Source organism: Manis javanica, chromosome 3 (assembly GCF_040802235.1).
Source record: "Manis javanica isolate MJ-LG chromosome 3, MJ_LKY, whole genome shotgun sequence".
NCBI lineage: Eukaryota > Metazoa > Chordata > Mammalia > Pholidota > Manidae > Manis > Manis javanica.
The window spans coordinates 182022885-182094973 of NC_133158.1; the positions used below are offsets into that span (position 1 = coordinate 182022885).

The 72089-nt window shown below is 38.0% G+C and overlaps 1 protein-coding gene and 1 pseudogene across 1 annotated transcript; one reads left to right on the forward strand and one right to left on the reverse strand.

The window, feature by feature from the left end:
• Window positions 1-17284: 17284 nt before the first annotated feature.
• LOC140843050 (xin actin-binding repeat-containing protein 2-like) lies at window positions 17285-25321 on the forward strand. The gene is given in 5 exon segments (XM_073230443.1): window positions 17285-19193; window positions 20814-20928; window positions 21227-21360; window positions 23485-24038; window positions 24041-25321. Coding segments are annotated over 4 exon segments (1620 nt in total). The 5' UTR covers window positions 17285-19193; window positions 20814-20907; the 3' UTR covers window positions 24952-25321.
• Window positions 25322-30767: 5446 nt separating this feature from the next.
• On the reverse strand, window positions 30768-37025 carry LOC118971999 (cAMP-dependent protein kinase catalytic subunit PRKX pseudogene; annotated as a pseudogene).
• Between the last annotated feature and the right edge of the window lie 35064 nt (window positions 37026-72089).

A 72089-nucleotide genomic window follows, 5' to 3' on the forward strand; every position in this document is an offset into this window, starting at 1 on the left:
CCACATTTCTCCCTTTATTATTATTATTATTATTATTTTTTTTTTTTTTAAATAAAATGCTGAAGTGGTAGGTAGATGCAAGATAAAGGTAGAAAACATAGTTTAGTGTTGTAAGAGAGCAATTGTACATGATCAGGTGTGTGCCTGTAGACTATGTGCTAATACGAGCTAGACAAGGGCAGTAAAACATCCACGGATGCAGAAGCTTTCTCTCAAAACAGGCGGGGGGGTGAGGTTCTAAGCTTCACCACTGTTGTTCCCCGATTTCTCACCTGATGGCCCCCCTGCGACTGTGCCTGTCTTAGGTTGTTCCTCCCTTGAGGAATCTTACCCGTCTCTGGCTAACCAGTCATCTTCCGGGGCCATACAGGGAAATGTAAAGTTGGTAAGTGACAGAGAAGCCATATTGTTTGCAAAGGTTAGCTTTTTACTTCTTTGCAGATTTATGCCCTGTGGCTTCTATGCCCAGCACTTGTCTCGAGGTATCTTTACCACCTGGAGGAATTATGATGCTCGGTAAATTCGATATGAGGCACGAATTCTATTTAAGGGTTGTAATTAGGAAGAAAGAAGAAAAGCTATAGAGGTAGCATATAGAAGAAAACATGGGAGGATTGATTATTTCTTTGACATATCTTCTTGTAGAGTACCTTAAGCATGTATAGGTTTTAAACTACTAACTAACTTGCGCACACATATTAACATAATAGGAATACGGTGACATAAACTAAGCAAATCTATAATTACCATCCATCTCCAGTGAAGCCAAGAAAACCATTTAGGCACCCTAGGCATTTGTGAGAATTTGTCTATAATATGATGGATATTGTCCAACTGTACTTGAACAGTCTGAGAGAAATCAGACAAATTAAAGCAACCCATTTCTGGGATCTGTTCACATCCCATATGTTCTTTTAACCATAGATAGTCTATAGTCGTAAGATTTTGGAGCGCTACAACTTGCACCCCTCCCAACTCCTGGTTGAGTTCCAACAGTACAGATCCGCTCAAATTCGTTGTCTCACTGTATGCACATGCCAGCCTAGACATCTCCCTCATCATTCCAGTGTCAAGTCCAGGAAACGGTGGGATGGACGCAGCCACAACCGCAGCATCGCCCGGATCCCTGTGGAGGCTTTTTGATGATCATCCCCCGGCACAAGTCCTCCAGAGAGTGCTGATGCCGGAAGCTCCTCCTCATATCGTATCTTAGTTCATTTTCTGGGTAGCCAAGCTAGGCTTTGATCTTCTGTATAAAAACAAACAGACCCTTTGCCCACACTTTGACATGCCCTCTATACCACTGTGTAGAACTCATTGGAGGTCAGCACACAGGAACTGCTTTTTTAAAAATTTTATTTAATTTTTAATTTTTATTTTTATTAAGAGAAAGGAATATTATTAGAAAAGAGTACCTCCATAGCCGATCATCTGACACCCTTTAAGTGATCAAAATTAAGGATATTTAAAGCATGCGTTAATCTTTGATTTACCAATAGTTTTATCCTATCAACGAGTAATCCCCCTTTTCTTTCTTTCTTTCTTTTTTTCTTTTTTTTTTAATCTTTAATCTACACTTACATGAAGAATACTATGTTTACTATGCTCTCCCCTATACCAGGTCCCCCCTAAAAACCACATTACAGTCACTGTCCATCAGCATAGCAAAATGTTGTAGAATCACTACTTGTCCTCTCTGTGTTGTACAGCCCTCCCTCCCCTTTCTCCCTCCCCCCATGCATGCTAATCTTAATACCCCCTTTCTTCTTCCCCTCCCTTGTCCCTCCCTGCCCACCCATCCTCCCCAGTTCCTTTCCCTTTGGTACCTGTTAGTCCATTTTTGGGTTCTGTAATTCCACTGCTGTTTTGTTCCTTCAGTTTTTCCTTTGTTCTTATACTCCTCAGATGAGTGAAATCATTTGGTATTTCTCTTTCTCCGCTTGGTTTATTTCACTGAGCATAATACTCTCCAGCTACATCCGTGTTGCTGCGAATGGTAGGATTTTCCCTCTTCTTATGGCTGAGTAGTATTCCATTGTGTATATGTACCACATCTTCTTTATCCATTCATCTACCGATGGACATTTAGATTGCTTCCAATTCTTGGCTATTGTAAATAGTGCTGTGATAAACATAGGGGTGCATCTGTCTTTCTCAAACTTGATTGCTGCGTTCTTAGGGTAAATTCCTAGGAGTGGAATTCCTGGTTCAAATGGTAGGTCTGTTTTGAGCATTTTGATGAACCTCCATACTGCTTTCCACAATGGTTGAACTAATTTACATTCCCACCAGCAGTGTAGGAGGGTTCCCCTTTCTCCACAGCCTCGCCAACATTTGTTGTTGTTTGTCTTTTGGATGGCAGCCATCCTTACAGGTGTGAGGTGATATCTCATTGTAGTTTTAATTTGCATTTCTCTGATAATTAGCGATGTGGAGCATCTTTTCATGTGTCTCTTGGCCATCTGTACTTCTTTTTTAGAGAACTGTCTGTTCAGTTCCTCTGCCCATTTTTTAATTGGGTTATTTGTTTTTTGTTTGTTGAGGCATGTGAGCTCTTTATATATTCTGGATGTCAAGCCTTTATCGGATCTGTCATTTTCAAATATATTCTCCCATACTGTAGGGTTCCTTTTTGTTCTATTGATGGTGTCTTTCACTGTACAGAAGCTTTTCAGCTTAATGTAGTCCCACTTGCTCATTTTTGCTGTTGTTTTCCTTGCCCGGGGAGATATGTTCAAGAAGAGGTCACTCATGTTTATGTCTAAGAGGTTTTTGCCTATGTTTTTTTTCCAAGAGTTTAATGGTTTCATGACTTACATTCAGGTCTTTGATCCATTTTGAGTTTACCTTTGTATATGGGGTTAGACAATGGCCCAGTTTCATTCTCCTACATGTAGCTGTCCAGTTTTGCCAGCACCATCTGTTGAAGAGACTGTCATTTCGCCATTGTATGTCCATGGCTCCTTTATCAAATATTAATTGACCATATGTGTTTGGGTTAATTTCTGGAGTCTCTAATCTGTTCCACTGGTCTGTGGCTCTGTTCTTGTGCCAGTACCAAATTGTCTTGATTACTATGGCTTTGTAGTAGAGCTTGAAGTTGGGGAGTGAGATCCCCCCTACTTTATTCTTCTTTTTCAGGATTGTTTTGGCTATTTGGGGTCTTTGGTGTTTCCATATGAATTTTTGAATTATTTGTTCCAGTTCATTTGAAGAATGTTGCTGGTAATTTGAGAGGGATTGCATCAAATCTGTATATTGCTTTGGGCAGGACGGCCATTTTGATGATATTAATTCTTCCTAGCCATGAGCATGGGATGAGTTTCCATTTGTTAGTGTCCCCTTTAGTTTCTCTTAAGAGTGACTTGTAGTTTTCAGGGTATAGGTCTTTCACTTCTTTGGTTAGGTTTATTCCTAGGTATTTTATTCTTTTTGATGCAATTGTGAATGGAATTGTTTTCCTGATTTCTCTTTCTATTGGTTCATTGTTAGTGTATAGGAAAGCTACAGATTTCTGTGTGTTAATTTTGTATCGGAATACAGCAAAGTTGTATTCCGATATCAGTTCTAGTAGTTTTGGAGTGGAGTCTTTAGGGTTTTTTATGTACAGTATCATATCATCTGCAAATAGTGACAGTTTAACTTCTTCTTTACCAATCTGGATTCCTTGTATTTCTTTGTTTTGTCTGATTGCCGTGGCTAGGACCTCCAGTACTATGTTAAATAGCAGTGGGGAGAGTGGGCATCCCTGTCTGGTTCCCAATCTCAAAGGAAATGCTTTCAGCTTCTCGCTGTTTAGTATGTTGGCTGTGGGTTTATCATATATGGCCTTTATTATGTTGAGGTACTTGCCCTCTATTCCCATTTTGCTGAGAGTTTTTATCCTGAATGGATGTTGAATTTTGTCAAACGCTTTTTCAGCATCTATGGAGATGATCATGTGGTTTTTGTCTTTCTTTTTGTTGATGTGGTGGATGATGTTGATGGATTTTCGAATGTTGTACCATCCTTGCATCCCTGGGATGAATCCCACTTGGTCATGGTGTATGATCCTTTTGATATACTTTTGAATTCTGTTAAAGTATTCACTTTTTATCATTGTGATGTTAGCTATAGAATTTTCTTTACATGCTGGTTATGAAGTTTTGAAAATTTCCTTCTATTCTTACTTTGTTGAAAGTTTCTCATAAGTGGGTAGTGGATGTTGTCAAATACATTTCTTCAGTAATTGGAATGATCAATATCTTTTAAATATTTTAATGTAATTATGGTGAATGACTATTTGCTTTGGATATGAAAATGGATTTGCATCATTGTTCGGTTAAAAGAAGCAAGTGTAAAATGATGGGGTATATAAGTCTCCCATTTGTTTAAAAATGAGAAGTATGGCTTCATACATATACATATATGTATAATGTGTTTTATGCATATGTGAAGACATTATGCTTTTACACACAGAGAACATTTCAAAACACTTGAAAAACTGAACAGCAGCTTCTTGTCCATAATGAAACGGCTTGAGTGTCTAGGTGAGAAGAAAAGCTTTATTTTATGCCCACTCTCTTGTGCTGTATGAAATATTGACTATATATAACTTTGAAAATAATACATACCTCTATTTCTTATAGTTATTTATTACATTTAGACTTCAGTATTTTATTCGTTTTTTCTTGGCTTGGAATATATTTTGCAGTGAAGTATAAAGTGAGCTTTGAAATAATTTTTTTCCCAATTATTTGAGTTTCCAAACTCTGGGTAATTTCTCCCATTTCATTACATTTGCTAGGCACTGTTGTTTGATTCAGAATGGTCATTTTTATTCTGCTAAAATGAATGTTGGCTTCGATGCCAGCATTTCAATTAACATAGCTTTGTAAATTTTAATGTTTCTTGGGCTAATGGACCCTATTGGTTTATAAAGATTTTCACGTCCCTCTTTTTTCTTTCTGTATTTATTATTCTGATGAAATCTAAAATTCGTTTACTACATTATGGTGCTTACCTTGATCACTCAAATTAAAGTGTTTTCTTTTTCATTATGATTTCTTCTCCTTCATAAACTTATCATATATATATATATATATATATATACATACATATATATATGTATGTATGTATTTACATGGATGTTTTGTTCACACTATAAACACTATATCTTGCAGAGCACTTTATGTACAGGTGCTCAATTAATGTTTAATGACTTAATCAAGGAATGAATGCTTAAGTAAATGGTTGAATAAATACATTATATGTCCAACTCAATTTTATTTCCCATGCTTTTCTCCACCCTTGATATTTCATGTCACAGATTTTATTTTAAGCTGTGATTAGAGCCCTGAATTATTAAATCATTAAGATAATATAAATGTCATCAATACTAAAAATATATGTTTTTCAATTTCGGGGGTTTACATTCAATTTTGGAACTGCATTTACCATATTTGTTTTGTTTTAATTCAAGTAGTAAGTCTTTTTATACAATACATTTCTCATTGTTCTAGTCTTGATTTTGAATGATCTTTTTGTAAGCTTGTAGATAGAGTTGCTTCCCCAGAGAGGATTTACTAATCATTCTTTTATTTGAGAAGTTTTTTTATATATTGAAACATGCTCTATATCCCTCATACACAAATAACTAAAGCTAGTCTATAAAGAGAATTCTTCGTTCAAATCTCATGTCCTTCATAAAAACAAAGGCAAAACACCACATACACGGCATTCCACTCCATCACAGTACGTAATGTCTTAGCAAAGAATGTGAGGTCAGCTTGTCTTTTCCTTATTCACTGCTTTTCATCTTTAAAATTCAAAAATGTATAAGGGCACATCCAGGTGTCTTGATGACACTTTTGTTTTGTCATCTCATATCTTCCTTCAGCTTGAAAACTTTCTCTTTTCTTTTAAATTGAATTCCTTACAACCTCGCTATCTTTCCCTCCCTTCCTCTGAAGCAGGTATGTTTCTTTGATCATATCTCTGTCCTTCATATCCATCACTATCTAGGTCATCATTTTCTTTTCTTTGATTTTACTCCTGCTTGACAAATTTTTCTCAACTCCCTGCTTCCTTGATTGAATTTATTTTTTTCATATGTGCTCTCTGTCGCAAATGCTATTTTAATTTTCTATTTAATTTTGCATTTTCTGGCAGCCTATTTTAGCCTTGATTTTTCCCATTCTTTCATTCTCTCCTATTCTCTCCTTAATAACACCTGTTCCAGTTCTGTAGATGCTTCTCCTCCTGCATCTTTGTGAGCACATAGACTATAACATGTAAAATTTTCAACTAATTTTAAAAGCTATGTCATCAGTTTGCCTCATCAGGTCTGTGCCCCGTACCGTCCTGCAACGGTGTCTACCTACGTCACCTTGATTTATTTCCTTTCCTTGCATTGTGTTGAGATTGATTAAGGGTTGGTGTTTTCTTCAGATAGTGTGGGTGAACTTTTCTTATTCTGCCATCACGAACACTTTCCTCTTATAACGTCTTCTACGTCTTTTTTCATTTTTCCCTCTGAGCTGCATCAAAAATCTTTCATTTTTGGTCCAACCCAAATTTGCTGAATGGAGATCGAAACTTCCACCTTGTACCATAGAGTACTAACTTAGGTTGTCAGATACAGTGTGTGTACTTTCTTTTGTATGGTGAAAAGCATGAAAAATTACACAAAGTTCACCGTGTACTCTCTGAAGTGTTTCCATAGGAACCTAACTACCTGCTCCATCTTCTCTCTTCTGTTCTGAGAGGTGTGGTGCATGGATAGATACATACTGAGAGGGGTAGGAGTGGAGTGGAGTCAGGACTACAGCTTGCATAGGTCCGGAAGGAATTTCACATTGTATTCGGGGAAGACCTCCAGGTTTTGGTCCCAGCAACCTGAAATAGTGGAGTAAACCAGCCTTTCCCTGTTATTTGGGGAAACTGCATCACCTCCTGGCCCAGAGGATGCTCTGTGCAGTGTGTCGTCCGACACCGTGGTGCACGTTGGTTTGCGCTCCGTGATGAGCGCTCCTGGAAATGCTGCACAAAGCGCCGCACATTTTCTCCCCCTTCACTTCCTCCTGTTCTTTCCTCCTCTGCTCTTCCTCATTTTGTCTGTATTCTTCTTCACCTCTTTTTCACAAACATAAGAACACAAATACGCTCCCTCTCTCTCTCTCAGCAATTCATGCTGATTTGTGCTGCTTTCTCTTTCCTTTTTACTGTTTTAATTGAAAGTTAAGAAGCCTATCAGGAATGTCTGTCATATTTTATCCAAGTAGCTCCCTAATTATAATGTGCCTCTTTTCTTCTGGATCAAATTTTATAGATTCCCTAGAGTTCTTTAATTCATTCCAGTCTTGGTTAGAAGGGATATATTTAATCGAAATTATATTTACATGATAAGCGTGGTCCATGCACTAAAGTACTCACTAAAGACTTCCCTTTAAGTCAGTCTTGAAGATGGAAAAATTGAAAAAATATAAACAGAGGAATAAGGTAAGTAGATGTGCATTCAAGAAAGATTTTTCTGACTGTGTAGGATTGATATAAAGAGGGTCACAGATGGAAGATGATAAATTAGGAGACTACTGAAATAGATTGAATACACAAAGACTTAAATGGGTCAGAATTTCTAGGGTACAAAGGGCATTGATTGACTCAAGAGATTATTAAAAATAGATTGGCAGGGCCAATAAAACAGTTGGATAGTGATGAGGGAGGGGTAGGAATGAAGAGAATTCTCCTGTTTCTCTATTTTAATTTGCATTAATTAACATAAGATATATGTTACCTCTTTTTAAAAAATATTTTCATTTTTCTTGAAATTTTTTACTGGGAATTTCACTGCTCCTTGAAAATCTACATTTTAGCCTCTGTTATTCTACTTTTATGTTTGTTTATATTCCAGTGACTCTTTGGTTTTAAAGTGTTTTATATCTATGTTAGATTGAAATATTGTATACATCTATGTCTTTAACATACATCTATATAAAACTTCTGGAAAGTGTCCTTTATTGCAAATTGAATATTTTTATATATCCTGCTTTTTTACTTTGTCAAATAAATACTGTTAACTTATATAACTAATATGTTTCATCACCCAGTGGAAGTGCACCTTTTATATGTTCTTTTTTATGAATCTAAAGCATTTTTGGACACTGGGGTATGGCTCTATATATACTTTCTGGAAGGAAAAGAGTAGTTAAGAGTTCTAGCAATTTAAGTTGTCGTTGCTTATTCAGAGACCTCTGTTTTGAAGTCAAATATTCCTACTTTTAAATTAAGTACTTTTATTTAAAATTTTTTTCTCCTTATAAATATGACCAAAGCATAATTGTTTTGAGTCAAGAGTTTAAGTTAACTGAATGATAATACTTCTCTCAAGAGATTTATGCAATAAACCTACATAATTCATGCATCCATATATGTTAAAAGTCCTAACTCAAGGGAATTTCAGGAGCATTTTTACTTCCATCAGATGTGTGTATATTTTTACATATTACACAGTTATAGAGATAGACAATGGATAGTTGGTAGGTAGAGAAATAATCATAGAAACTTTTAGTAAAACAATACTGCCTAGGCCTAGCACAATGTTGTGGAGATAGTTGGTGTTCAGTAGCTTTGGTAAAATAACTAAATGCTCAGGTGAAGCTGTATAAGATGATTCATGTTTAGAGATTCAGTGATTTCAAAGGAGAAAGTCACCACCTCGACTTTTTTTTTTTTCTTGGTGTTTTGCACCATCAGTGTCTAAGGATCCAGCAATCCAACTAGCGCCTGCTCACAGCTTCGGGCAGGGCTACCGCTGAACCATATAAAACTGGAGGCTTCACTTACAAGTATATTGACTTATGTAAAAAGATCAGGAATTGAAATTGCTTTGATTCTCCTTTCCACTCATTTTTTTCTATATGAATTAAAAATGAGGTTAAAGTAGTGTCTTTCATTGTCACCATAAATAGCTCAGCTTATTTTTTTTGATGTCAGTAATTCTGCCCAAGGCATTGTACTGCAGTTTCTACATGATGCTTGACAACTTGTCAGAATCAGCTCAGTCACTAACAACTCACTAGAGGAAGGACATATGTAAACTAGTTTGCATAGTACCATGAAAGACCTTTTTATAAAAAGGCTATTTGAAAATATATTTGCCTGTTGTGAAGGATTCTTTACCTTTGTGAGTGAGTGTGTGTGCGTGTGTGGTGTGTGTGTGTCTGTGTGTGTGTGTGTGTGTGTGTGTTCCCTTTGTGTATTTTTCGGTCTCTTGGTCCAGGTTTCTCTTCCCCCCGGTGATTCCGGGTCCTCTCCGCAGCACCCCAGCACTACCCAGATTCTTCCATGGATGTTCTGATCACTTGCAATGCCATTAAGGGGCCTTTTCCTGAGAACACTTTGTGAAGTGATTGACATGTTACTGTTAAACATCAGCTTCAGTAACTCTGTTGACCAATTAAGAAATGTTCATTTTCCAAGACTGTCAGCGGAAATACCAAAAAATAAAATCATAGGATTTATGTGGAATAAATTTAGAATATCAAAGTTTAAGCTAGATTTTCATAAATTCATACAAATTTTACATTTCTAGAAAAAAGATGTGATTCTTTGCTCCTGCAGACACTCCTTGATATTTGGGGAGGCGTCTACTCTCAAAGTTAAACATTGAGATTTAAGGATGCATGAGTTCAGCTAAAGGAGAGGGTCATATTATCAAATGACTATTAAATATGATAAGTAGACAACAAAGAAGTATACTGACAATATGGGAATATGAAAAGAGGCAGGGATAGGTATTCTATACATGAAAATGTCAGGAAAGCTTTTAAAGAGAAAATAATTTTTGAGTGAAGATTTCAAAAGTGAATGTGGGAGAGCCTTAATCTGAAGCTAAGACCCTAGGGATGTCAATATTTATACTGTAATTTTTTAAAGTAAATTTAGAAAAAATAAAGAAAACTCATGGCAAAATTATATATATTTGAATTGGAATATTTCCAAGTCTAGACAAACACAATACATCAACCACAAATCTTTATGTCCATCGCTTAAAATAAATAATTGATTATTCTTCCAAACCTTGACTCCTTTGACAGTTTTGCTAACATAAATAGCACGTTATTGGTATTGTTTGTGTCTGACTAACAGATGCAAGTAGTATTGGTACATCATAACCCTTTGTAGTTTTCTTAAAAATGAGATTAGTGATGGGTGAAATTACTGAATCACTGACATTGAGCACAAACCGGTTTTTCCACTCCTAATGAGGTAGTTATCATGTACTATATTCTGCCAGTCTTTTATTACATTTTTTCCTATTGGATATACTTCTAAGAGTCACCGTTTCTTTCCTTATTATGCTAGGATGAACTTGTGTTTTTATTGGTTGAAATGTATAATGTCTTTCCTATAACGATAATAACAATGGCAGGCTGGGTAGGCAGAAGCGAACTGTTCCCTATACTGAGGTCATCTCCTGAGGAGAAGCATGTATGGGGATAGAGGTTTGTAGTAAATTTAGTTAATATGTGAGCTGACATCAAATTGGTATGAGTGATGCAAACATTACAATATTGTTTTGCCATTGTACCATATTTCTCTCTGAGATTCCCAAATAAGAGCATGCTTTGTCATGTTTTTCTTTCTTTTACTAGAAGAATGAAAAAAAAAAAAAGGAGTAGTTGAAGTGTGATATAGTGACTTTCCCAAGATTACAATACCTAGTAGAGGAGGAAGTTAGTACTAATCCTGTTTCTGCCTCCTGGTTAATCCACCTGTGAACAAAACTGCATTTTTGTCTCTCAAAGCCTTATCTACACTTGAATTTCATTTTCAGAAACCAATTATGAAATTCATTAATTATTTTGTATGAATTTATGTATGGTAGTCTGGCCAGAATTCTTGGTTACACTTTATTTGTGTCATTTGATTTCTCCCTGAGCATTATGACATCCATCCTTTTAGCTAACCCTTCACTCTACAGACACCAGCAACTGGCAAGAAAATCTAAACTAAACTAGTTACAAAATATGAGACATAGTAAGTGATGGAAATAAAATCTTGGAATATTTTAAGACCAACTATATAAATTATAGTAACCAGGGGGCAGTAAAATTGATACATTGACACTAACATAACAAACTAGTGTAGCAGTTACAGTTCTATTTAGTAATAGAACATAAGCGCTGGAGTAGAAGTGTACAACTCTAAACTAAACTTATGTACCCTTGCCTGTTTATATTGTGTCATCTTCTACAAGACAATATATGTAGAGATGACAGGCATAGATTGTTTTCACTCAAGTAGATACACATTAAGTATAAAGTGCTCCAACAAATGATAGTTTCTAAAGTTTGTGTCAAAAATACACTTATTTAGTATTTTTCTACTCCCAGTACTTTGCATTTGTCTTCAACATACACATTCACATCACTAACACTATTCCTTCAGCCTGATAATAAGCAGCAAGTATCAGCAAGTGAAATTTCGATGGGTTCCCAGCAGATTTTTAAAACCATGAACTTTGTGTTAAAACTAGTGAGTGATGGGAACAATGACCAATTGAAAAGTATTTGCCACTTCTAAAAAAATTGACCCTTCAGTTGTTACACTGCCATGTGGAATTTGAACCCAGTGTTTAAACTGGTCAGGTCATAATACTGGTCAGCTCCTACTGTCCTTTGCTCTTTTATCATTATTTCCAATTTTTCTCAGTGTGTCATAAGAAAGTCATAGAATATTTCCATATATCCCTACAGATGGAAAGACTTGGCACAGTTTTAAAGACTTGTTATGATTTTTTTTCTATCTGCAGTCTTTAAGGATTCTTATTGTTCCCTCTAGGCTAATGTTACTGATATCCTTATATAAAACGTGATTATTCAAAGCTTCTTCTTTTATAAAATTATGATTCTTTGAAGTTAAAGAATATAGGTTATATTCTATACTCCCTCTTGAGAAAGTAAAGAACATGTTTTGTTCATTGTTCTATCTTCAGTTTCTAGGACATTCTCTGGCAAATAGGATGTTGGATGAATAGTTTATTAATAGAAATTTGCTATTTCAGTCATTCATTCATTAAGTAAACTTTTCCTTAATGTATACTGTGTGCCAGTCATGTCATTAAATGTCATTGGATACACGTGAATCATTAACACAGACTAGAAAGCCATTCTGCTTGGGAAAAAACTTATACTGGGCTTCAGTTAAATGAGAGATCATCTACATTTTTTTCAGCTTCATTAAGGTATAACTGACAAAATTATACTTAAAATGTACATCATCATGAATTGATAAATGTTTATATCGTGAAAAGATTCCTCCATCTTGTTAATTAGCACATCTAATGAAATATAATCTAAATTTTCAAGTGTAAATTTACATTTTGCCTTCAATTTTCTGTAGGACTTTTTGGAGGGCCTCAACTTTTTTTCTTGATTCTCCCTCCTGGAAAGGTGTAAAAAGATAAGATCTACCATCTACCTTTCAGTCAATGTCTGACTATCACTTACTTAATCAGAACTTTCACCCCATCTACCAAATACCCTTAGGAGAAAAAAGCCAGACACTACAAGTCCACTAGTAAAAAGAAATAAATATATAACAAGTCAGATCTCATAAATTAATTTGAAACTTACCCTTGGTTTAAATTATTCGAGTTTGAGAGCTTAAGACTAACCCTGTATTTTTAAAAAACCCTTTAGTGCTCCTATTTGGCTTATAATAATGATGCAGCTTTGCTCATCTGACTTTTCTCTAAGACATATTTTTAAAAATCAGACCTCAAAAATAGTATTTATTTAGAGTCATGTAGATCTCAAGAGAAAGGTGAACTCCCAACTTCAAACAAGTTCAAAGTCATGCTCTCTTGGGGAGTCATCTGTCTATATCCTTGTATTTTGATGTTAAGATTTTTAGCAGGATGCCAACTGCCTCATGATATCTATCAGTCAACCAATTATATACTTGTGTCGTATCACATTCTGTAGGAACAGCAGGGCTGGATGAACAGGAACTTTAAGCTTCCAGTTTAACCAGGGTCACCTGTACTAACTGAACCAAGATCAAGAATAAAGAGTGAAAGATGCATGCTAGCGTAATTATAGTCTGTTTATATTAGTTATGCTTAATGGTTATATTCTTCAATAGAACTCTGGCAGTGTCATCAAACTAAATGGCCAACTTGAAGACTGGCATGTCTCTCTATAACATGAAAATTTGGGTGATAAACAACAAAATGTATTTCTTTTTTATCAAGGATGTGCATTTTCTTTTTGCAGTTCACTTTTCTCATACTGTTACTTACTAAGAAGAGCAGGCGGAATACTGGCTCCTAAAGCATGCCTTGTGACACCTGCCGACACTCATTCAGCTGTGAGACCCACTCAGGGCTTGTGACTTACAGAACCATTAGATACTAAGTTGTGCAGTCATGAGCCACTATGTTTGTAGTAATTTGTTACAGCAGCCAAACAAACTATGATACTGAGCAACCCTATTTTTTTCCCAGAAGACTCTATCACTGAAACTGCATTAACAAAAAAAAGTTAAACTTTGCAGACTTTTATTAAGGCACTGTCTATTCATTCACTCATTCATTTATTCATTTTAAGGAGGTGATCCATAGCAGCCAGGTCGACATTTCAAGAAGCAGCCAGGAAATGGAAAGAAATGAAGTATCTTTCGAAACACACAAAATTGATATTGTTGGAACAGAAATGGTGACTACTTAGAAAGACAATAGTTTCCAAACAGTTCCCAGAATTTTGTTGTAAGCAATTGCTTTTAATGTCCTTATGTATTTAATATCCACACAGATCAGTGTCTTCCCTCACTTTGGAGTTGACAGTCTCTGGCAAATAATGCAAGCACCCTAAAAATGAATGCATCTTAGGTGCCAATTCATACATGTTCTGTTCCAGCAGGAGTCCACACATTAAAATAAGTGATAGATGTTTAATTAGCATTTCTCAGGGTGCATTGAAGTCTTGGATGGAAATCACTGTGAAATGAAGAATGTGTGTGCAGTACTGAAATATCTGACTTCTTAAGAACAACTATTTATTTAAAACAGGTCTTTCATCTTGAAAAGCACACTGAGGAAATAAACCAAGCTTCTCAGATCCATCAGTATGTTCAAGAAACAGGTAACAATCTAGAATTATTTAATCCCAGTATATCTTTCTCCTGTGTTTGAAAGGAGAACTTCCAGAGCACAATCCTCTCACTAAGTAGGATAGTAACTATGACTCACGGTTCCAAAGAGGGCAGGGTAGGATTTCTATATATAATTAGGTTCTGACTGTGGTAATAGATGCAATAAGCTTCTAAAATAGTTCATTGCCCATCAACCCTGTGATGTATTCATCCTCAAAGTCTAGAAGAGAATAAACCAGTCACCTCTGAATTGCTTCTTGCCTCACAGACCTAGAATAACACTTGGTGTGTACCAGTTCCCTGATTATAGAAATATTATCTTGATTGCATTACTTTAAATAATAGATTTAAGCACTCTTAAGTCCAGTTCTTCAATATACAGATATGAGATTAGATTACAGGCAAGTCGGTGTAAGTTTGCATAAGATGGGTATAGGTTGTCTTGCCTATAAAAGGGGAACGAGAAGTTTGACTTCCCTAAAGAGCTAAAAGGGAAGATTTAAGCCAACTGTGACCCAAATATTACTTGACTATATCTGTATTTTGGTTTTGCTTAAGGAAGTAGGTATTTTCTGTTCTTCTGCTGTCTTTTTATTATTTTTCCTGAGCATAAATAACTAAAACATGCTTGTAGAAAATTTAGTAAATATATACATTAAAATAAACAACAGTTTCATCACTTATGACTTCCCATCCAGAGATAATCACTGCCATTTTCTATTTCTTGACATATACTAACTTGCATAATGAAATAGTGCCTTATGAATACATCTGTGCCTTGAATCTTTTTAATTAACTCATATTATGGGATGTTTCCCTTAGTATTATAATTTCTTGTCAAACATTGTGGTTCTTAGTTACATAATATCCCTGGTGTTGTCTGTCTGTAGTCATTGATACACCTGAGGATGAAGACGTTCCGAAGATTTCGGTTAAGGTTTTAAAAGAGCAATTTGAAAAGTTTGCTCAGGAAAAGACCCTTTATTCTGACAAAGAGACAGCCCCAGCCAAGCAGATTAATAAGGTAAGACAATTTCTCTACACAGAAACATATTAAATGCAAAACTGATGTAAATACGTAGCATTTTCAAATTATTGAATGTTAGCAGAGGTTTTTTCCAACAGAAAAATATCCTGAACCAGTGCCTATTCTGTTCTCTAAGGAGAATATTATTCTATGTGAGGAAAGTGGTAGAGAAAATTTTAAACTTTTCTCACTAGATAAAATTAGGGAAGTAAAAAGTATGTCTGCCCTAAAGTTTAATAACCAACATTAGATAAAGTAACAAAGTCAATTTTAAATGTCAGATACTTACTCTGGTCTGTTTAAAATTCCAAGGAAAAGAAAACAACCCTCAAAAGTATCTTAAGACTTTTATTGTTTCCCTCTAGATTACTCTACGTAGCACATGAAGTACAGGAGGAAAAATAGCCAAGATTATGTGTAAATGTTAAAATACTAAGTCATTAATGTATTGAATAGGGAGTAGAACTCTAAACGTAGAAATGGCTTATAGGAGAGACAGAGGCAGACACTGAATATTGCTGCTAAGTAGGCCTCTAGATGGAGTATGTCATCTGCTGCCCCCAGTGGGGATGTCATAGCAGCTGGACCAGGGAAGGGCAGTGCCTTTTAAGTCTTTACCAATACACTCATCTTTATAACATCTGATTTTCTCTCTCTTAAAGATTGGAAGTGACTATGAAGAGACTCTTAAGCCATCATCCATTGTGGGTACCTCTTCGACTTCTTGTACTCCAATAAGCCAGAGGAAGAAAACATCGACCAGACGATCTAGTGACCACAGGGTCACTTCCTCAACACTGGTGCAAGATAATACTGTTCCTTCAGGAGGGACAGAAGAATTTCCTCCTCCCCCACCCGGCAGCCTTCAAACTCCAATAGATGTGATGGCATTTTCCCAGTCCCCTGAATTCCCCAGCCCTCCTAGAATGCCACCAGTCTCCAAAGAATTATGTTCTAAACAAAGAAATTTGTATGAGCTAAACCATTTATATAAACACATCCATCCGGAGTTAAGGAAGAACTTAGAAAAAGATTATATCAGTCAGGTTTCTGAGATTGTTTCTAATCAAGTGAATGCAAGCAGCTCAGTTTCTGCAGATGTTCAGCAAGCCCGTTATGTTTTTGAAAACATAAATGTCAGTTGTCCAAAAGGCCTGAACTCAGAAAGAGAACATTTGGAGTGGAATGAGATTCTGAAGGGGAAGGTGCAGTCCATGAGGTGGATTTTTGAAAATCAGCCTTTAGATTCCATCAACAATGGCTCTCCAGAGGAAGGTAACATCTCCAAGGGCATTGCTGATCAAGAAATCATTGCTGGTGATGATGTGAAATATACCACATGGATATTTGAAACACAACCCATAGATATGCTGGGGGATCATTCTTCTGGTACTGAAGAAAATGCTGAGAAAATTCCTGAGCTAGCCAGAGGAGATGTTCACACAGCCAGATGGATGTTTGAAACAAAGCCATTAGATTCAATGAATAAAATGCATCCACGTCAAGAAGAACCAGGGGTATCTTCCATAAAGGATATAATTGGTGGGGATGTCAAGACTGTGAGATACATGTTTGAAACTCTACATCTGGATCAACTTGGACAGTTTCATACAGTGGATGAGGTTAACTTACTGCAGCTCAGGTCTGAGCTCCAAGAAATTAAGGGAAATGTTAAGCAAAGCATAAAATGTTTTGAAACTCAACCATTCTGTGTTATTAGAGATGGTTTAGGTCAAACGCTAGAAATTAAAACTGTTCACAGAGAAGATGTTGAAAAGGGGGATGTGAGAATAGCACAAGGGCTTGAAACACAGCCCTTGGACACAATCAATAAGGATATCACAGAAATTAAAGTCATCCAAGAAATATCCATGGAAGAAAAGGTCAAAGGTGGGGTTAGCAGGGCAAAGTGGTTGTTTGAAACTTAGCCTTTGGAGAAAATCAAAGAGTCAGAAGAGGACATGATTGAGAAGGAAACAATTATGGGTACAGATGTCTCCAGAAAGTGTTGGATGTTTGAAACACAGCCATTAGACATTCTAAAGGGAGTTCCCGACGCAGATCCTATAAGATCTGTAGGGGGCGATGTACAAACTACCAAGCGTCTATTTGAAACACTTCCAATAGAAGCTTTACAAGATAGCCATGATGTAGGAAAACTTCAAAAATTCCCCACCTCTGAAGAAGAAAAGGGGTATGCTAGGCACCAAAAGTGAATTTTTGAAACCCAACCTCTGGAAGATAAAAAAGAGTACATATGAACAGTGAAACTTGAAGAGGTTGACTGAGGAGATGTCAGGAATTACACAAATACCTTTGAGTCAAACAATTTAATTCAATTTGATGCATCACATAAGAGAGGTGGAAGGAGTCACAAGAGGTGCTGTAGAATTAAATAAAGCACTCTTTGAAACAACACCATTACATGCTATTCAAGATCACCTTGGAAAGTGTCATCAGGTAAAGACAGTCCAGCAAGAAGAAATCCTAAGAGGTGATGTAAGAAGCTGCAGGTGGCTTTTTGAAACAAGGCCCATTGACCAGTTTGATGAAAGTATTCGTAACTTTCAAATAATCAGAGGAATATCTGCTCAGGACATACAGACTGGAAATGTAAAATCTGCTAAGTGGCTGTTTGAAACCCAACTTCTTGATTCAATTAAATATTTTAGTAATATGGAAGTAGAAAGTAAAATTGAACAAGCTACAGATATCATTAAAGGGTATGTCAAAACCTGTAGATGGCTTTTTGAAACCCAGCCAATGGAGTCTCTTTATGAAAAAGTCTCATTAATGACAGACAGTGAAGAAATTCCTAAGGGAGACGTCAAAGCCTGTACTTGGCTCTTCGAAACTCGGCCCCTCGATACCATAAAAGATGACTCTGAAGAAACAGTCAAATCACAAGCTGTAAAACAGGAGGAGATCCATGGTGCGGATGTTCGTTCAGCGTGTTTTCTTTTTGAGACAGAAAATCTGGACAGCACACAAGGAGAAGAAGGAAAGGAAATCAAGGCTGTTGAAGTAGATATCCAAGCTGGGGATGTCTCCAGCATGCGGCGTAAATTTGAAAATCAGTCCTTAGACTCTATCAGGTCCTCAGAGGAGGTGTTGAAAAAGATCACATCTCCTGAAACACTTTGTTGCCAAATTAAGATAGAAATTCGTCGTAGGGACTCTCCACCTATAATCACAATACTGGTAAGTGTAAATCATGTTGATAGTAGTTCCTTCAGAGAATCCATGGAAGCTCAAGAGGAAGTTAGGAAAGTAGGAAAAAGGGTGACTTACATCCACAAAGACAGAATAAGTTCCTCTGGGTGTATAGGGCCAGATACCGAATGTTTTGATGCAGTTGAAATCATCCACAAAGTTGAAGGGCCCCTCAGGTCAGAGCACACACAGAGATAGGAAGCAGCCAACCAAACTGTTCAAATGGCTGAAAATTTCATGAATGACCATGAAAATGAAATAAACAGATGGTCAGGGAATTTGAGGATGGCCCAGTTTTGGAAGCAAAGTCAAAGAGAAGAGTTTATGTAAATGGAGAAGCAAACCATAATATAACACAAGAAAGTCGTACATTTTGTAAGGAGGAATTTGGATTAACATCTTCAGAGAACTCTAGTTTTACAGGCTTTTCATGCAATCATCCTAGGGAACTGTAAGAAAAAATTCCTGTTAAGCAGCCTAGCATATGCTCTGAAACAAGGTCCCTAAGTGAGCATTTCTCAGGTGTGGATGCATTTGAGAGTCAAGTTGTGGGGTTGAAGATGACAGTTTCTTCACCACATAACTCAGAAGCTGGCAAATCTGGCTTTGACTTCAGGCATGCCCCACCAACCTATGAAGATGTCATCACTGGCCACATTTTAGATGTTTCTGATTCACCTAAAGAACTCAGGAGGAATTTTCAAGAGACGTGGCAGGAGAGTTAAAGAGTCCTTAAAAAACCTGGGATATGCAACCTCAGATTCTTCTGCAACAGAGATGAGAACTGCCTTCCAAGAAGAATCTGCATTTATAAGTGGTAAATGAGTTTGGAAAGAGTGAAGTAACATTAACCCATGCCATAGCAAAGATGACTTGCAGTTTCATATTAAATGAAAACTAACAGCTTCCCCTATTTGCTGACACCCTTTTCTTACAATGTTTGCTTTTACTACTTTCTCTTAAGCATGGAACATGGTTCACCTGCACTGTGTGAGAATAACAAATACTATTATGTAGATTATAGAGACCATTTATTTGTTAAGGTAAATAGGCTTTTGATAATATAATAATAGCTGTTATTGTGATAGTATTCATGATTATGTTTAACTGTACACTTATTAATAATTGTACACCTATAGCACATTCTTAGTACTTTTTAAAGACAATATTAGGTATGTCCCTTGACCTATTATTGAGGTCATTTTAACTGCCAGAATTAAGTAGAGTTTGCATTTGATTTCCATGCAGCCTGATAGTAGTACAAGGAGGAATTTACAGTCTTCCTAAGTGCTTTAAGGGTTTTTATTGATTGATATCTCTGACAAAAGAGTAGGTATGAAATTAGGCCTTTTGTCTACTTAATTATTGTTGTTGAGTTGGATAGAGTTAGCTTTGCCTCAGGCCACTGATTTTTTTTTTCCTTTCTTAAACCCCAGATGACAGCTCAATTGGCCTCATTCACAGATGAACATGGACAATACATTTTTAACATTTGATTAGGTTTGGAAGGAGGGAGATTTAAAACATATGAACTGAGTACATATTTTTAGCATCAGAGAATAGCTGGTTTCTTTACATTTCTGTGCTTTTTTACAAGTAACAAGGATTCACAATAAAAGGGTTTGACATAATTAACATGCATTACTGGTGTAGTCCATTTCTTTAGGGAAACTGAAAGAAGTAGCAGGCTTAAAATGACCACTGAGATGAGCAGTTATGCCTCTAGCCTATTTGCAACATATGTGTCTAGTTTATCAAGTTAATATGATTTCTAATATGCTTGCTTCTGGCATGATGAGGCAAAGCTGTCTAATTAATTTCAAATGCTCAGTTCTGTGAAGATAGCTAGAAAAGATATAGAAAATACACAAAAAATTGCTGTTAAATAGAGAAATGTGTCTCCTCCTAGAACCAAAAAAAAAAAAAAAACACACACACAAAGGAGATTACTTAGTAGCCCAAATTGAGCATCAAGCACTGAAGTGCGTATGTTTATTTGCAACAAAATCCCTGAGCACATATGATCTTTCATATAACTAGTATGAGAGCTTAGTTATTCTCACACAGTCCCTGTGAGGGTCAAAACAATACTGAGGTGAAAGTTCCGTGCCAGTTTTGAACCACATGCAAACACTGGCTAGTAATATGACTGCTATTATTCACAGGACTTGCATTCAAGGAGAGCGGTCGCATGGGGCTGTAGGTGCTTCAGCGCAAGAGGAGGAAGGAAAACTGTAAAAGGCAGACTCAAGAATCCAAAAAGCCCTAAAATCTAAAGCCATTTATATTAAGGACAAATGGCCCTGATTTTGATGTATTCAAAAGTCTCATTGCATTAAAGTTAAGAATTGGTGTCAGAGAGTGAATGCTAAGTCATCAAGGAAATATTTAAGCAAATGCAATATCCTTAGCTTAAGAAGATATGCATGTCTTTCAGAAAAATCTCTCCAGCATGCTTTAAAGAACTAAAACTTTGGAGCAAGATGGGTGTAAACCTTCATGTCCATGAGGGGTCCGGTTATCTAGAATGAATGATCTCAGGGCTCTCTGTGGTGAGTTTACTGTATTTTCTTTCTAACTTATTGAAGTTACTGAACATATTTTACTCATGTATGTTTCCTTAAATAAAAGTCAGCTTGTTCAATGCATAAATAATAGTACAGACACTAGAGAAATATTGATTGGACCAGAGCCTGAGGATGGGCTGTGTCCAGAGAAGCACAATGAGGACACCAGTCTGAGAGCTTCCTACTTGCACTACATGGCCAATTAGTATGTTGTCATCTCTTTTGTTTTTACAATCTGCTTAAACTTAGCACCTCATAAGCTTTTGTAAATTTTCATTTTTAGAAACTGCTGCCCCCAGACAAGGAAATATGTATACTTTGTCAAAAGACAGTTTATCGAGAGGAGTGCCTCATAGCCGACATGCAGATTTTCCATGAGTCCTGCTTCAGATGCCACAACTGTGACAGTAAACTGAGGTAAAGCATCGTGTGCTGTGCGGTACAAATCTTTGGAGAACCTGCCTTAGTCTAATAACATGAAGATTTAGACTTTTCCAGATCTTGCTGTCAGCAGTTAACACAGCCACCAAAAGGTGTTCGTGTTCTGTTGCGTTTTACCCAGGATGGCTGTGACCTTCCTCCTTTTGAGATTGTGCTTTCCCAGTGAAATTGAGAAGGGTCCCTTCTGTCCAAACATGGAATCCACGTTGATAAGAAAAATCAAGGGTTACTGTACAAATCAAGATTTATTAATTATTACCTTCATCTAAAGTCTAGATTACACATTAGGAGTAAGTAAGCTTATTCTGTAAAAGTCGGATAGTAAATATTTTCAGCTTTGCAGGTCATACTGTTTCCATCACTATTGAACTTTCCTGTAGAGGCAAAAGCAGCCACAGACAGCTAAGCAAATGGGCGTGGCTGTAAACTGATGGTCCCTGCTCTAGTCCAGTGAAACTTCATACACAAAAATAGGTCATTGGCTGGAGTTTACCTATGTTTGGGCTACTGCATCTACATAAACAAATCAATAAATACATAGAATTTAGAATAAGGTCACTGTCAGATAAATACTCTGTTTATTCTCTGGTGCAACAGAAGCACTATGTCAACCCAGTGACAAGCTCACTCATTTCTCCAAAACTCTTGACGTAAATATACTTAAATGAATGTAGCACTTGTAGCTATTGTCTGAGATGCTGAAATGTAATTATTTTGCTGAATCCAGTGGACATCTCTCAGACTGTATCTTGCCTGACTTTAATTGACAATGTCAACCACCCGTCATTGCAACGTTCTTTTCCCTGGGGTTCTATGGCGCCAGAGTATAATGGTCTTCCTCCCGCCTTCGGGGTTCCTTCTCAGAATCCTGTGTAGGTGGACTCTTTCTCTGTCCATCACCAAGGTGGTAGAGATGCTTACAATTCTGTGATGGGCACTTATTTTTCTCACTGTATATAATCTTTCTGGTTTATCACATCCACTCCCATAACTTTAGTCATCATTCATGTGTCAATAACTCTGAAATCTGTACCATGAGTCAGCTCCCTCCTTTGTGTATCAGATGCTTCTATCTCAATGACTAGTATATATCACCAATTAGATTTCTCATAAGTAGAACAAATTCAATATGCCCCATTATCTTCTGTCTACTGAAATTCCTTCCTTTTACTTTCTGATCTGTATGCTACTTTCTCAGTAAATGACATTCAGAGTAACTCAATGACAGACACATGAAGTCACCTTTGAGTCCTTCCTTTCCCTCATTCCCTACCCACCCCCAACAGTGACCAAGTCCTATAATTTCTGTCTCACAAACCGCTAGAGATGTATACTTTTCTCCTTTCCCACAGCCCAGATTCCTCTCCCCAATGTTGTTTGGGACATTCTTTTTCATTTCTGTCATCATTATTCAATTTAATTTCATTCCACTCCCATATTTTTTTCTTCTCAGCATGGGGATCTTGTTCTAAGGGGATTCCAGTGGGTCAGTTTTGGGAATTTGACATCTCTAGTCTCTTCAGTCTTCCTATCCCAGGGCCCTTGCATTTACTGATGATTGGTGAGGGCAAAGCCCTTCCCCATTTTAGCTCTTGTTCTCTGATTGTTATGTGATACTTTCCAGGAAATGCTGGCTGGCTATTCTGTGGTCTCATATTTTCAGGTCCATCAGGCACCTTCTTTTTTTCCCTCTGCTATCGGCCATACAGATGTGATGACTATCATACTAGTCTTGTGGCTTTGGGGGCTTTTCCTTACCTCCTGGTATTTTGGGATTAGTGGAGATGCCTTGTCACTTAGCTGTTACAGATTTTATCCATAAGTTTTAAGTTTTGCTGTCTTGTTGATATATCTGTTTTTATGTGGAGATTCAGAGGTGTTCAAAAACAATGCTGCTGTCTTCAACTAAATTTGCTATTAATTGTAACAGATTCTCTATCTGTGACCTCCACAAAGAAGCCAGACAAAGAGCTGCATAGGCGAGCTTTCCATTTCATTTAAAATCCAGTTAGCCAGGAAGTTCAAATAGTTAATTTTTGTGTGTGTGATATTCAGAATTTATTAAAAATTGCAACTTTTTTCTTTTTCACTTTTTGGCAGTTTGGGATATTATGCATCACTTCATGGACAAATATATTGTAAATCACACTTAGAGCAACTTTTCAAATCTAAAGGAAATTATGATGAAGGTTTTGGACACAAACAGCATAAAGACCGATGGAATTGCAAAATTCAGAGCAGCTCAGTGGACTGTATTCCTAATGAAGCACCAAATATGTGTAAAAACAGTATAGAAAACACCCCCACACTTAGGGATCTTAACAAACATTTAGATGCTGAGAACAGCAAAGGGCAAAGGGATGATCTGAGAAAAGTCAGGGAGAGGAGAAAACTAAAAATCATTTGGCCCCCATTCAGGGAGCTGCCTGAGAAAACCTTTCCCCTTGAGGAAGAACTCAAAATGAACAAACTGAAATGGCCACCTGAAATTACAGCCCCTGCATCTGCTGAATTTAAAGATGAACTAAGAGAACACAATAACACTCTGGAAAATAAAGGACAAGAGCAAGATACTTCTCTTCTTGAGACATATCTGCAGCCCATCCGTATGTGTCAGAAAGATGTTACAGGAATCCAAGAAATGGAAGTTATAAAGCAAAGCAAGATGAGAAGGAAGGGAGTAAGAATGTGCCAGATAATCTGAATGAGGCTGAAGAAATAAAGAATAAGAGGAAAAGTGAAATGGATGTTAGCAAGAATAATATTGGAGTTGTTTAGATAGCTGAGGAGAAAAATGAACCAGGTGATGAACTTGACGGTGCAGAAGTTATACGGGTTACTGACACTGATGATGAGGTGGTACCAGAAAATCATAAAGAGAATTTGAATAAGAAGAATAATAATTATGTAGCAGTCTCGGATCTGAATAATGGCAGGCAGAAGACATCTATTTTAGAATTTCCTAATCTATTACCACTGTCAAGTGAAGCAAACTGTGTTGCAAGTGACTATGTGATTGAAAACTTAGAAAGTGTATCCAGGATCTCTGAGTTACTAAATACATTTGAATCTGAAGAGATGTACTCGAGGAATGTACCAGCTATGGCTCTCAAGAAGCAGGCTGGCAGAGCTACTGCTGGCAGTCCTGTGCAGTCTGCCCCCAAGTCAGTCCTCAGTAGCAGCTTAAGAGGAAAGAGGAACAGCTCAATGGCCTCTCCTCCTAACACAAATACCTTAAACATCAAAGAAAACCACTCAAATAACAAGAATCTACGCTTCCTCTTTTCTAACACTGTGAAAATTGCTGCTTTTTCCAAGAAGGAGGATGCTGATTTAATAGAGTCTGTAGATCGAATTAAAAACATGCCGTGTTTGTACTTAAGAGAACTTGGGAAGAACATCAAACATTGGCATGGTGAAGCAGGAGCAGCAGGAAACACAAGCTTTGATGCTCTGAGCAGTGAATGTGCAACTAAGCCTTCGTTTCCCAGAGTGGAGGACCAGTTTGAACAACTCACTGCGGAAGAGCAAGTTAAAAGGAATAGGTGCTACGGTGACACAGAGTAAAACATCTCTGGCCACTTGCAGTGGACGTTAGGCTTGGAAACACGCAGGCATGGACTTTAGGGATTTTGATGACCTTTAGTAGAACTTGTAAGCTTAATGTTCAGAAATCTCATGTCTATCACAGTGGGATATTCCTTGTGTTACACCGTATGTTTTTCCCAATTGGTTTGAATCTACTTTTCATCTGAATGGAATGAAAAAAAAAGAAACAATATGGCTATGTTTTCTGTCAAGTGGCCCTTACATGTACCGCTCTCTTTTTCAGCATGCCAGACAGCATCATCAGGGGGACTCTACTCTGCTAATGTTTATCATCATTCTTATACCTTCCCTATAATTTCTGCTGAAATAAAATTCAATCACCTGGGATACAAACCAAAACACTTCTGTAACTTTTTTCCATATATATTAACACTCTAAACATATATGCTTTCCATAACTTAGGAAGTATTTGTCATGGAGCAAGTATTTAACACACAAACATGCATGCATAAACAAATGATCCTGGAAAGAAATAAAATACTATACTAAAATTACCGTATTATTAGAAAATATAAAATTTACATTCTTTTTTTGCTCTACATTTTAAAGATATGAGAATTGTTATGATTCTTTAAATAATTACCCATATTAAACTATCATGGTATATGTCTATAAACACTTAATGAAAAATACCAACTTTCCTCCAATATAACATGGAGCCCATACTCAGAAATCAAATGAACTAGAAAGATTTTAGAAGTTACTTAAATAAATTATACACATGGTATTTTTCATTGCTTACCATATGCAACTGATAAGTACACAAATCATACCACTGATTTTTGTCAGGTATTTTTTTCATTGTAGTTGATGGATATTAAATTTTTCTCTTATAAAAGCAGTCTCTGGAAAACATGTCTTCAAATATTCTGCTGATACTGCCTTTCTGAAAATACATTTGACGATTCTGAGAAAAAAACATGAATATAAATTGGTAGCTTCACATTTATTTACAGTGTACATACATGAAAACAGGCCTTATCCCATATTCCCCTACATAAACACAAAATTGACTTAGTCTATTAAGTATGAAACCAAAATACAGTGTTGAAAACTATTTCTCTTTAGAAAGTAAAATAGACTCTCTCTTGCCAGTATGTTCCAACAGATACCTACAGTCTGAATGATTAGTCTGCTCAGGTTGCCAAAACAAAATATCACAGACTGGGTAGAAAAAATAACAGAAACTTATTTTATCGGAGTTCAGGAGGCTGGAGGTCCAACACCGAAGGGTCAAGGTGCAGGCAGGCTCGGTGTCTCCTGGAGCCTCTCACTGTGTCCTCACCAGTCCCTTCCTCTGTGCATGAGCCCTCCTGGTGTCTCTGCCTCTTCGCCTAAGGACACGAGTCCTCATGCATTAGGGTCCTACCCATAGGACCTCATTTAACCTTCACTGCCTCCTTCAAGGTTCTATCTCCAAATGCAGCCAAACTGGGGCATAGGGCTTCAGTATATGAATTTTGCAGGGACAAATTCAGGTCCTAAGCAAATTTACCCAACTTAATTAAATATTGTGAGAGTCTGCCATGAAAATGGCAAGCGGTGGAGCTACTACAATAGCAAATTTTTTATTTAAACTGAATTTTTGCACATTTGCACTTCTTTTCATATATTCTTAATGATGTAGAAATGACATTGTTTCTGCAATCATTTATGCTAAGATAATACAAAAGCTTCCCTAGAGAAAGATGTACTTTATCAACAATCACTACAAACATAGACATAATGTATAGTTTTTTAATGTTCATAGATCTTTTACAAAAGTGACTTGCTTTTCAAAGGTGTCCCCTTTGAATTCTGCCCAATTAATCTTGTAGCCCAGTCTACACTGTTCAATTAGGTTAAAACTTGGGATTAAAATAAGCTAATATACACATCAGGGGAAAACTGGAAAGACATGAATTGTTCTTGTGTTACACTTTCATTTAATCAACAAAGTATTGTTTTAAAATCTTCTTAATCAGAAGCAGTATCATATCAAAATTGTTGGCTGCCCCACCTTCCTTGGACAACATGTAGAAGTTTAAGAAAATCAAATATGCTTAAGAAACCCAAATGCCATTTTATTTAGTAAGGTTATGGGCCCACTCTAATTATAACCAAATCTTCAAGCTAAATAAATAGCAAGCTTTAGGAACTAAAATATAGCTGAATCCACAAATCAAAAATTCATTAAATTTTGATGTTGTTGCAGACAGTGTATTAGTTGCTATGGCTGCCATAACAAAATGCCAAGATCTGAGTGGATTAAAGAAAAGAAATTTATTTTTTCCCAGTTCTGGAAGCTAGGAGTCCAAGGTCAGGTTGGCAAGTGGGTTTCTTCCGAGGCCCCTCCACTTGGCGCGTAGACGGTCTTCCTCCCTCTGTACTTGCTCTCCTTTTATATAGGTCTGGGTCCAAGCTTCTTCTTTTTATAGTGATGCCAGTAATACTATATTCGGGCCCACATCCATGAACTCATTTTACCTTAATTATCTCTTTAAAGACCCTCACTCCAAATGCAGTCACCTTCTGAGACATTGGGGTTTCAGACTTCAACATAGCAATTTCAGGGGGGCACAATCAACCCATAACAGCACTAACCACCTTTCACCTTTAGTTTCTATTTTTCATAAATGCCTATTAATATTACAAAACAACTCCCCAATAATTTTTCACTTGGGACTTATATCACAGAACTATGTCATATACTGATTCATGCTATAAAAATTAATATTTCCAGGAACATAATTCTCTTTCAAGGGAATCAAAATGGGCCTGGTATGGACCAAATGCTTTATCAGAAGAGGCTGTGTGATGGCAGAGCTTGGAGTGTAAGGGAGTTTGCATTATTTATTCAAGACTGGGCCTTCCAAGGAATCTTGTAAAAATGTTCTATTACCCAGAAAATTGTGCCGAACTGTCTTTTGGAGTTTTGCATGCAATCAGTCCTTGTGACAGATTTGGGGCTCTGGACAGCACACTCTTTGGATTGGGACAGTGGTTTTCCCACAAGTCAGTAAAACTGACAACTGCAAACCTCTTACTCGAACCCTAAGGTGCAACCAACATGTGCATCTGGCACATTTCCCCCAAAACTAACAATTTTCTATAAACATCTCTAGAGTAATTTCTAAAGGCACATTAATGTTTTAAAGAACTAGAAGGCAGGAAAAGAATACTTTCTCTGTGGTGTTTTAATAGTTACTAACTACTGATTACTATCCAACTAAGGAGTAGAAAACTCTTCTTCCATTGCCAAGAAAATGAAATTACAGAAAGATAATCACAGATGTTGAAGTGAAAGAGAAGTACGATAGACTTTTTTTCTCTCTGTAAATGTTATTGAGAAACAAAGGTGATTTCCAAATCAAATGTAAAACGTTTCAAATCTGCAGGTATTAACAATAATATGAAATCTTATTTTAGAAAAATGAAATTTACATAGAGATCAGAAATAGGCCATGGACATGATACTCAGATTCAAAATCAGAGCTGTGAGAGCCACAAGAGGTGCTGAGAGGTGCAGCAGCTCAGTCGCCTGGAGATAAACTCTAACAAAAGACAAAAAATATTTTTGGATAAATGTGATCCAATATTTTTGGATAAAAAGTAATTTGATCTCAGTTTAAATGGGGTCCCTTGGAGAGGCTAATGGAAGCTCCCTATCAAGGCCCATTACCTTGGATGCTTTCCCCAAAACATATTATGAGAAATTTTTAAATTTTAGGGATTTGCACGCAAATGAAGTGACAGAGGGAAAATAACAGTAGTGGAATATCTACAGGTCATTATCCTTTAATATATGACCTTTAATATATTAAAGGTCAATATCCTTTAATAAATGTTTGTAGAAAGTAAACCAGTGGGTAGGAAGCCTAATAAATAAACACTGTGATGTCACCCAGTCAGAAGACATTCCATGAACACGATGAAGCCTTTGGTATGTGCTGGCAGAGTGATTTTTTTCTTTAAAGGATAAATCATGGCATCTTCCACACAAGGTCTCAGACTAGAAAGAGAGGCATTAAGAAAACTAATTACAGTTGGTGCTTATGGCTGTAGAGGGAACCAACCCAGGAAAATGTATAACCACAAAGAGCTCTCTTAAATTGGAAGAGTTCAGAATAATAGTAATACAGGGGGACATTTTTCAGGTTTGAAAACCAAACTGTGTTGATTTTGCCATTGTCATAACATACTTAGATGTGAGTATGTTGCTGTAGACTCTAGGATGCACAGCCAAGATCCCCCTTCAGGAAGGAAGGATTTACTTCCACTGATGCTGGACACAGAAAGCCCTCACCTTTCAGCCCCTGACCAGGATTGCTTTGGCTGAAGAGAGCCATTTCCCCCAACATATACTGTATTCAATGAACCACTAAGGAAAGGACAGCTCAGCACAGCTCTAAAGGGGCTCACTATATCAGATCTCACTGTAGGGTTGGCTGAGGTCTCCCCTGAGCCGACATCATAACTCAGCTTCTCCTTCTGTCCAATCCTGCTTCTTCAACATCTCTTCCCTTCCCTGAATACCAAGAGCACACCCTGATAAGCCTCCTCCATATGAGCCCCTGTCTCAGCATCTACATCTTTGAGAACCCAACCTGAGCAAGCTGATGCAAGGCCCAAGAAAGCAGACATGGGGATGATATTTTTGGACCTGAACTATCTGCTGCCTGGCCGACAGTGGGCACAAGATGGCAGTACAATTGTTAAAATCAGCAGCAGTGATGAACTGAGATGGGTATACAGCTCGGAGCAAATGCCTAGCTTGGCACCATGTATCCAATGCTTGAGACACATAGGAGAAAGAGTTGTTCCTGTGAAAATGGAATTGAGCTCCCTTTGCTAAGCCCTAGACCTGGGAAACAATTTAACAAAAAGCTGACAGTGTAAATCACCAAAGGCTAAATGTAATTTATTTATTTTTCATATTTATATATTTATATAGTGGGGAGTCTACGTAATTACAGCAGGCTTAAGCACACCATGCCCATGCTATAGAAAAATATGAGAAACACCCTTCCCTATAATTAGAGGTTCAAAACGATTAGTCGAGATGAATCTGTTTTGTGGTATCTATTCTGTGGTGACCCCCAAGGACTCTGGTGAATGTTTTTCCCTTTTTATTCAAAAGTCCTGTGTGTGGTCTGAATCCTGAACCAGAATACAAGTCATATACCTCACCAGAGCTGGTTAAGAAGAACAAATATAATCCAGAAAAAAAATAAAAAGGAGAAAAAATGACCAAAAAAAATTTTTTTAAGGGTTTGCAGTTTGCACTGTGCGCTAGCCACAGACTAAAGAAAGATGAAGTTTTTTGCAAAAACAATACATCAGTGGTAATGAGCCTTCTTTTCCAAGATCCAAGCTATGAAGTAAATGTAATGCTGGGTGTTGGGAAGTAAACCACTGAATCTTAAATGGGCATAATGGGTTCAGTGGAGAAGAACACGGTTTGGCCAAATCTATAATCAAGTGAATATGTGAGAACTTTTACTTCTGGTTGCTTGCAATCAGACTTCCAAAGAACTGAACATGGTATGAAGTACAATAAAGATATGCCACATACCAGCACGCTGTCCTTAGGGGCAGCTCTAATATTTAGAAACCACTTTTTAAAATAAGGTCTCCACTCTCTGTAAAAGTGCCTCGTTTCTATGTGTTTTAGTCTTTGCAATGGACTAGATGGAATTCTATTGGGGGAAATCTGAATCTAAGTGCATCATATAATGTTCCCAGGATGGCCCCTTTCTAAAAACCACCAGAGTTTTTAGGTTTTTCTAAAAATCACCAGATGAGCCACTTAGTGCACAACCGCCCAGGTATCTCGTTTCCCAGAAATGCAGGTGTTCCTGTAAGGTGAGGAAGACGCTGAACACCTTCACCCCACGCCACTAAGGAACGGGACAACACGGGTGTATATTCCAGGTCTGTCCATCTGCTACGGGAGCCACTACCCCACATGCATCAACTGAATGCTTGAAATGTACTGAGGAACTGAAATTTTAATGGTCTGTAAATTTAAATTTAAAAACCAATACTAGCAACTATTGAAAAACTTGATTAAATGTTGAAATGATCATATTTGGGATGTACAGCAGACCCTTGACCAACACAGGTTTTAATTGTGGTTCATAAAAATCCTTTATGCTTAGATTTGTTTCAATGAGAATATTACATGAAAATGCTGTATTACATGAAAAGGCTGTCATGCATCCTCTCTTCCTTATTATTTTCTTAGTAAAATTTTCTTTTTCCCTATAGCTTCCTTTATGATAAGAATACAGTATACAATACATATAACATACAAAATATGTGTTCATACACTTTATGTTATCAGTAAGGTTTCTGGTCAAAAGTAGGCTCTGAGCAGTTAAGTTTTGGGGGAATCAAAGTTATATATCTTGCTTTTCGACTGTGTATGGGGTCAATGGGGGTCACTGCCCCTATGTTCACTGTTCAAGTGTCAACTGTTCTGAATTAAATAGACTATATCATGAAATGACATGCGCCTGTTCCACTTTTTAAAACACGGCTACTTGAACATTTTAAGTAACACATGAGGTTGGTATTGCATTTCATTTGGACACCCCTGTTCTAGATCAAGATTAATTTCAGGAACGTAAATTACTAAAAAGGTCCAGAGGAAGAAAATGTTCATCTCTGTTCCTCTTAATGGAACATTTTATGACTGCATGTTATTATCAACAGCTGGGATGTATCCAAAGTAATACAGTCTGGTCTCCAGCTCTGAGTGGTGAGGTCTCTGTCTCTCTTTTTTAAACCCCTTTAGGTTTCTATTTTTGAAGTTTTGTGAGCTTCATTCTGACCAGCTTGCAAACAAAATCATTTGCCCTGTAACCAAATATGCAGCCGAGATGTGGAAACCCCCTCCTCGATGTCCATTGACAGATGACTGGATAAAGATGTGGTCTGTAAATGCAGGGGAATATTATTTGGCTGTGAAAAGGGGAATCGTGCTGTGAAAACATGGATGGACCTTGGTTGGGGGCGTTATGCTGAGTGAGATCAGCTGGACGGGGAGGGGGAACTGTGGGTGCAGGAAAGGGAAAAAGATGGTCATTTAGCTGTCTACCAGTTTCTTGGAGAACCCAAAGTTGGTGAGCTTGATGTGACCGTCCCTGTCCAGCAATATGTTTTCAGGATTCAGGTCCCGGTACACGATCTCCCTGGAGTGCAGCTACTCGATGGCACACATGATCTCCGCCGAGTAGAAGAGTCCGGTGCTACTGGAGAAGTGGCCCCGGTTATGTAGGTAACTGAACAGCTCGGTGCCTGGCACGAACTCCATCAGCATGTACAGGAAGTGTTCGTCGTGCCACGTCCAGAACACCTTGACCAGGAACGGGTGGCTGACTTACTTCAGCACCGACTTCTCGTTGTGCACATGCTGCTCCTGCTTCAGGCGGATGACATCCGGAATGCTCATCACCTTGAGGGCGAAGAAATGCTTGGCTGTCTTCTCCTTGACAAGCTGCACCCGCCCGAATGTCCCTGTGCCCACGGTGGCCAGCGTGTCGAAGTCCTGCAGGCAGTAGGCGGGCGGCTGGGGCGCGCCGTCGGGTGCCTCGGCGCGGCTCTCCGGGGACTCGGGGCCCGCCGCGGCCGGCCAGGGCGCCTCCCTGGGGATGCGCTCAGGTCCGGGGCGCGAGGGGCGCCGGGCTTCCCGGGACGCAGCCTGGGCGGGCGGCGCGGGGGCGGCGGCCTCAGCGGCGCCCGGCCATGTGCGTCCTCCGCGGCCCGGCGGCGCGCTGGGGACAATGACTGGGCGCCGGCGCGGCGCTCACTGCAGGAGGAGCAGGAGCAGCTGGTGGGAGTAGCCGGCGGTTTCCTTTAGGAGGACAGACTGGTTAAAGGATATTTCTGTTGAACATAACTTTACTGTATTGTATTTATTTGCCTGTATAGAAATTTCCTTAAACAAATCATTTTAAAAGCGAATTCCAAAACAATTTATTATTTCCTGGACTCTAAACTAAAATATTTATTGTTCAATAACAGTTTCAATGATTTTGTAGCTGAGATGATATATATGACACAATTAATGTTGGCAATATCTAAGAGTATATAATGAAAAAAATCATTAACTGCAGTGCCCTAGCTCATTAACTGATCTCTTTTAAGTCTGAACTCCTATATTTCACACGGTGTTTGCTTGTGTGAATGTAAGTATATGATTATGTGTTTAATAGTTAATGCCCAAATTATGAAATATCAATATCAGCAGTTTTCAGTGCTGTTTAGGCTGTTACAAGCCAACACATTAAATCATAATGCTCAAAATCACTGATTCTGAATACATATTTGTCATGTTAAGAACAGATATTTATTATCAAATGGATTACATTTATGTTACCAATTATAATACTCAGATTCTGCATTTTACTCCTCTCAATTTCATTAATACGTACATTTGTTGTCATTTATGTAGTTTTAGTGCTTATAAGCAAATGCACATCTATTAACATAATTTGTTATAACTATATTACAGTTACTCATAACGTTTTACTAATTTCTTTTATTTCCTCATCTCTACTATTCTTAGCAATTTTATCCATGCTCGAGGCTTCAATTATCTCCTTAAAACCAATGACCCCCAAATTTATGTCACCTTCCCGAGCTCTCCTTTGAATTTTAGAATCATAGAACAACTGCCCACCTGAGAGTCTCTTGGGTGTCTCGATGGCCCCTTAAATCCAGTATGTCTGTGTCAGAGCATCACCCACTCCTCGCCTCCAATCCCCAACTTGTTCCTCTTCCCGCGTTCCTACCTCAGGTATCAGTATCCAGTAGCTAAAACCAGATAACAAGGAGACACTATTTTATGCTCTTATTTCTTTCACCCATTCCCAGTTAAAACCTCTCACCAGATCCAGTTGATTAATATTACTTAAATGAAAGTAGTACCTTTAAGATAGGCACATTCGCATCTTTTCTTCCTAACAAACATTTGTAATTTTACATGTTTTGTAAGTTATTTGATGTGGTACTCCACTCCACCCCACCCCCATACTAACTAGAGGCATTACAAAGAAAGGAACTGGGTTGGATTTTACTCTCCAGATTTCCGTAATTACCAGGAAATTAGGACATTGTAACCCAAAGACGTGAAAAGGAGTTATTGGTTGAAGTCCCACTCCCTTTCCTCCATCCAGGTAGCATCTGTGAAAGTGTTGTGATTTGGATATCATGCATTTAATTTTTGCTCTTAAGCTTTATTTTTATGCTTTTGCATTTATTATTGTATATCATTATGCTGCATATTATATGTATGTATATTTCACCAATGCATATATGTATATTTAAGTGTACATATCTCATGCATATGTTTGCATGTATTTGTACATGCACACTAATATTCTAAAAACAAATGAAACATCCATTGCTTAATCAAGGTCCTGTTCATGAGTTGGTTGAGAAATAGGATGTATTACTTTTCACATATACATCCTCACAATTTCAATATATTTAGAAATTTAGCGTGTTGGTCATTTTTAATGAACTTTAATTACCTGTGGAGTCCATTTGTTTGGGAAGATTTTTAACAAGAACTGACAAAAAAAGATCTGTATCAACCATTATTTCACCAGAAATTACAGATGGGCAGGGAACCAAGTGCTGTTAATTAGAAAATGGACATGCATGTCCGTACAAAATTAATACAAACTAGTAGCCAGTAGCACTCATCTTTTGCTGTGTTCCAAGCTCACAGCAAGGGCAAATGCTGTGGTCCTTGATCTCATTTAATCCTCAGTGGGGGACACAGTTAAATACAAGCAAAATAAAATACATTGTCATCTATCTTTCTCGTACATATTAACATTAATTCCAATACAGCACATTTCTAAAGTGCCTGAAGTATAATAGAGACGTATCATGTTGGGAATCTATCTTACCGTATGTAACCATTGTTTGTGATATCTTTGTTATAATATTTATAATTCATGTCTCAATGGATAAGTGCTTGATAATAATGAGAATTTCTTCTCTAAGAATGAAGTACTCAAATATTATATAGGTCTAACTCACTGTTGAATATAATGAAGAAAGAAAAACTGAATGCAGTGTATACACATAAAAGCTCAATCAAAGCACTGAAGCATACAAAAATAGAAGTCATTATTATTACAAGTTTTAAAATGAAATTAAAAACAATGAGTTTTTTCTTTGGAGACATTCATGTAAACTGTTAAGAAGTCACATCTTTTGGGAGAGAAAAATCATGTAGAGAGGAATTGAGTTATAAGCATTTTAGAATGGACTGTAAGTCTGGGACATAAAGATCTAGACTATAAGATTTCTAATATTCTAGTTTACATAAGCTAGATTTAAAGAAAATTCTGAAATGTGAAAACAGATTTTCACTTTTTTATTGAGTGCTAATGAGGAAATTAGGATTTTCTACCACTTTAAAAAAATGTACTTCCACTTTCTCTAATCACACTTGAAAGTCCTTTCTGCTAGCAGGTAAAGGCAAATGGGCATGCCTGAATCTACTTGCAACGTAACTTATACTCTATGATACTAAGCTCATAAACACATGCTTTTAACTCCCTCTTTTTTTAAAAGCCTCAAAATTCTTGACATAGCAAGGACATAAAATATTTTGTTGGGTATTTTTATTTAAGGCCATCAACACTGGGATGTGCAAGTCTATTATATTTTTCCCCATGAATGTAAAATTATTCCATAGCACTCACAGGGCCTCTGGGTAGTTAACATAAATAAAACGAGCAGCAATGGCTTGTATGCTTCCCTTGCCAACTAAACAATACAGCCCATCTACCCTTAGCATCAACAGGTCAACAGCAAACAAAGTACTAAAATCTGTTCGTGACTTGTTGTTACAGACATTCAGACAATTCAGAAGTGGATTTTAAAACATCAATCCTGTTATGAAATAACATTTAGTAGTGGGGATCTGACTTATCCCGTGCAGCCATGTTTTGCAATGTCCTGGTTACATGTATAATTAATGTCGCATTTGAAAGTACTTGATAATAATTAAAATTGTTTCTCTGTTAAATAGACACCAAAAGTTACTAAAGTATGCATGTAACCAACCTCCATAGTAATAGGACAGTAAAATAAAAAAAAAGATTGCTAAGGAAACATTATAGATTTATCTTACACTTATAGGTACAGAAACTAATGCAGGCTTTCAGAGCACAGAATTATTTTTTTAAGAAAGAAAAAAGCTTTACAAACTTGACTTCCAGAAAGCAATTATGCTGCATGGCAGCATAAAGCCCTATTGATCGAAATTTCTCTTTCCATGTGAACTTCACAGGCTTGCATGACTTAGCATTAGTAACAGCTAATGATGATTAACACTGTTAGCTTCAGTGGCCCCAGTCCCTTGGAACTTAGCTTTGACCTTTTATTAGCACTTCTCTTCCAAGCAGGTAGGATCATTCTACAGGCACAGTTCCTAATCACCTGAAAACACCTAGAGAATTAGTTAAAAGTCTGACTGGTTAGGGGCTGGGATGCTAAGGGAAAATGCAGATTCAGTCTAGTGAAAGAAAGTACCCATGGTGTGATCTGTAGTGCAATCCTGAAAAACTAACTAAAATAAAATAAAATTATATGTTATGATTTCATTTATGTAAACTTAAAACGGTCACAATTACAAGCAAGTTAAATCTTATCAGTTGGTGTGAACTTTTAGCAGCAGCTCTCTGCCTGCAAACCAAAATCCCTATGCAACATTTGCACATCCCCATTTTCTTGATGAAACATTTACTGAGCTCCTAACACTATGCTAAGCACTTAAATACCATTCTTTTGTGATAATGTGGAAGTCATTAATGTTTTAAATTTTATTAGTGTTTTCTGCTTCAAGTGACTTCTGAAAGAAGTACTGATTAGTGAAGCCATGGAGAACTGCTACCCAAATAACTTGAAAACTCTGTTCCTTCTCTCCTTCCTGACTCTTCTGACCTCCCACTTCTCCCTCACACCTCCCCCCCCACCCCCACAGTACACACACCTGCATATGCCTCCTCTCCTGTTTTCTTCCTCATGCTGGACCAATGAAAATATTTAGCTGCTCCTTAGTGATTACAGCTAAAGAAAAATGAAAAGAAACTCATTATTAGAAGAGGTTGGATACTCTTATTCAAGCAAAGAATGTAATTCTAAATTATAAAAATTGAAAATGGAATGTTTAGGGTAAAGAAATATCTTTTCTTCAATTTTGGTAATGGTTTGATTTCTATAACATACACACTCATTGAAGACTGCTTCTCTTTGCAAATAATAATGTTTTAGTAATAACAATAAAGACTGTCAATAATTTAAGACTTCATGAGCTATTATGTCGATTAAAGTTCCTCATACAGCGGTCTGCATAAATCATGACTCCACCTCTATTTTAGAATACTGAACTGAACATAGACTCCTTCCTGATATAATAGAAACATACCCACTTGAACTAGTCCTTTCCCCGTTCTGTAAGGGTCCAATGTTTTCACCCTAATAACGTTACCATAACTGTCCTTTCAAAAGAAACCAAAACATCTCACTTAATTCATTATGTCTTGCCAATACTTATAGTCAAGTTGATATAATTCAACTTCCACTCCTTTGTTTTTCCTTGGACTCCACAATACCAAATTACTTTTTGCCTTCCTACATTTCAGATTTAAGTTTGCTTCCCCCTGGAAACAGACAAACACCCCCACGAATCAGCCTTACTTTCTCTTAATTATAAGTGGTCTCCTAGGCTTGTTGTTCTGCCTACCCTTTGTTCTTGGATATCTTTTACATTTTCTTAGTTTCAGTGATACCCTCTCTACTGATAATTTCCACATCTCAGGAGAAGAGTATGATGTGGTGGAAAAAGTGCAGTAAGGTTAGGCGTTTTAGTATTTGATTAGTTTGGGGTCGGATTTCCTGTGAAATCGTGATGAGTGACTTTATTCCATTTACGTGTGTGTGTGTGTGTGTGTGTGAAAAAGACAGAACAAGAGAACACAGATCTTGTAAAAAGTATGTTTCTAAAAAAATACTGGTTATGATGAATGAATAGAATGCTATTCCATTCTGGTGGTTTTCATGTCTTAATTTTGCCTTAATATTTTAATATAAAGACTTACTTAGTAATCTTTAACATAAACATGGATGATACCTGTTGTTATAGGTGTTATAGAGTTTTAAATATGAAAACAGAGGGTTTATATGTTTTGAAGTATCTAATTATATTATTTGGGGAAATAGTTTTTCAGGCACACTGACACCCAATATTAAACAAAATGGGTTGTCCTTAATTTAAATTAAGGTGTCAGCCTTTAAATTTGCGTATTTCAACCATTTTGGAAATTGCATAGTGAAGGAACCATGGGTACAACATTCTTGCTAGACATCAACAGATTAAGTATACCTGATAGTTAACTTCTCGTAAAATTGGTAAAAGAACCTCTTTGGGACTTAATATGTTCATCTGTAGAACTAGGTATTATATATTCATAATGAACAGTGCCATTGTGAGAATTAAAACTAAGTCAGATTCAAAAGAGGGCAATATTTATTGAATTGCAGTGCAGTACCTTTTTGGAAAGACTTTTCTGCAAAGAGCCCATTCTGGCTTGCAGTTCCAATCATAAATTAATCCTCACATATGCGAAAGGCAGCTATAGGTTTGATTTTGTTTTTAATCTCTATTTTACAGATAAGGAATGCTGGAAAAGTTTAAGTGACTGACCTGTGATTCCTCACCCAGTCATAAGCAGAGCTGGACCTGGACTCATTTATTTCGTTTTAATTCAGATTCCTGCCTGCTGGATGTAGCTTTTGCCAGAAGTGACTCCAATCAAATATTCAGTTTCTATCTTGATAAATATAGATTTTTTGCATCAATAATATAAAATTGTTTTACATATTTTCAAGATTTGGGCAGAAGTTACTGATTTAAATAATGCCTAACCATATTTCTTCCTCCACTACCAAGTTGAGTGAGTTTCGCCATTGCAAGGGGAGAAACATAGACATATTTAAGTGAGAAAAAAAAGTGGGGAGGGGAAGAAAGAAGGAAACATCGATAGTTATTTAAGTATAATTAGCTCATTAAGTACTCATGTAATTAAGTAACACAAGGCTTTCTGCCCAGTACATCCTGTGAAATTCATAGCAATGCAGAAAGCCTGGTGTGAGTATGCCATCTTTTCAACTTCTTTAAATTTTTTTCTTAATTTTCCATCTTCACTGATTTTTGTATTTCAGTTTTCATTGTTAGGAGATTGTTTATTGTGCAAGTTTATTTTGATCGGAGCTGCTTATGCAAAGAATGGTGAGATACTACTATTGTTATATCTGCATGCATTCTATTGATTTTCTTTAACTTTTTGCTTCTGTAAGATAGTCATTTGGTTATCTTACTACGGAATATGGTATGTAGGAGCCAAATTTTTTCAGGATTAACTGTTGCAAAATGTCAGATAAGAAGAAAATACAAGATATTTGGCAGGGCATGGAAGAGTGGTGGGAAAAGTTATGTAATTGTGCATGCACATGCACATCTCTGGGAGTTTCTAAATAGCTTTTAATATTCTAAACTTTAGTATTTTCATATTTTACATGCTTTCTTTAGTCAACTTGGTCTTTTGATTGAAGATCATCCTAAACATCTTTTATCAGAGGTATTTCTAAATTGTTGCATTTAAATTTTCCAATTTTAAGATTTAAGTTTTAACATTTCTACTTCTTGCATGTATCAGCTCCCTTTTCCCCCAGGAAGTGAGTAAAACTTTAATTTTTTTCTTCCTCTCCCAGACTTGAATTCCATTTCTCTAATGATCACCTCATGTAGTTAATGAAGATGTTGATTTTAAGTTACACAATAACAACAAATAAACAATTAACAATTTAAAAAACCTAAACAATAACAAAAACTTCTCTAGATTAAAAATTCAAAATGATGTGGTACAAATCTTTTTTAGCCTAAAAAATAAACTTCCCATTATCTGTTTTAGCACACTTGGATCCTTAAAAAGAAATTGTCCGCCTCACAAACTAGATTGGCCAAATGACTGAAGGGGGGCTGTGGGCACAAGAAAATCGGGAAGCATGATCCTGAGATGCATACATTTTCTATAGTACTAAAACATGGCAATACACAAGTCTCATCTGCAAATTTTCTTTATGGTGTTCATATAATTTAAGCAGTGTTTATTGTGGGTATCACAGGATACATGGAGTTGTCTTAAAGGGAAAGTAAATGAAGAAAGGAGTGATTACTGAAAACAGAAAAGGATCACTTAAAATATAATGAGAAACAGCAGCAGCCTAGCTAACACCTACTACATTCCAGCTTTTGTCAACTATGTAGGTGATTTATACATTTCATTTTTTACCTTCACAACCTTGTAAGATAGGTCACTTGGGGAAAGACCCACACCCATTAAACTCTTTGTGTACAACTTAGTTTACATTTTTCCTGCCACGGGGGATTACAGACTTAACTAAAACTCTGGAACATTCAGACTTATTTGTGCTGAAGGGACTTAAAATGCTCCACAGGGAGAGATCAAGTTTTGGGGACGGTGGAATGGGAAAAGTTTGCCACTTTCATTTTCTTTTTCTTTCCTCGAGAAATAATATCACTTCTCTGGAGTTTGGGTCACCCCCACACACTCACACCCCGAAGTGATTCTCCAAGGGAAAACCAACTAGGTGTCTGCTTAAGTTGCCTCTCCACTGCTTCTTGAGGTATTTTGTTTTGTTGACGGGGAGGCGAGTGCGTTTACTTGGAAGGCAGGCAAGGAAGGTCCACTCTAACTACAACTTTGAGAACGTGTCCCCGTGTGCCTCCTCCACAGCTCGGCACCCTTCTGGGCTCAGGGCTCCGGTTCGGAGGCGCAGGAGCACCAACCTTCGGATACCAAGGCTGCCAATGGGAGGAGGACGGGGGCGCTGTCTGGTGACTGTTGGTGGATCCTTCCAGGCGGCGACCACCTCCGGGGGTTCGCTGTCTCCCGCGCCCGGGTGCTCGGTCCCACGGGCCTGCCCCGGGATGCCCAGGCGGTGACCCGCCGCGCCTCTGCGGACACGCACCCCGGGGCGCCCCTCTCCTCCCCGCCGCGGTCGGAGAGCGCCCCAGGCCCGCCGGTTCGCGGTCTGGCCGCCCCCGGGGCGCCCCCGGCGGGAGCCCCGCGTCCCTCCGGGCCCCCCCATCCCACGCCCAGCACCCGGCCGCCCTCCCGGTAGCCAGGCTGCGGAGCCCGGGCGGAGGAGCACCTTGGGCCTTCCGCTCTGATTGGTCTCCCCCGCCGCGCGGGGCGAGCCGGCGATTGGCTGCCGGGCGTTGTTAATCGTCGAGGCCTGAGCCTCCGCCAGGAAAGCGCCGCCGGCTCGGGTCTCCGGCTGCCACCGCGGTTGCTCAGCGGACGCAGCTGCGAGCTCGTGCTGCCGCCGCCGCCCACGCTGCTGCCCAGCCGCAGGCGCCGCCGAGATGGCGGCGGGAGAGCCTCGCGGGCGGACGCGAGGCGGTGATGCTGGCGCGGGGCAGCGGCAGAAGCGGCGGAGCGGCGGCATCTCCGGGAGCCCGACTGCGGCGGCCCCGTGGCCCGCGGGCCGGCGAGCGGCGGGGAGCACGCGCCCCGCAGGTAAGCCCCGGCTCGGGACCGCCGGCGTCTCGGGAGAGGGGTGGCGTCGGCGCGCCCGGGGCGTCCTGAAGGGGTGGGGGGGTCCCTGCTCGCGCGGTGTGCCCTCGGCGCGGACCGGCGGGCGGGCGCGGGGGCGGCATTGTGTGTGCCTGCGTGGGGGGCGCGGCGGGTCCCCTCAGACGGGAACCGACGGCCCCGGGGCTCTCGGCTGGGAGGGAGGGAGGAGGGCGCCCGCGGCCCGGGGGCGGCGGAGCGCACGGAAGGCACGGCAAGTCCGCCGTGGCTCCCGAAGCGCCGGGCAGGCGGAACTTCATTGCCGTGATTACAGAGAGCTGGGAGTCCAGCGCGCCGGGGGAGAGGCGCGTCCACCTGGGCTCCGCCAGGTCCCGCTTCGCGCCGGGGACTTCCGAGGGGAGCGGGACGGAGGGGAGGGCAAAGTAAGGCTTGGTGCGCCTCGCCGAGGCAAAGGAAGAATGAGGAGGGAGAGTGGAACTAGGCGCAGAGGGTGCCCACTTTTCGGGGCCAGATGCACCCGGTGGGAAGCTCGCCACCCTTTTCGGGGCGCGAATCTGGGGACTGAGAGAGTCCGGTTTGCGGGGCTTGACCGCGGCTGGGCGTGCGGCGCGCGTGTGAGCCCCGGACTGCACGGCCGGAGCGCGGCGGGGCCCGCGCACGCGTTCAGGTGCAGCCGCTGCCCCGGGGCTGCCTTGGCCCGAGTGCCCCCTGGGGCCCGGCCGGCGGCGTGCGCGGGGGCCGCTGCGGACTGCCGTGCAGCTCCGCCCACCGAGAAAGTTCCGGCCCATTGAGATCTGGGCATCCGGACCTGGACAGGGCGCGGAAACCACCCAGGGAACCAGGCTTATGCACCCGGCTTTCTCCAGTGCCCGTGCTGTTTTTGTTTTATATTGAATTGTATTTTGGAAAGCCATTGGGAGTTCCACCTGCGCGGCACACCGTTCCGCAGAAGGCGGATAGTAGGCGCTGCTGCAAATGGGTGGTGTTGCCGGCCAAGCCGAATCTCCGTAGCTCAGGGCAGTGTTGTCCCCATCCTTCGTCAGGACACACAAACTTACTCTTGGCGATTTGTTTTGTATGTGGCCCGGTGTCTCCATAAGGGTCAACTTGGGAAAGTTCTTGAAATGTCTGGGCACCAATGACTGTCCGCAGACGTCCCTGCTTGCCAGCTAGAATCTTTGGAAAAATAAAAATTGGCTCCATACAGGGAGCCGGATCTTGAACTGAGAACAGCAGTTTCCTGTTACTGTAGCTCCTAAACCTCTTTCATTGGAGGGATCTTTTGTCCCCAGGCACAAGACAACACAACAAAAATAAACCCAGATCCAAACCGCAGAAGCCACTTTGGTTGGGCCCATTTTTCAATTGGGAGAACAGAAAAAATTAAGACACCTAAGAGAAATACTGTAGAAAAATCAGGAGGGAGCTGTCCAAAATGTCAGCATTTTTTGTCAGTTTCGTGTGTGTGCGCACGTGTGTGTGTAAAGATTCCATTTTATCCCAGTTTCATAATGTAAATTGTTCTGAAGCAGATGTATAACTTACTGGTAAACTAGCAGTGAAGTTAGCTTTATGTCTGAGGATGATTGCACAGTTTCCATCACTTGATTCATAAACTATAAATGGAATTTTTAGTACTATTTTAGTAGAACACATATATTGCATTTGGGTTAGTAGAAAATTAGTAGTAAATATTTTCTCCTTAGTAGTCATCACGTCTGGGTTGAAAGTCTACTTTTCTGATATAGAGAGTATAGCTTGTGTTTGTTACATTGCCAAACAAAATTCACTTAGTGCCTTGTGATTATTTTAATATTGCAATATTGCAATTGTAATTGTCAGGATTTAAGATTATTTAACATATTAAGCAGTTGACTTTAATTCTCTGTTTCATTTGTGCTGTGCTCCAAGCTGGTAAAACTGGTTTCCCTATTTGCTGATATGGGGGAAATTGGATTAAAATGTGTTAAGCATTATTAATCAATAATTTTAAAATAAGCTTAAAATGAAAACCACGTTACCAATAACAGCCAATAATGAAAGTGGAACTTTTAAAGAAAATTTTAACTACTTAGCTAAGAAAGTGGTTTTTCACATTGTTATCAAGTAACATCTTGCATATCCGCGTGGCCATTGTATGTTGGGGTAAGCCACAGTCTTTAAACAGAAACAGAACCTTTGTACTCATTTCAAGGTTTTTGCTTTTGGTGAGGAGGACTTTTACTTTAGGGAAAATTTTTTTTCCAAGTAATAAATGTACTTTCAAAACCACCAGGACAAAAATGTAATCAAGTACAGAGAACTGTGTCAATGAGCATAACATTAGCATAAAGAAGTAGGGTCTATGTTTGAAAACAGAAATGATGCAGAGTGTACTCGTGTGTCTGTGGTGGGGGGTGGGGAGGGCGCCTTCCCATGGGAGGTCGTAAACAGTGCTAGCCGCCTAGTTTATACAATTTAAATTCTGCAAATTCACTTCAGTTTTGACTTGTTTTGCTGGAGGGCAGCCCATGACCCCAGACTGCCGTATTTCCTAGATGGATTTTAGCATCTCAAGTAAATGTCAACTTGTCAAGACTCTAGGCCACTGATTTCACTTTTTGACCTATACCAGATTTTAATTTAAATACTGCATGATTGTTCTAGAAAGATTACATTTACTATGAATAGCAGTGCAATAAATACCAACCATAACTTGTTAAATAAAATGTATTTGATTTGTCAAATAGTCCTGATTAGAGTTTCTGCCTTGTTAGGTAAGATAGTGAGGTTTACTTTATTTTATTTAACAGTAATGTATTTTCTTTTAATTAATGATGGGGTTTTTTTCCCAAAAAACTCTAACACATTTTTTATTGTGAACAATTCATTAAATCAAAAATTCATTTGCATTCTCTTTCTGTTTCTCTGTACCTTTCTTTCTGTCTGTCTGTCTGTCTGCCTGCTTGCCTGCCTGCCTGTCTGCCTGTCTGCCTGTCTGTCTGTCTCTCTTAGTATACTGGAAGGCTCTCAGTAAGGATGTAACCCTCCTGCATTTGAAACAAATTCACCAACCCATCCTGAATGATGAATGTACTTTGTAATGCAAAATTCTCATCCTCTTAAGTAATTTATTACCAATTAATTATCATACTGGTTTACTCAGGTATAATTTAACAAATTGCACTGTGTTCTTAATATGTACAAAATATTGTTCTAGTTGCTTTGATTATATCAGAAAATCAATAGAGACCCTTGCCCTCATGAAGCTTATATTTTACTGGGATGAAATAGTTCATAAATAAAGAACATAATTAATAACTTTTGTAGAATATTTATCTCCTACCAATCTGTTTTATCTAAACCTCCATACCTTGGTCCAGTGTCTTTCTATTTCATTTTCTCTCCAATTAATACACCCTACCCACACACCCACACAAATATACTCAAATGAATCTAAAAACTAGTGAGTATTCATGGTAATACTATAATGCATGTTATTCCTGAAGCTATGTATTTGACCAATAACAGCACTGCATGAGGTAAAGGTAAGAGAGGTATTCAGAGATGATTAAGCAATGAAATGACAGGATATCTGCCCTTTAAAAAGTGTTTAAAACAAAATCATAACTTTTCAGAGGAACTAAAGTGAGAAACATTATCTTTCAACATATTTACTTCAAATTAACATTTTAAAGGGGATTTATGACTAAGGTAAAATCTACATAACCTCATTTAAAGGGGATGAGTGAATTGGAAATAGTGAGAAAAGACTCAAAAGCATAATTTTTATGAGAAACATTCTGCTTCTTCCACACTCAGAATTACATATTCATGTATTTCTGTGCAAGTTGATAAAAAGTCGCTTGGATTTGAGGTCAACATTTCCCTAAAGTTTATGCATCACACACACACACACAAAAGACTCAGGATTTGATTACTTTAAAAAGAAATGCCATTCAAAAATTTCAAATGAAGTTTGTCTTTAATTCAAAATCGATTTAGTATCCAGTGGGTCCAATTACAGATAACATCTTGTAATGTTTTCCCAGGTTATATTCCCTTATGCATAAAACAGTGTGCAATTACAGTTCTAGTTTCTCTACCTGTGCTTTCCATTTGATTATTTTCTTTAGGGTCTTTGGCTTACATCCCAAAAGAATGGTCTTTTTTTGACCTTCATATGAAGAAAGTAAAGAAACTAACTTGATTTCAAAACTTGGTTTGCATACAATATTTTCATATTAGAGGAAAGCTGAAATTGTACCGCCAAGAAGCCACACCACATAATAATTCAAAAGTTCTATTTTGACAATATATTAGTGCAGGGCACACAGTCCTAGCAGCCACTTATCAATGGATTTCCATCATGCGAGAAAAACCTTCAAGGTTGCTCCTGTACAATCCAGTTTTGGGAAAGGGGGAGAAGTCTTTTGCTAATGTCATTTTAGTGTTTTATTTATTCAGATTCAAGAATGTACATACCACCCACTTAAGCCTTAACCCTTTTGCCCTTGTATCCTTTTTGCCCAAAATGTAAAACTTCAGGAAAACAGTGTTTTTAAAAAACAAATAAATCAACCAGTGGTTGGTTACCACTGTTAACACACAAAGTCAACTCTGGCTGATTATGAAAGTGTTAAGATGAGAGCTAAGAAGGAATCAGTTATTTAGACTTGGGAGGCACACAGGTCATTTAATTCAGCCTCCCATATGTATAAGAAAGAACTTTCCTTTGAGAAGCTGGTAATTGTCCAGCCAGTTGAAAGTAGAGCTAGGTCTAGAAACATTGTCAACTACTAAGTGTGTAAGTTAACACCATGCCAGTTGCCCATGAAACAGCTCAACATTTTGTAAAACAGTGATGTAAGAAGAGATGACTGTGTCTACCAATTTTTGTACTTAAGTATTTAAACATCTGACATGGTATTGCACTGTAGTATATTGAGATGAAGAAAATGATGAACTGGGGTGCATTTAGAGATGTCACCCAAGATTTATAGGCCTAGAGGTAAGTTGGCATGTACAATTCAGTTTTTATGTCCATAAAATTCGTCTTAGATATTTACTAGTTATCCCCAAAACAGGATTTCTTATTTCCAGAGGTCTACAGGCTGCACAGTGATCTATAGGTGAGCTTCAGGGACTACAGGGAATATTAAAATTGTTTGCAAGATCTTTCTAGTCTTGAATGTTTCAAAGTAAGGGAAAATGGTTAAGAAAGGCTTAAGGGTTACTACTGTAAGAAAGGTTAAAACAAAAACAAAGTATGGGCAGAAAGAGGGAACCTGAGTTTATAGGGAGAGGATTTTAAAGAAATAGTACCTCTTTCTTATTGCTCAAAGGAAAGAAAATGAAACAAAAAAGCCCAAAAAACTATCACCAGATTCCATCTGAAAACAACCCCACTATGGTTTAAAGAGACACTTCATTGTCCTAAAATGTAAATTTGCAAGTTAAGAGATGGTTTATAACTGATATGTGGCACTTAGTTCTGAGTTACTGCAGTTAGCATTTGTTGTTTTTGGTCTCTGGCTATGAAATGTTTTCCTAACATATATATATATGTATAGATGACAGGGTTGAATCAGTTCTTCACTGAACAATAAAATTTGTGGGTGACTCCCAGGGCCCTAGCACTTAGTCAAAGATGATTGCCAAAGGTAGAGTTTGATTGTATATGATTAGTTGTAAATTTAATTGTGACTTGGTGTGAAGAACTGCATTCAAAGTACAGAAGTGCACTTGGCATCATGAACAGGGCCTCTGAACTAACACCCTTTCCCATCCTGCACCTGTCTGCGCCCGGCCCAGTGCTGGTGAGTCCCCACCGGAACTGGTCACCACCTTACTTTGTCTGTCTGTAAAACGATGAGTGCATTACTGATCGCTTGAATTACAATTTTTGAGAAGTTAGATGAATCAAATATGAGTGATACATTTTGATTTCTCTGAGTGAACACAGCCATCAATTTACAGGCAGGAGAGGTGCTGTATTTTATAAGGGACAACTAATGAATTGTGATAGTTATTTTAGTGATTATTTTGGCCTAAGTCCTACTGTTTAAAGAAATGAGATAATCTTTAGTTTCAAATCATGCTGACTAAAATAAAAACTAGGCCAATCCTGCAGTTTCTTGAAGGAGTTAAAAGTAGTCATTTTTACCCTCTGTGTTGATTCCTTCTCAAGCTCTCTTGTGTCTTTCTGTCTCTCTCCGTTATATGTATTTAACATTAAACATGCATGTATACATATATATATACACATTTAACATTACATTTTAAATGTCACATGAAGCTATTTCTCCCTACTTTTGTTATAGCAAACCAAGATTCAGGATTTTAAGACTCAAACCTTTATTAATGGACATTTACAATAAATGTGAAAAACTAGAGAAATTTCCAAAATAGAATCACTGAATGTGTATGTATGTATGTATGCGAGACATATATATATATAGACATATGTGTATATAGACAAGCCAAAATAAAATCCAAAGAGATTTTGTAAAAATTTAGAGATTATGAACTCATCTGGAATAGCAATTAGGTTATAAAATTTTTTTAAATGAAAAACAAAAGCCTTGAGACAAAGTTGCGCTGCTATTTATAAACATTAAAAATGGCAGTAATTATACTAAATGTAGACAAACATGAAGAAGAAAGTAAAAGGAAACTCAGATTCAAACTCTAAGATAAATGAAAATGAAGCATAAAATCCAATAATCATAAATCTCTGGGAAAATGAAAAATGATCAATAGATGGTGCTAGGAAACTTGAGTAATTATTTGTGAAAATGTATACTTCCTATGTCACATTGCATTCCAAAATAGTGTCAGATGAAGCAGAGAGTTAGTATGAAGAAACTCTAAATCAAGTTAGAAGAAAATAGGGATTTCATAATTACAAACATAATGGGAAAAATATAAAGGTTTGACCTTTTAAGATTAAACAGTTTTAAGTAAAAAAAAGCCATAGATAAGTCAGAGATATGTTCAACACAAATTACTAATAACATTTCATATTCACACTACAGAAGTTAATTATGACTAACTTAAGGAATAAGATCCACAATGAAAAGAAGGTATTTTGTAGCTTACATAATTGAAAGAAAAGGAGAAGAATCAGAACAGCTGCAGAGATCACAGGGGAAACCGATGATGTCTTTACCAGGGACCGTCACTGTGGTAAATCAGCATCAGTCCTTTTCTGTCCCCGGGTCAGTTTGCTCCAGACCCAAATTCCAAGAGTGAGAAGTATGACTGATCCAGCTCAGATTTCATGCCTAGGCTTCAGTGAGTGGATAACTGGGCACCTTGATTGCCAGACCGACCAGGATTTTTAAAGGAAAATCAAGGGAATGATGTCAGCAGAGGGAACATGGATGCTGGACAGGTAAAAAACAATAGATATTCACGGTGTGTTCAGAAAGCCTTAAAAATGCTCCCTTTGTTTCAGTAATACAACTTCTAGGACTTCATTCTATATAATTAATTAAAAACACACATGCTTCCATTAAAATGCCATTTTTAGTGGTTTGACAAAAATAATCTATTTGGCCAGTCATATGGGAATAACTAAATTATGGTATATATCATTAAATCATGATTTTTGAAAGGTTGGTAATAACATTGGAAAATGCTAATGAAATAATGGTGAAAAAACCAATATAAAATTTAATATGAAGGAGGAATGTACATTCACATCTACAAAAAGGCATTAAATAAAATAAACATTTATTTTTTAAGGAAAGTGGAATTATGGAGATTTTATTTTTAAGTATATAATTTTGTTTTGCTGGAAATAGGTAATACTTTAATAATCATACAAATATTTCTACTAAAACAAGCAAAAGAATAATTGGTGAAATGGTAGTGGCTTTGGACTTGCAGCCTATGTTGGAAGCCAAACATTGGACTGTTAACTTAGTTTTAGAAGGAAAGGAGCTAATTGTAAAATATTCCTTTTTCCTGATTAGTTAGTTATTGTAAGTGAAATTTGGCAAGTTTCCTCCTTAGGAAACTTTTCAGGAGTCATTTGGACTTTGCTTTTTCAAATCTTTATCTCAGTGTAATAGAATATAAAATGCATTTGCATTTTGGGGTTCACATGTGGAATTGTTGTTGGCATACCTAGTTAAAAAAAGATAAAAATAATAACATGTAGTGATATGTATATACATCTTATCAGTTACCCTGCTAAATCTCAATAGTTCATGCTTAAATTGAGACAATATAAGCTAATATATCTTAGGATAAACTATAGTCTTGTCCAGTTACTTATTAAATATGTTTAGACGTTTTGTTAAATTTGATTATAATAAGGCAGAAAAACACGCTTCTTTATATAAATCAGAAAGCAAATACAGCTGTCTGCTTTGAATTCTTTCCCCCTCTTGGTTCTTACCTACAGCCCAGAAATTGGAACTGCCACAGGAGGATAAAGGGGTCTGGATATCAGAATGGGTGGAATTTTCCTAAAAGCATAAGAACATTGTTGCTGTAATACATTTTTGAGCAGTTTACTCTGACATATTGGCTGAGCTCTGTATGGGATGATTTTGATGATTTCACGTTGTACTTGAGCAAATAACGCAATTGTTGGAGAAGAAGGAAAGAGGCAAAGAAAAGTGGTTGATCACTGTTTCCGTTGAATAGCCATTGCCTTCTTGCAGCTCATGGGGATGTGCAATCTGACAGCTAGTCCCTTTCCAGGGTATAGAGTAGGGATACTTTTGTTGTCATTGTTTTCTTTTGTTTAATGTATTTAATTTTTGAATGGATGACACATGTGGTTCAAAAAATACATAGTAAAATCCCTCCCGTGTCCCTTCTCTTGATACCCAGGACTCATCCCCTCAAGTGGTTAATCACTCTTATTAATTTCTTGCTATCTTTTCAGAGATTCCCTATCACATGGAAACACTAAACTTTTGAACTCTTTTTGTTCTTCAATTTGTATAAAAATGGTAATATTTTATGTATATGTTTTACTTCCTGGTTTTTACTCAGCAATCTTGAAGGACTGTCAGAGTTGATACACAGTTTCTTCATCTTTAAACTCTATCGTATTACATATATTGGAAGTACCATAATTTACTTATTATTAGACGGTCCCCTCCTGATGAACAATTATATTTTTCAAATGTTTTGAATAATACAACCAAGACTGTCATGAATAATCTACATGTTATTTCATGTGTGCAAGAATCTGTTGGACCTAGAAGTGGAATCACTTAAAATGTATGTGTGTGTTTACTTTGAAAGAGTACATGTATTTGTTTATTTTCATATTTGATGTTCTTAATTTCCTTGTCTTCAGTTGCATGATTAACAGTGCTGAATTGGACAAGTTCAACTTGGATCATGACATTTCTCTAGGGATCCTTGCCCAGGTTTACTTATCAGCATGCTTTGTATGTAGGCAATTTATTGTGAACTTATCTTGTTTGGTGATCTTCCAGCATCTGCTTAACCATCTTGACCACAAAGATAGCCATTAGAATAGGGAGTTTATGTCAAATTGTTCCTTAATTTAAATTATTCTCCTTTTTCACTGAACACTATTCAATGTAACTTTGTCTGTTTTTGACACTCAGTGTTCCAGAACAGAAAGGTTAAATTTGGCATTAATTACTGTTACTCAATTTTTCTTTGCTCGCATTTGCTTTGCCTTTTTTTCAGTTACTTTTATACACCCAGGGCTAGCTCAAAACTAAATTAATGTCTGCAAGATCCCAAATGAATAGCAAGATTTCAGAATTTCTGAGAATACAGAAAAAAGATAATATGTGAACATAAGAGAGATGGAAACTTAAGAGTCTATGTACCTTGAAATGGTACCTACTTCTTTGTATCACTTTATATCCATGAACCACTGTTTCTCTGTAGCAGAATACTGCATGTTGTGCACAGGATGATATGTTCTAGTGGAACGTCATAGCTGCCTTGACCTGCCTCTTGAAAGTTATTCAGGCTGTTTCCTAATCTCAGTTATTTGATGATTTAGAAAATGCTCAATGTTCTTTGATGCCTGTCAAATCACATTATAATTCCAAGAGTCCAATTCATTCACAATGAAGGGTAAAATGATAAAAAAATTTGTGAAAAATGTAGGGTGATGATTTCAAAAAATTCATTAGGAAAATGCATATTTGACAAAGTTAATAATATGTGTTCACTTTTCAAATTGATGTTTCACAATTAGAAAAAGTATTTAGATACTTCTTACTTATATATATATGTGTTATTCAAATTTTGTTTTTCAGCAAATAATGCTGTCCAAAACAGGCAAAACTACAACTCAGTCACTCAGAGGATAAATGGATATTTGGATGTTGTAAATGTGTGATACACATTAGTTTTAATGGAAATGTCTTATGCATACCACATAAACAGTAGACAAGATATATAAAAGATTTTCTGAATAGATATCAAAAGCCAACAGTTTTTAGTGATGTACAATATTTATGATTTAATTTTTTAATGGAATGCATTATTTTCAGTGAGCAACTTATATTTGCCCCAATAAGCCAGTATCTTCCTTGTAGAATGCTTATTTATTTATTTTTCTCTTTTTTTGGCCTAGCTTAAAAGAAAATAACTCAAAAGTATTTAGCCTCAAATACAGTTATATATTCAATTACAGTTTACTTAGTGCCTTTTATATACCAGGTCCTGTTCTAGGGACTGGGAATGCAGCAGCGAGTAAAAGCCCCTCTTCTCATGGAATATATGTTTTGGTGAGAGGAGGGAGGACAGGAGGGAAGGAGAGAAAGAGAGAATGGGTGATATGAAAGACGGAGGGGAAGGGAGAGAGAAGCAATAAACAGTGTACCATAGCCGGTGTTGTGAGTCCTGTGAATACACATAAGGCAGAGGGAAGGACTGGACTGATGGAAGAATGGGCAGTCTGTTTAGGTAGGGTGGCTGTGAAAGGTTTTTCAATTTTGACAATGAGCAGAGAGACCTGAGTTAAATGAAGGAACACACCAGGTGTCTCTCTGGAGAAGACCTCTCTGGGCAGAGGTGCTGTGGAAGAAATGAGCCTGTGTGTCGGGCACCTCAAGCGACCCCAGGCTGCTGGAATAAGGGAGAAGGAGTGGTAGGAGGTAAAGTTGGAGAAGTAGCCGGGCCCGGGAATGAGTCCTTTGTAGGCTGTAGAAAGGATTATGGAGCTTGTTTGAAGTATCAGATGTTGAAAGGTTTTGACTGAGAAGGTAGGGGGATGATGTGTTTCTGGCTGCCGTGTGTAAAAATGGCAATAGGAAAAAAAAGAGCCTGGTAGGAAATGAGAGGGAGGCTGTTTCAGAGACGCTTGGGATAGAGAATGGTGGCCTTGGGGGCATGGACTAGGAACTCCTCAGCTGTGTTCAGGCACTTCTGAAATGATTTATCTTGTTTGCTAAGGTCTCACTTTTGATTCCACATGTCATGTAAAGATAATGGCAGAAACCAAGTTGCTGTGGACTCATTTGGGTGCAGTATTGTACCCTAATCATGAATGTGCATTTTATGTTTCCTGAGGCAACTTATCAATAATAAAACCACTAAAAGATCTGACTACACAAAAATTAAATGTGCTAATTAGCATTTCCATCTTTTCTCCTCTTGATTTCATTCCTGTGACACTGTTTATCATTTTATATGCCTTCTCCTCATTTGATTATTGCTCATTGACCTGTGAGTAATTGAGAAGCGAGTTATCTATAGTTATACACAGAAAATCTTATTGTACATAGATTTAAAAACATTTTAATCATTCCAGACTGTTTCAAGAGACAGAAATCCAGTTCAAAATAGCTTTATGAGAATTTATTGGCTTGAACAACCGAGCGGCTCAAGGGGTATGTGCATTCAAGTAGATCAGGTTCAAAGGGGTCAACCAATGCTATGGGGGTTTTCTTCAAATCTGCCTGTCTGTGTTCTGGCCAGCTTCTGCGTGGCCTCATCCTCAGGCAGTTTCTCTCTCCTTCTCCCACCTCGGAATCCCCTCTCCTGAAACCAGCAAACTCCAGTTCAAAGATGCCAGAAAGGGAGTGAAGTTCTTTTCCAGTGACTCTGGGAAAGGCCGCAGTTTAGGTCATGTGACCTGATCTGTGTGACAAAGAGAGGAAACTACTGACCCAGGCGTCTATACATTTCTTTCTGGAACTCCTTATAAGGCCTGATCATGACCATAAGGAAAGTTGATAGGGAGACAAAAAGAAATTATATCCACTTTAACTGCCTTACTACAAATACATTTCAGACTTTCTAGATTTCTTGGAACCTACCACTCTATTTTTTGGGGGGTTAATTTATGTGAGAAGAGGTTTTTAGATTTTGAAGTAACAGAACAAACCTCATTGTCATTTGAGCAAATGCAGAAATTGCCAAGTAGCTACTAGATAACAATGCGTAGATAATTTTCTGTTAAATATTGCTTCCAACAATGATACACACATTAATTTCATCAAGAGCAACAGGAAAAGTTGGATGGAACTTAAAAGAAAAATAAAACCTTCTTAAAAGCAGCAAAGGTTGTGAAGAACTGTAGTGCTGAACTCTGGGAGAGGACAGAACCTGTGGAGGTGAGGCCAACATTCAAGGATATTTTCTTCATCAGGAAGAAATGTCTGAGAGGCTGAGTTGCACTTCTGGTGGTCTTTTGGGTCTGGGTGGAATCCAAGAACCTTCATAGGGAGATTCACTAGTTGACCGTCTGCTAAATGGACTTCTAAAGAGCTGCACCTTAGGGTTAAGTTTGTTGGAAGCAAGCCTGTCTTTGCACAGACTTTCAACCCACCTCCGTGTAATGTGGGTGGCCTGAAAACATCATAAGCCTTATCACAAATCAGATTAAGGTGTTTCAAGTCCTCTAGTGTCCCAAGTGCCTGGCAGAAGAAAATGAAAAGCCTCTCTGATTTTTTGGTCCTTGAATTATCTGAGGTACATACGCCTTTGAATAAGTTGAAGATGTGTGCCATAATTTCTAGAGTAAATCTGAGAGAAAAGCGTATTACAATAACAAAGGGAAAAGTGAAATATGAATCATAAATAACACAATCTAAAAGGAGACCTCCCCCCCAGAATTACAGAAATTGTAATAGCCCAACCAGGACAAATAAAAAAGACAACATGGTGAAGTCACAACAAATTTTGGTAATGACATAATATAAAATTGTTGGGCTGTATTAGAAAATGTATATGCTGTTTACAAAGGACTATCTAAAACATTAGGATGTGGAAAGTTTGAAAAGAAAAGTTTTCATTAATTCTGTATGGGTGGGTACTGAAGGCTTTTTCAATTTAGCATATCAATTTAGGTATGCTAATTGTAAACATCACACATTTATAAATCAGGGAGACATGTTAAACCAGTATCATTTTTTTTTTGAGAGGGCATCTCTCATATTTATTGATCAAATGGTTGTTAACAACAATAAAATTCTGTATAGGGGAGTCAATGCTCAATGCACAATCATTAATCCACCCCCAGCCTAATTCTCATCACTCTCCAATCTTCTGAAGCATAATGAACAAGTTCTTACATGGTGAACAGTACAAGGGCAGTCATCACAAAAACTTTTGGTTTTGATCATTCATTATGAACTATAAACAATAAGGTCAAATATGAATATTCATTTGATTTTTATACTTGATTTATATGTGAATCCCACATTTCTCCCTTTATTATTATTATTATTATTATTATTTTATTATTTTAAATAAAATGCTGAAGTGGTAGGTAGATGCAAGATAAAGGTAGAAAACAAAGTTTAGTGTTGTAAGAGAGCAAATGTAGATGATCAGGTGTGTGCCTGTAGAGTTTGTGTTAATCCAAGCTAGACAAGGGCAATAATACATACACGGATGCAGATTTCTCTCAGAATAGAGGGGGTGAGGTTCTAAGCCTCACCTCTGTTGATCCCCAATTTCTCACCTCATGGCTCCCCTGTGACTGTGCCTGTCTTAGGTTGTTCCTCCCTTGGGGAATCTTACCCGTCTCTGGCTAACCAGTCATCTTCTGGGGCCATACAGGGAGATGTAAAGTTGGTAAGTGAGAGAGAAGCCATATTGTTTGAAAAGGTTAGCTTTTTACTTCTTTGCAGATTTATGCCCTGTGGCTTCTATGCCCAGCATTTGTCTTGAGGCATCTTTACCACCTGGAGGAATTATGATACTCGGTAAATTCGATATGAGGCACGAATTCTATTTAAGGGTTGTAATTAGGAAGGAAGAAGAAAAGCTATAGAGGTAGCAGATAGAAGAAAACGTGGGAAGATTGATTATTTCTTTGACATACTTCTTGTAGAGTAACTTAAGCATGTGTAGGTTTTAAACTACTAATTAAATTGCACACACACATTAACATAATAGGAATACAGTTACATAACCAAAGCAGATCTATAATTACCAGCCATCTCCAGTGAAGCCAAGAAAACCAGTTAGGCAACCTAGGCATTTGTGAAAATTTGTCTATGATATAATGGATATTGTCCAACTGTACTTGAACAGTCTGAGAGAAATCAGACAAATTAAAACAACCCATTCCTGGGAACTGTTTACATGCCATATGTTCTTTTAACAGTAGATAGTCTGTCATTGTAAGATTTTGGAGCACTACAACTTGCACTTCTCCTAATTCTTGGTTGAGTTCCAACAGTATAGATCCAGTCAAATTTGTTGTTTTACTGTATGCACAGGCCAGCTTAGGTATCTCCTTCATCATTCCAATGGCAAGTCCAGGAAGTGGTGGGATGAATGCAGCTACAACTGCAGCATCGCCTGGATCTTTGTTGAGGTTTTTTGATGATCATCTTCTGGTATGTCTCTTCCAGAGAGTGCTGATGTTGGAAGTTCTTCTTCATATCGTATCTTAGTTCATTTTCTGGGTAGCCAAATTAGGCTTTGATCCTCTGTATAAACACAAACAGACCCTTTGCCCACACTTTGATATGCCCTTTATTATACCATTGTGTAGAACTCATTATAGGTCACCACCCAAGAACTGCTTTTTTTTTTTATGAGAAAGGAATATTATCAGAAAAGTGTACCTCCATAGCCAATCATCTGACACCCTTTAGGTGATCAAAATTAAGGATATTTAAAGCATGCATTAATTGTTGATTTACAGTTAGTTTTATCCTATCAGGGAGTAATCCCCCTTTTCTTTCTTTCTTTCTTTTTTGTTATCTTTAATCTACACTTACATGAAGAATATTATGTTTACTAGGCTCTCCCCTATACCAGGTCTCCCCCTCTAAACCCCTTTACAGTCACTGTCCATCAGCATAGCAAAATGTTGTAGAATCACTACTTGTCTTCTCTGTGTTGTATAGCCCTCCCCTTTCTCCCACCCCACCTATGCATGCTAATCTTAATACCCCCCTTCTGCCTCCCCCCCCTTATCCCTCCCTACCCACCCATCTGCCCCCTTCCCTTTCCCTTTGGTATCTGTTAGTCCATTCTTGGGTTCTGTGATTCCGCTGCTGTTTTGTTCCTTCAGTTTTTCCTTTGTTCTTACACTCCACAGATGAGTGAAATCATTTGGTATTTCTCTTTCTCTGCTTGGCTTATTTCACTAGCATAATACCGTCCAGTTCCATCCATGTGGCTGCAAATGGTAGGATTTTCCCTCTTATGGCTGAGTAGTATTCCATTGTGTATATGTACCACATCTTCTTTATAAATTCATCTACTGATGGACATTTAGGTTGCTTCCAATTCTTGGCTATTGTAAATAGTGCTGCGATAAACATAGGGGTGCATCTGTCTTTCTCAAATTTGATTGCTGCATTCTTAGGGTAAATTCCTAGGAGGGGAATTACTGGGTCAAATGGGAAGTCTGTTTTGAGCATTTTGATGAACCTCCATACTGCTTTCCACAAAGGTTGAACTAATTTACATTCCCACCAGCAGTGTAGGAGGGTTCCCCTTTCTCCACAGCCTTGCCAGCATTTGTTGTTGTTTGTCTTTTGGATGGCAGCCATCCTTACTGGTGTGAGGTGATACCTCATTGTAGTTTTAAGTTGCATTTCTCTGATAATTAGTGATGTGGAGCATCTTTTCATGTGTCTGTTGGCCATCTGTATTTCCTTTTTAGAGAACTGTCTGTTCAGTTCCTCTGCCCATTTTTTTTGAGAAGGCATCTCTCATATTTATTTGATCAAATGGTTGTTAACAACAATAAAATTCTGTATAGGGGGGTCAATGCTCAATGCACAATCATTAATCCATCTCAAGCCTAATTCTCATCAGTCTCCAATCTTCTGAAGCATAACGAACAAGTTCTTACATGGTGAACGAATTCTTACATAGTGAATAAGTTCTTACATGGTGAACAGTATAAGGGCATTTATCACAGAAACTTTCGGTTTTGATCACGCATTATGAATTATAAACAATCAGGTCAAATATGAATATTCGTTTGATTTTTATACTTGATTTATATGTGGATCCCACATTTCTCCCTTTATTATTATTATTATTTTTATTTTTATAAAATGCTGAAGTGGTAGGTAGATGCAAGATAAAGGTAGAAAACATAGTTTAGTGTTGTAAGAGAGGAACTGTAGATGATCAGGTGTGTGCCTGTAGACTATGTGTTAATCCAAGCTAGACAAGGGCATTAAAGCATCCACGGATGCAGAAGATTTCTCTCAACAAAGGGGGGGTGAGGTTCTAAGCCTCACCACTGTTGATCCCCAATTTCACACCTGATGGCCCCCCTGCGACTGTGCCTGTCTTAGGTTGTTCCTCCCTTGAGGAATCTTACCCGTCTGTGGCTAACCAGTCATCTTCCAGGGCCATACAGGGAGATGTAAAGTTGGTAAGTGAGAGAGAAGCCATATTGTTTGAAAAGGTTAGCTTTTTACTTCTTTGCAGATTTATGCCCTGTGGCTTCTATGCCCAGCACTTGTCTCGAGGTATCTTTACCACCTGGAGGAATTATGATACTCGGTAAATTCGATATGAGGCACGAATTCTATTTAAGGGTTGTAATTAGGAAGGAAGAAGAAAAGCTATAGAGGTAGCATATGGAAGAAAACATGGGAGGATTGATTATTTCTTTGACATATCTTCTTGTGGAGTACCTTAAGCATGTATAGGTTTTAAACTACTAACTAACTTGCACACACATATTAACATAATAGGAATACGTTGACATAAACAAAGCAAATCTATAATTACCAGCCATCTCCAGTGAAGCCAAGAAAACCAGTTAGGCACCCTAGGCATTTGTGAAAATTTGTCTATGGTATGATGGATATTGTCCAACTGTACTTGAACAGTCTGAGAGAAATCAGACAAATTAAAGCAACCCATTTCTGGGATCTGTTCACATCCCATATGTTCTTTTAACTGTAGATAGTCTATAGTTGTAAGATTTTGGAGCGCTACAACTTGCACCCCTCCCAACTACTGGTTGAGTTCCAACAGTACAGATCCAATCAAATTCGTTGTCTCACTCACTGTATGCACATGCCAGCCTAGACATCTCCCTCCTCATTCCAATAGCAAGTCCAGGAAATGGTGGGATGGACGCAGCCACAACCACAGCATCGCCCGGATCCCTGTGGAGGCTTTTTGATGATCATCCCCTGGCAGGAGACCTCCAGAGAGTGCTGATGCTGGAAGCTCCTCCTCATATCATATCTTAGTTCATTTTCTGGGTAGCCAAGCTAGGCCTTGATCTTCTGTATAAAAACAAACAGACCCTTTGCCCACACTTTGACATGCCCTCTATACCACTGTGTAGAAGTCATTGGAGGTCAGCACACAGGAACTGCTTTTTTTTTTTAATTTAAAAAAAAATTTTTTTAAGAGAAAGTAATATTATTAGAAAAGAGTACCTCCTTAGCCGATCATCTAACACCCTTTAAGTGATCAAAATTAAGGTTGTTTAAAGCATGCGTTAATCTTTGATTTAGCAATAGTTTTATCCTATCAAGGAGTAAACCCCCTTTTCTTTCTTTCTTTCTTTTTTCTTTTTTTAATCTTTAATCTACACTTACATGAAGAATACTATGTTTACTATGCTCTCCCCTATACCAAGTCCCCCCTAAAAACCACATTACAGTCACTGTCCATCAGCATAGCAAAATGTTGTAGAATCACTACTTGTCCTCTCTGTGTTGTACAGCCCTCCCTCCCCTTTCTCCCTCCCCCTATGCATGCTAATCTTAATACCCCCTTTCTTCTCCCTCCCCTTTATCCCCTGCCAACCCATCCTCCCCAGTTCCTTTCCCTTTGGTACCTGTTAGTCCATTTTTGGAATCTGTAATTCCGCTGCTGTTTTGTTCCTTCAGTTTTTCCTTTGTTCTTATACTCCTCAGATGAGTGAAATCATTTGGCATTTCTCTTTCTCCACTTGGCTTATTTCACTGAGCATAATACTCTCCAGCTCCATTCGTGTTGCTGCAAATGGTAGGATTTTCCCTCTTCTTATGGCTGAGTAGTATTCCATTGTGTATATGTACCACATTTTCTTTATCCATTCATCTACCGATGGACATTTAGGTTGCTTCCAATTTTTGTCTATTGTAAATAGTGCTGCGATAAACATAGGGGTGCATCTGTCTTTCTCAAACTTGATTGCTGCGTTCTTAGGGTAAATTCCTAGGAGTGGAATTCCTTGGTCAAATGGTAGGTTTGTTTTGAGTATTTTGATGAACCTCCATACTGCTTTCCACAATGGTTGAACTAATTTACATTCCCACCAGCAGTGTAGCAGTGTTCCCCTTTCTCCACAGCCTCGCCAACATTTGTTGTTGTTTGTCTTTTGGATGGCAGCCTTCCTTACTGGTGTGAGGTGATACCTCATTGTAGTTTTAATTTGCATTTCTCTCATAATTAGTGATGTGGAGCATCTTTTCATGTGTCTGTTGGCCATCTGTATTTCTTTTTTAGAGAACTGTCTGTTCAGTTCCTCTGCCCATTTTTTAATTGGGTTATTTGTTTTTTGTTTGTTGAGGCATGTGAGCTCTTTATATATTCTGGACGTCAAGCCTTTATCGGATCTGTCATTTTCAAATATATTCTCCCATACTGTAGGGTTCCTTTTTGTTCTATTGATGGCGTCTTTCACTGTACAGAAGCTTTTCAGCTTAATGTAGTCCCACTTGCTCATTTTTGCTGTTGTTTTCCTTGCCCGGGGAGATATGTTCAAGAAGAGGTCACTCATGTTTATGTCTAAGAGGTTTTTGCCTATGTTTTTTCCCAAGAGTTTAATGGTTTCATGACTTACATTCAGGTCTTTGATCCATTTTGAGTTTACCTTTGTATATGGGGTTAGACAATGGTCCAGTTTCATTCTCCTACATGTAGCTGTCCAGTTTTGCCAGCACCATCTGTTGAAGAGACTGTCATTTTGCCATTGTATGTCCATGGCTCCTCTATCAAATATTAATTGACCATATATGTTTGGGTGAATTTCTGGAGTCTCTAATCTGTTCCACTGGTCTGTGGCTCTGTTCTTGTGCAGTACCAAATTGTCTTGATTACTATGGCTTTGTAGTAGAGCCTGAAGTTGGGGAGTGAGATCCCCCCTACTTAATTCTTCTTTTTCAGGATTGCTTTGGCTATTCGGGGTCTTTGGTGTTTCCATATGAATTTTTGAATTATTTGTTCCAGTTCATTGAAGAATGCTGCTGGTAATTTGATAGGGATTGCATCAAATCTTTATATTGCTTTGGGCAGGATGGCCATTTTGACGATATTAATTCTTCCTAGCCATGAGCATGGAATGAGTTTCCATTTGTTAGTGTCCCCTTTAATTTCTCTTAAGAGTGACTTGTAGTTTTCAGGGTATAGGTCTTTCACTTCTTTGGTTAGGTTTATTCCTAGGTGTTTTATTCTTTTTGATGCAATTGTGAATGGAATTGTTTTCCTGATTTCTCTTTCTATTGGTTCATTGTTAGTGTATAGGAAAGCTACAGATTTCTGTGTGTTAATTTTATATCCTGCAACTTTGCTGTATTCTGATATCAGTTCTAGTAGTTTAGGAGTGGAGTCTTTATGGATTTTTATGTACAGTATCATATCATCTGCAAATAGTGACAGTTTAACTTCTTCTTTACCAATCTGGATTCCTTGTATTTGTTTGTTTTGTCTGATTGCCTTGGCTAGGACCTTCAGTAGTATGTTAAATAACAGTGGGGAGAGTGGGCATCCCTGTCTGGTTCCCAATCTCAGAGGAAATGCTTTCAGGTTCTTGCTGTTCAGTATAATGTTGGCTGTGGGTTTATCATATATGGCCTTTATTATGTTGAGGTACTTGCCCTCTATTCCCATTTTGCTGAGAGTTTTTATCCTGAATGGATGTTGAATTTTGTCAAATGCCTTTTCAGCATCTATGGAGATGATCATGTGGTTTTGTCTTTCTTTTTGTTGATGTGGTGGATGATGTTGATGGATTTTTGAATATTGTACCTTCCTTGCATCCCTGGGATGAATCCCACTTGGTCATGGTGTATGATCCTTTTGATATACTGTTGAATTCTGTTTGCTAATATTTTATTGAGTATTTTTGCATCTACATTCATCAGGGATATTGGTCTGTAATTTTCTTTTTTGGTGGTGTCTTTGCCTGGTTTTGGTATTAGGGTGATGTTGGCTTCATAGAATGAGTTTGGGAGTATTCCCTCCTCTTCTATTTTTTGGAACACTTTAAGGAGAATGGGTATTATGTCTTCTCTGTGTGTCTGATAAAATTCTGAGGTAAATCCATCCAGCCCTGGGGTTTTGTTCTTGGGTAGTTTTTTGATTACCATTTCAAATTCTTTGCTCGTAATTGGTATGTTTAACTTTTGTGTTTCTTCCTTGGTCAGTCTTGGGAGGTTGTATTTTTCTAGGAAGTTGTCCATTTCTTCTAGGTTTTCCAGCTTGTTGGCATATAGGTTTTCATAGTAGTCTTTAATAATTCTTTGTATTTCTGTGGAGTCTGTCGTGGTTTTTCCATTCTGATTTCTGATTCTGTTGATTTGTGTTGTTTCTCTTTTTCTCTTAATAAGTTTGGCTAGAGGCTTATCTATTTTTTTAATTTTCTCAAAGAACCAGCTCTTGGTTTCATTGATTTTTTGCTATTGTTTTATTCTTCTCAATTTAGTTTATTTCTTCTCTGATCTTTATTATGTCCCTCCTTCTGCTGACTTTAGGCCTCATATGTTCTGCTTTTTCCAGTTTTGATAATTGTGATGTTAGGCTATTCATTTTGGATTGTTCTTCCTTCTTCAAGTGTGCCTGGATCGCTATATACTTTCCTCTTAAGACTGCTTTCGCTGCATCCCACAGAAGTTGGGGCTTTGTGTTGTTGTTGTCATTTGTTTCTATATATTCCTTGATCTCTATTTTGATTTGTTCATTTATCCATTGATTATTTAGAGGTATGTTGTTAAGCCTCCATGTGTTTGTGAACCTTTTTGTTTTCTTTGTAGAATTTATTTCTTGTTTTATACCTTTGTGGTCTGAAAAATTGGTTGGTAGAATTTCAATATTTTGGAATTTACTGAGGCTCTTTTTGTGCACTAATATGTGGTCTATTCTGGAGAATGATCCATGTGCACTTGAGAAGAATGTATATCCTGTTGCTTTTGGATGTAGAGTTCTATAGATGTCTATTAGGTCCATCTGTTCTAGTGTACTGTTCAGTGCCTCTGTGTCCTTGCTTATTTTCTTGCCGGTGGATCTATCCTTTGGGGAGAGTGGCATGCTGAATTCTCTTAAAATGAATGCATTGCAGTCTATTTCCCTCTTTAGTTCTGTTAGTATTTGTTTCACATATGCTGGTGCTCCTGTATTGGGTGCATATATATTTAGAATGGCTTTATCCTCTTGTTGGACTGAGCCCTTTATTATTATGTAGTGTCCTTCTTTATCTTTTGTTACTTTCTTTGTTTTGAAGCCTATTTTTCTGATATTAGTACAGCAACCCCTGCTTTCTTCTCACTGTTGTTTGCCTGAAATATGTTTTTCCGTCCCTTGACTTTTAGTCTGTGCATGTCTTTGGGTTTGAGGTGGGTTTCTTGTAAGCAGCATATAGATGGGTCTTGCTTTTTTTCCATACTATTACTCTGTGTCTTTTGATTGGTGCATTAAGTCCATTTACGTTTAGGGTTACTAATGAGAGATATGTACTTATTGCCATTGCAGGCTTTAGATTCGTGGTTACCAAAGATTCAAGGTTAGCCTCTTTAGTATCTTACTGCATAACTTAGCTCACTTATTGAGCTGTTATATACACTGTGTGGAGATTCTTTTCTTCTCTCCCTTCTTATTCCCCCTCCTCCATTCTTCATATGTTGTGTGTTTTGTTCTGTGCTCTTTCTAGGAGTGCTCCCATCTAGAGCAGTCCCTGTAAGATGCCCTGTGGAGTTGGTTTGTGGGAAGCAAATTCCCTCAGCTTTTGCTTGTCTGGGAATTGTTTAATCCCACCATCATATTTAAATGATAGTCGTGCTGGGTACAGTATCCTTGGTTCAAGGCCCTTCTGTTTCATTGCATTAAATATATCATGCCATTCTCTTCTCGTCTGTAGGGTTTCTGTCTAGAAGTCTGATGTTAGCCTGATGGGTTTTCCTTTATAGGTGACCTTTTTCTCTGTAGGTGCCTTTAAAACTCTTTCCTTGTCCTTGATCCTTGCCATTTTAATTATTATGTGTCTTGGTGTTGTCCTCCTTGTATCCTTTCTGTTGGGGGTTCTGTGTATTTCCGTGGTCTGTTCGATTATTTCTTCCCCCAGTTTCGGGAAGTTTTCAGCAATTATTTCTTCAAAGAGATTTTCTAGCCCCTTTCCCGTCTCTTCTTCTTCTGGTACCCCTATAATACGCATATTGTTCCTTCTGGATTGGTCACATAGTTCTCTTAGTATTGTTTCGTTCCTGGAGATCCTTTTATCTCTCTCTATGTCAGCTTCTATACGTTCCTGTTCTCTGGTTTCTATTCCTTCAATGGCCTCTTGCATCTTATCCATTCTGCTTATAAATCCTTCCAGGGTTTGTTTCACTTCTGTGATCTCCTTCTTGACATCTATGATCTCTCTCTGGACTTCATCCCATTGCTCTTGCATTTTTCTCTGCATCTCCATCAGCATGTTCATGATTTTTATTTAGAATTCTTTTTCAGGAAGACTGGTTAGGTCTGTCTCCTTCTCAGGTGTTGTCTCTGTGATCTTTGTCTGCCTGTAGTTTTGCCTTTTCATGGTGATAGAGATAGTTTGCAGAGCTGGTAGGAGTGACAGCTGGGCAAGCTTTCCTTCTTGTTGGTTTGTGGCCTTCCTCTCCTTGGAGAATAGCGACCTGTAGTGGCTTGTGCTGGGGAGCTGTGTGCAGACAGGGGTTCTGCGCGCAGACAGGGCTTCCTCTTCCTGCCTGGCTGCTATGGAGTTTATCTCTGCTGTTGCTGTGAGTGTGGCCTGGCTCGGGCTGCTGCTCCAAAATGGTGGAGCCCGATTGGAGGGGGAGTGGCTGGGAGGCTATTTATCTCCATAAGGGGCCTCTGTGCTCCCTGCTGCCCAGGGGGTTAGAGTGGCCAGAGATACCCAGATTCCCTGCCTCTGGACTAAGTGTCCTGCCCTGCCCCTTTAAGACTTTGAAAAAGCACTCTCCAAACCAAAACAACAACAGCAACAACAAAAGGAAAAAAAAATAAAATAAATAATTTAAAAAAATTAAATAAATAATTTAAAAAAAAGGAAGAACGCATGATTTTCTTTGTGCTCAGGCGCCGGTCTCAGGCACCTGCTCACCGGTCTTGGTGCCCGGTTTCCCTAGTATTAGGGTCCCTTTTCCTTTAAGACTTCCAAAAAGCACTCCCCGCCCCATAAAAAGGCCGCTCCCATTTCTTTGTTCTCCAGCGTCGGCCTCAGGCACACGCTCACCGGTCCTGTTGCCCTGTTTCCCTAGTGTCCAGGACCCCACGCATGCACTGTGTCTGCGCTCTGGTCCGGATGGCTGGGGCTGGGTGTTCAGCAGTCCTGGGCTCCTTCTCCCTCCCTGATGACTCCTCTCTACCCTCCTGGAGCTCGGGGGAGGGGCGCTCGGGTTCTGCCAGGCTGGGGCTTGTATCTTACCCCCTTCGTGAGGCGCTGGATTCTCGCAGGTGTGGATGTGGTCTGGATGTTGTCCTGTGTCCTCTGGTCTCTATTTTAGGAAGAGTTGTCTTTGTTATATTTTCATAGATAAATGTGGTTTTGGGAGGAGATTTCTGCTGCTCTACTCCCACCGCCATCTTGGCTCCGCCTCCCACTTATAACATTTTTAAAGATTAAAAACTGGATTAAGTCCTAGATACAGAAAAATTAAAGTCTAAAATAGTAATGTACTTGATCTATTTCTTTAAATCATGAATGGGCCATGTTTTTCTTATTAGTAGGTGATTTCCGTTTACTTGAACGACATTTAGGAAAGTCAAAATAAGCGATTTGTTTATTAAGAAGTATTTGATAATGATTTTGCAAGGGAAAGAGTAAGACATCCTGCTGCTCACTTTGATGGCTCTTATCAACTTCCTTGAAGGATTTATCAAAAGAAACATGAACGCATGTTCTTGTCTTGGTGTAAGAGCTTATAGCAACTGTATAGCTCTCTAGCTCTGTGGTACTGGGAAGACCTGTCTGAATCCAAATTACTGGTGTGCTTTTGAACCTTGATTTTTAAGCATATGATTTAGAATGCTTATTTATTTTATCCAACACTAAATGGAGCCTTTCAGACAAAATTTTCAGTGATAGAAGTCTGGCAGTTCTTTTTCATGATTTTGGATTGTGTTATTTTTCCTCACAATTTTAAAGAAAGCCAATCAGCTTAGGACTCATCACTTTTGGCATGACTAACCATTTTCATTTTGTCTCAATTGTATTATCTCCAAAACAATGCCTTCATTTTCTATTTTCTGGTCATTTTTTTATAAAATAGAGGCAAAGTGCAATAAAACATTATTGTGATTTCTCAAACAATCATTGCTGTATTTTATGTGAGCACAACCATGCAAAGAAGGCAGGCAGGTAGGCCCTCTGTTCAGTAGGTTGAAATATTGGTTCACCAGCTGAAGTTATAAAGGTCATAATTTAGCAAAGGAAAAATATTTCAGACTGTGAGTATATAAAGTGTAAAGTATATAAAGTGTAAAACTGTATGGCTGTTGGATATGTGACAGATTCATTTTAGGTGATAAAGTATATCATAAGTGCAAGTTGGTTTCTATTCTAGGAAATACTTGGTCAAGGCCTCTGTATTCTTCTTTGTGCGTACAACTGCATGTATTCTCTCACTCTGAATAGGTTGGTGCTCAGAAAATGTTGATTTAATGTTTGTGTGATTAAATGAATGAATGAGTGCTTTGCTGAAATGCCAGGTTATTAGGAAACTCAATAACTGAGCAATATAGACAGCAGTGGTAAACTTAACAAATACATAGGGGATATTAACTGTGCACATGTAGAGACAGTGGATGTAAGAGTAATAGAGCTTTTTTAGGAAGAGTCTGTCATGCAGCAGAAAAAGCAAATTGCAGCGATGCACACCCATGTTCAGATTCTGCTTGTGACATTTCAAGAATTGAGAATGTCAGCCAATTATTTATATGCTATGTTTCCTCATTGATAAAACTAGGCCTGGGTTTTCTCACTTGTAAAATAGAAATAATTATGTTTTTCTCATCGGATTTTGTGTATAAAACACTTAGCTTGGTGCTTTACATTTGATAGATATTCAAAAACTCTAGATTTTTTTTTCTTCATTCAAAAAGTTGTACTTGTCCTTTACCTATGACATCTGAGGTTTAACTGAGATGCTCCGAAGCTCGTTAGAGTCTAGAATTTAACACTGGCTCAGTTGACGGATTCCTTTTTAAAACATGGCCAGTGATACTATCTTGCTAGTGGGAGCTTGATAGAAGCAATCCAGGCCGCCGACAATCTCTATGGTGGCTTATTGCTTTGTGGCTCATGTGTAGCTCTGATGGTTACTGGTTCAGCAGGTGCAAGATTTGGCTACACTCTTCTGGCTGGAAATGCACTCGTGCCCTGCTTCCTAGTGAATGCTAATGTTGATTCACAATGCAATTCAAGTTATCACTGTGGGTTTTGAGATTCCTATGGATATGGCCCAGAATTATCTCACCTATGATTCTTTCTCCTTTTTATTAGCCTAGCAGCTGAAATTAATAGTAGTAGTTTGGTAGAAATTTTCAGGTATTTAGATGAAAATCTGCTATCTATGGAATCCTCCATTAGTTCTCACTGCTTTAGTTCATGACATTGAGTTCACAGTAGAAGGCACATTCTGATAGATGATGGAGTGTCAGGATGATAATTATGAATAATCAATTATTTATAACTTGTCACATGGTACCGAAAAATGTACTTAATTTGGCTCTCTGGTATTGACTTCATTTGTCATTGTTTCTAAAGTTTCTGTTTGTTCTGAGATTACCTAGTAGTATGTTATGACTTATACCTGAGGCTTTTAAAAAAAATTAGGACCTGAAGCCAATAAGAATGATTTTATCTCATAAACATAACACACCAATTTGTTGTGTAAAAATTACTGAAGCAATGTGAAAATGTGAAATTACAAGGTTACCTATTGTACTCACAGGAGTAGTTAAGAAGTGTTAGATTGCTCAAAAAAGAGTCACAGGATCAAAAATGATAATGCTTGTAAATTATAATTTATTGCAGGAAAAGTGATGAAATATAAGAATAGCATTTAAGATCTGCATCACATCCAAAAGTTATTTTAGAACCAGGGCTCAGGAAAGGGCAGGTGCCAGTTCCAATTGCTCTCCTTAATAAAGGCCCTACTGGATGTACTTTCTCAGGTCAGAAACCGTAGACATGTACATAAAAGTCCACCTAGGAGCCCCGGCCCAGATGACTGCTAATCACATAGACAGATTTTGCTACATAACTAGCTGAAACAGCAGGCCCTATGAGAGTCTTATGGAGACCCAGTGCAAATCATCAATCTCACTGTTATCAATGAACAGTGCTGACCAGCTGGTACAAGCTTCTCCTCTTGGACCCATGATTATAAGACAACACTATGAATCATTATATTTCATCTTTTAGCCAAATGTTGGTTCTGTGCAGGTTACACATATTTTAGTAACACAACTCAGGCCAATTCTAGATCTGTTGGAATTAGCCCTCATGTCATACCTTTTCTGAAACAAGTTTAAGAAAATTTATAATTATAAGTGATGATGGCACATTGGATGTGTGCATTTGTTTCATTATTTTCTTAAGTCCTATTAAAGTGATGGTCTGGGTAACTTTTTACAGGTAGGAAGCACAGGAACAAAAAAGTAGAAGAGGAGACAACAGCAAACATAATTTTGGAAACTCAGAAGTAGATGGACAAGTGGTAATTTAACCTGGCAGCTCTAAAAAAGCTAAATCTTAAGGAAATTGCATAGAAAGCCAAGAAACTACATAGCTTAACTTTATAGGTCTCCAGAAGTCTTCAGTTGGTGCTAAGAGGGATGTCTGGAAGGATAAAGCAGGGGTAAAACCAGGAAAACTGGTCAAAATTATGTTTAAAAATGGGTTAAGTCCTCAGAACTCTTACCACCTTCTGCCTGCCAAAGTACTGTGCAGCTGCAGAATTTTACTTTCTGAATGTCAACATTAGGCTATATTTGAATTTTGAGCCTATGGGACCTTTCTCGGGCTCAGATAGCTAGTTAGTGAATGAAGCTGTATTAGGCATGGATTCTGAATTTCCTTCTACCTGTACTGAAATGATCTGAGAACCCAAAATGGTTCTGCAAGGGAATGCTTTGCCTCTATTGGTATATCTTGCTGGTAACAGGATAGGCAGCTCAAGATTTGGGACGGCACAACGTCGTGAGAAGTCATCCGCCGGTGGTTTGTAGAATGCACTAGATGAGATTTAGATAGTAGTAGGGGAAATCATCTAGTACAGTATTTCAGGGAGAAAGTGAGCTAGGTTAGCCCAAACTATGGTAAAGTTACTGGGAATGGAAGGATAAGGACATATGTAAAAGACTTAAAAATAACCTCTCTTCTCAGTTGTGTTAGGTGGCACTGAGAAATCTTCCAACTTAGGAGCATTTTTTGTCTTTGTGGTGTGAGAGCATTGTACCTTTTGTCTCTTCATTTTCTTACTTTCTAGATAATGGCTTACTAAAACTTTTATTCAGGTGCCTATTTCTATTTTATTACTTATGTCAATTAGCATTGTTTATTATAATTGATAACAGTTTAGCACATGACCCTATTCATATTGGATAATAAATGTAATACAGTGCAATGCAACAGGTATTATAGTTACTTACTATGACTGGTCTGCTAGACACCCTCGTAGACAACTTGCACACTAAGCACAGAATGACTTTATTATGAAATAGTAGAGATCATTTGACATTTGGCTGCCTTTAAGATGAGTATGGATGGACAACCAGCCATCTGGTATCTCCTTCTAATCTTGTGCAAAGAGGTATAATAAGTTAGAAAATAAAGGGACTCTATTCACTTTTAAATAGACCCTGCAAGGTGATTTAACCGTGCTTTACAATTCATTATGTTAAAGACAGTTGATGAAGCATGAAGCAGTGATTTCTGAAGTTAGTTTTAAAGGAGGTCATGAGCTGATTCATTCAGGTTTGTGATTCCCTGCGAAGCCAGCTCTGAACCAAAGTTGTTTTGGGATGGAGTATATACATACACACTAACATTGAAACATATTCTCCTTGTTACTTGGATACTTATTGAAGGAAGATGAAGGTGAAATGGGCAATAAAGAGAAGTTTGCAATCCTTAAATGAAAGATGATGGTATAGCTTCTCTTCCTTAATTAACAGGATGGTGTTTTAGGATGCCATTCTTTAGGAGGAATTAAAAATTTTATTCACAAAAACAGATAAAATGTGGTGAATAAGGTGAATACAGAGATATTTTAATAATTGAGAATGCCTCCAAAATTAAAAGTTTATTTGTAAAGACTAATTCTGGCATCATCCCTTAAGAATTATAGATAGGAGATTGCTTTTCTTTGTGGAGAATAATTTTCTTAGGCCTGTTGTCTCTTAAGTTCCCTGTGATTGTATTCCATCATTTGTTCTGTTTTCTTTGTATTTGCCCTTAGTTCATATTCATTTCTGCTGAAGCTCTGCTGCTATTACTGTCTTGCTAGGATACTGAAGCTTTTTATTTCCTTTTTTATGTTTCAACTGTAGGTGTAATTTCTGACTTTGCTTACTTACATGGCTGGGTCTCCAGGTTAAGCTCCATTCTCTTTAAAGCCTAAAATACTTCTCCTTACCCTTTAGTTCTTGGTCTGTTATCTCCAAAACCTTCTCAAAAGGAAAAAATAAAATAAAAAATAGCACAGCTTATTTTAGTCTAAAAAGTGAAATGCCTTATCTGTCTTTCTAATGTCCACAGGTGTATTTTTGGACCTCTATTCATTTACTATATAAGTCTTATTTTCATAAGGATAACCGCTTCAAAATATACTATCCACCTTCCCCAGCTTGATGTTTTAGAAATAACTGTTGATAAATACTCTCTACTTAGCTTACAGTTACTTAACGTTTTTAATAAATAGGCATAATAAGAAGCATATAATTCCAGTTTATATAAGAACCATAGAGTTTTAGTGGTGCATTGATATTTAGGATATTTCAACTTAGATATGAGAAAATGAGGACCCAAGGAAGTTTGGGATTTTAGCCAGAGTTTCCCAGCTAAATGATTGCAAAATTTAATTGATTAGCATCTTACTATGCTGATGGACAGTGACTCTAATGGGGGTATGTGGTGGGGAATTGATAATGGGGGGAGTTTAGTAACTGTAATGTTGCTCATGTAATTGTATATTTATGATACCAAAAAAAAAAAGAACAAAAATTTAATTGATTGTTACTTTACTAGTGATTGTATTATTGGGAGAGAATAAAAAGCTTTGGTTAAAAAATAAAAAACTATTTATTTTGCATAAATTATTGCTTGTTCTTGCCTTGTCTCAATTATGTCTGCCAGGCTGTGGACTGTTTGCTAATGTCTTCTTGGTGGGGACCCCAGAGGGAAAGCTTGATGTTTACTTCCATCAATTTATGGTTAATTATGTGACTCAGAACGAAATAGTTTTCTACATGTCAGCCTGGATCCTACTGTTTTAGGACATCTAAGATCACAAAGTAAACACCATGAAGCGGAGTCCTTAAAATCACATACATTTTTCCTGCACTTTCAGAGTGTGGGCATCAGGAGTCGTGTTTGGTAAGTCTTTTAGGGTTTACCCAGAAAGGCAAGTTTGCCGTCCAGAAGGCACTCCCTCTAATGGTCATCAACAAAGATGCTGATCAGTGTAATTGATGAGTTGGCATCCAGATTAATCTCTGAAAGGTATCTCTGTTATGGTACTCTGAGCAAAACGGTATCTGGGTCAGCTAGGGTGTTCTTACATAAAAGTGAGTTAAATTAGATAAGGCAGGTTGATGACTGTTCTCTGTTCCTTTATTTCTAGGTGCTTGATAATTAATCTG